Source organism: Miscanthus floridulus, chromosome 1 (genome assembly GCF_019320115.1).
Source record: "Miscanthus floridulus cultivar M001 chromosome 1, ASM1932011v1, whole genome shotgun sequence".
Lineage (NCBI taxonomy): Eukaryota > Viridiplantae > Streptophyta > Magnoliopsida > Poales > Poaceae > Miscanthus > Miscanthus floridulus.
The window spans coordinates 69,643,232-69,715,320 of NC_089580.1; the positions used below are offsets into that span (position 1 = coordinate 69,643,232).

At 44.5% G+C, this 72,089-nt stretch overlaps 2 protein-coding genes and 1 pseudogene across 3 annotated transcripts; all 3 read right to left on the reverse strand.

Annotated features, from left to right (window-relative positions):
* Positions 1-9,326: 9,326 nt before the first annotated feature.
* Positions 9,327-12,888, reverse strand: LOC136535787 (protein unc-13 homolog). Its single transcript, XM_066528195.1, has 5 exons — positions 12,278-12,888; positions 11,341-12,207; positions 10,788-11,252; positions 10,520-10,706; positions 9,327-10,439 (listed from the first exon to the last, which is right to left on the reverse strand). Exons 1-5 carry the CDS (start codon positions 12,782-12,784, stop codon positions 9,508-9,510), a joined length of 2,958 nt encoding a protein of 985 aa, XP_066384292.1. The 5' UTR covers positions 12,785-12,888; the 3' UTR covers positions 9,327-9,507.
* Positions 12,889-14,140: 1,252 nt separating this feature from the next.
* Positions 14,141-15,389, reverse strand: LOC136458367 (probable calcium-binding protein CML12; annotated as a pseudogene).
* Positions 15,390-16,341: 952 nt separating this feature from the next.
* Positions 16,342-21,018, reverse strand: LOC136535794 (heterogeneous nuclear ribonucleoprotein 1-like). 2 transcript variants are annotated; one of them, XR_010779048.1, is made up of 4 exons: positions 20,676-21,018; positions 19,248-20,520; positions 18,347-18,544; positions 16,342-16,758 (listed from the first exon to the last, which is right to left on the reverse strand). XR_010779048.1 is itself a non-coding variant. In XM_066528204.1 (2 exons), exons 1-2 carry the CDS (start codon positions 20,895-20,897, stop codon positions 19,384-19,386), a joined length of 1,359 nt encoding a protein of 452 aa, XP_066384301.1. In that variant the 5' UTR covers positions 20,898-21,018; the 3' UTR covers positions 18,889-19,383. The 2 variants fall into 2 exon arrangements, 1 of the variants encoding a protein (XP_066384301.1); XM_066528204.1 differs by lacking the exons at positions 16,342-16,758; positions 18,347-18,544 and having other exon boundaries at positions 18,889-20,520.
* Positions 21,019-72,089: the final 51,071 nt, after the last annotated feature.

The following is a 72,089-nucleotide window of genomic DNA, read 5'->3' on the forward strand; positions in this document are numbered from 1 at the left end:
ACACTCGTCCAAGCATCAATCTGACTAAACAAATCTCACAGCAAAACTCAAATCGAGCATGAATCAAGAAGGGGAAAGAAACAAGAAACGAAGAACACAGTGAAGAACAAAATCACACGAAAATCACAGAGTGACGAATCCCGGAGGACATGAGAGGATTCGGATCTCCATTCCTACACCAAATCACAGTAGAGAGAGAGGGAGGAAGGAGGCGGAGGGGGAGAGGGCCACCGGCGTGCCACCCGCGAGGGCGGTGGACTCGTTGGAGATTGGGATGGGGGCGATGAAGTCGAGGCTCGCGTGGAGTATGCGTGGGCTGTTGAGAAAGATGAGTTTTGGGTCACGCACCCATTTGTTGTACGCTACCCAATCCACCAAATGCGTCTTGTGTATGTGTTCGGACTGTTGGAGACAGTCTTACCATGGATCATATCATTGATGGGCTGTACTCCATCCATCCCAAGAAGAAAGACGTTATGGGATACATGCAAGCCAAACTTTCTCAACCTTAACTAGATTTATAGAAAATACATGCAACACTTATATCTTCAAATAAGCTTATTATGAAAGTATATTCAACAATCTATCTAATGATACTAATTATGTATTATAAATATTAATATTCTTTTATATATAATTGATCAAAGTAAAAAAAAAGTTAACTTCTCATAAAGGGAAAATGACTTCTATTTTGGGACAGAGGGAGTAGCACTTTTCTTTTGATCTAATGAGATTGATATGTTAGTGGGCCATGGCCCCTCGGTGCCCCCTTAGGTTTGCCTGACCAAGGGCCTCAAGGTCCCCTCACCTTGACTTTGTGTGAGGTGCAGCGCTTCGCACCGCTGCGCAAGGCAGTGATCCAGCTCTAGGAGAGCACATAACATCGACGATGTGCTGGACCACCACACCAACAAACCCCTCTTGGATCTGGTAGTGAAGTGACGCGTGTCCTCAATTGAGCTAGAGCAACCACAGCGAGAGGTCCGATATAAGCCTAGAGTCGTAGCCCTAGAGGCAGTCATATCACATAGTTTGGTGTCGCCACCGCACATGACGCCTTGTCCATTATCAATCTGATCCTTCAGCCCATGAGATGCAACTATGCTTAGCGCAAAATCTAACAGGTGACCGGTCGCGTCCACAACTTGTACCTGGATTTAGAAGCGAATGGGCTGATGGACCTCTGTGTTTCCAGGCCACCCGAATAGTCTAACACTTATGACCCCTTTAGGGCCTTAATTGTTCATTTTCTTTTTGCATTTTTCTGTGTATATTTGGAGTTTTGGGCAGCTCTCTTCCCAACTTCTGTAGAGCGGCCAGCGTTGAAGAAAAATCACAGGAATTCATTTTGGTGGATGATTGATCCGGTTCCGGTGATTGAACTGCAAAACTCCTCTGCTGTCGCACCGTATAGATACAAGTGTAACATGTGACGCAGCCTGCCTTCCCTTCCCCTCGAACGCGAGCAACACTGCTTTATGCAAAGTTTTAAATCTCTGGCTATAACTGTAGCTATAGTTGGAGATAGCTGCTGGGGAAGACAACAGAATCAATTTTTACGCTATGTGATCAGAGACGCTAATAGCTGCAGTTAGCCAGAGATAGCCACTAAACGGGCTTTGATTTAGCTGGAGATAGCTGTATTTGGATGGCCCAATAAAACATAGCCATTCGGCCCAAATGACATTAACTCTAGGACTCTCCCATTGACCCATGGGCTCTCTCTCCCACTCGGTCTCTTCACTCCAAATCCCAATCCACTCTGAAGCGACAGCGGCGCGGCGGCGGCACGGTGGTGCGCGACCCGCTCCTCTTCCTCTCCCCCAAGATGCAGCGTGCACCCCACTCCTCTTCCTCTCCCCAAGCAGCAGCGCGACGACAAGCGACGGAGGCGGCTTGAGGCGGCTGCGGCGGAGGAGGAATTCTGGCAGCAGCACCATTCAAACTCCAAGTTCTGTCCTTCCATAAGCAGCATGACCAACTCAATGTGCCATACATCATGCCAAAAGTAATCTGCTGGCAGGTTTCTTCTTTGCTCATCACTTTTAATCTCATCTTGTGCTTGTACCTTTAGACATATTCAGATATGATTTAAGATCATCTTGTGCCTATACTCTTGTAAATTGCTGGTTATGAATCAATTAGTATTTAGTAATGGTCATCAGTTAGTAATTGTTATCAGGTTATGCCAAGTTTTAGTGTTTTTTTTATTTTGACAAAAACAGCTAAATGACTTAGCTGCAGCTATCTCCGGCTATAGCTGCTCTTAGCTGTTAGGGAGGAGAATTTTTTTTAATTTTAACATATTTTGAAAACTAATTTTAAATCTAACACTGCTTGTTTTTTTTAAAAAACTAACACTTTTGACCGAGCCTATTGCCCTGGCGTAGCCAAATACTTGTGGCGTGCCATGCATGGTGGCACGGCAGCGGGCTGATGTGGCGATGACCGGAATCATGACCGGTGACGTGGCAGGGCTCTATCGCGCCACCGATCTTGGCGCAGCAGGGCCAAATAAATATCGTGCGTGAGCCCGCCCACCCGCCCGCTGTCGTGCATCGTCCGCTGCCAACCGCATGCGCCCTACCGTAGCACAGCGCCCGCACGCGCCCGCACGCGCCCGCACATGCCCGGACACTCCCGCCGCGCAGCGCCCGCGCCGGCCGTGCCACGTATGCCGGCGCGTCAAGACCGTCCGCTCCTAAGGTACCTCCCTCTCGATTTCATGTTATTTTGATTATTATTATTTTAGAATAATTAGTGATTTACGATAATTAGTAATTTAGGATAGTTATTGTTTTATGATTGTTATTGATTTATGATAGTTTGTCAAATTTAGGATAGTTAGGTTAGTGAATTTGTTTGTGATTTACATAGATAGTTTTTAGGTTTAAGGTTGTGTGTTCTAGTATAGTTAGGATTTTGGGTTTAGGAATTGATTAGGTATTTATTATTTAGTTTATAGTTAGTTATTTAGTTAGGAATTTTGGGTATAGATACTAGTTTACAAATGTCGGTATTTACTAGTGCGTGATATGTCGATTTTGATGACTTTATGAAGTTTTGTCAAATGCTTATATTTCTAGTGAAATTATTTATGTTACTAGTGCGTGATATGTCTATGAATGTTACTTTGAATATATACATATGCTTTCATATTGTGTTCGTATTGCATAACAAGTAGTTCAAATTTTACAATGCTACATAATGTTAATTTAAATTTTGTTAATTTGAATACTTTAACGCTTAGTTTATGAATTTATAACAGGATGACCCCTCCCATGCAGCATCCGTTGTACCCCATTCTTGAGGTGGAGTACGACGACCAGCACCGAGCACACATCTTGAGTGATAACGACACAGAGGTGGCCTTGCCTACTTTGAGGCCCCGCACGCACAACAGGGCGCACCAGTAGGATGAGCGTTATGCATCGTACATACGGCATGCTGGCTTTCTCAAACTTGTTCGTGTTGTCAACCACGGTCTTCCGCTCCTTGACCCAGCACTACTTACTGCAGCTATAGACAGGTGCGAGTGTATTTTTTGTACGTAAACTTTCTTGTAACAAATTTGAGGTAGCTAACAGTCGTTCTATTCTTATAACAGGTGGAGGTCTGAGACCCACATGTTCCACCTACCTTGTGGCGACATGACCTTGACTATGCAGGACGTGAAGGCTATTTTTGGCCTTCGATTGGGAGGACTTCCAGTGACAAGAATAGTTGACAACGATCACTGGATGGAGCTGGTGGCAAAGTTTACTGGCTTTCTTCCATCGGACGACGAGGCTTCCAAGAAAAATAAGTGAGAAATTGAAGCCTATTTAATACTTGCATTGCTTTTCTGCAGCCATCGGGTCTTATTTTCTTTGATAAATTTCAGAAAAACTTTCAGTGTTTTGTCATCCTGGATCACGGAGCACTTTGATTACTTAGACCCATAGGCTGAGGAGGCTTAGATTGACATGTTCGCTCGAGTATGGCTCTAGCACTTTCTTGGTACTTTCCTCTTCCAAGACGCCTCAGGCAACACCATTAGCTGGATCTTCCTTGACATACTACGCTAGCCGTGGGACAACATAGCGGCGTACAGCTAGGACAGCGCAGTCCTAGCATGGACGTATCGACAGCTATGTGTTGCCTATCGTTACACCTCAGGGTATGCAAACCTTGGAGGTTGCTCATACCTACTCTAGGTTTGGTGTTGGGAATGATGGCCCGTTGGGAGGCCCCTTAGTACTGGTTTATCGGCAAGTACTTCGGTTTATTATATTCTTCGATATGGTTACATATGATGAGTTTATTAATTGCTAATTTATTATCGTGTTCAATGCAGCAATAGAATGGGTAGGATACACTCCCTACAACTCTGTTTATCTAGATGAAATCAGAGTTAGTTAGAGGGAATGCAAGGCGCAAGTATAGGGAGTATATGGATGGTCTCAACGTCCTGACACAACACCAGATTACGCTCTCTTTACTATCATACTTGTGTCTTGTTCGATCTACACTATATCATAGCCTAACTCAATTACAAAATGTTTAGGTGCATTGGCATCTTTGGAATGCTCTGGATCTCTAGTACTATCTCAGTCCTGTCACTAGGGACAAGTCAGGAGTATCGCTGCAACGTCCCTTTTATTTTCTTCCACGTGGTCAAGATTCACTTGCCCGTTAGGGTCTGCAGATAGTTTGAAAGAATGACAGGCTGCTGAAAGCTCTAGTTTGGTTTTGGTGAATTGATGAAACCCTAAGTGCTAACCTAGTTTATCAAGTGATCATGACATAGGTAGCACACTTCAAGTAGAAAAAGCTAATGAAGATCATAGCATGACAATGGTGATGGCATGGCGATGATCAAGGGCTTAAACTTGAAATGAAGAAAGAGAAAAACAAAAAGCTCAAGGCAAAGGTATAAACCATAGGAGCTATTTTGTTTTGGTGATCAAGACACTTAGAGAGTGTGATCACATTTAGGTTTGATAGCCGTACTATTAAGAGGGGTAAAACTCGTATCGGAATGCGGTTATCAAAGTGCCACTAGATGCTCTAACTTATTGCATATGCATTTAGGATCTAGTGGAGTGCTAACACCCTTGATAACATTTGTGAAAATATGCTAACACATGTGCACAAGGTGTTTGCAGGGTTGAGATGGGTTTGGGTCCCTCTCTCCCTCCCGCCGAGCTTGCTCGGCGGGATTCAGCGCTTTTGGAAAAATGAAATGTCTATTTTCTATTGTGCCGGATGCAAAATTCTTGGTGATTGGCTCATTGGAGCAAGGGTGAAGAAGTTAGAAGTGAAAACGAGTTGGTCGCAAAGATGCCAACGTCGGTCAACTGACCGGATGCTGGATCTGAATGCACCGGACGCTGGCAGGCTGCGTCCGGTCGCGCTGACGTACGATGACACAGTAGCTGGAATGTGACCGGACGCTAGCTGCGTCCGATCGCATTCGACCGGACGCGTCCGGTCATGCTCGGGAGCTTACTAGAAACGACCGGACGCTGGGCCTTCAGCGTCCGGTCAGTTTTGACCGGAGCGTCCGGTCAGCTTCATAACCGTTGAAATCTGACGAACAACATTTGAAGGTGATGACACATGGCGTCCATCGGGCAACCGGACGCTGAGGGCCAGCGTCCGGTCAGTATGACCGGAGCGTCCGGTCAGAGCGCGTTTTGCCCAGTGAAGGGGTATAACGGCTCTATTTGATTGGGGCTCTATTTATAGCCCCATGGCCGGCTGTGGCTCAGATCTTTGGCCATTTTCATTGACATAGCAACCTTGTGAGCTAAGCCAAAGCCCTCCCACTCATCTACATCATTGATTCATCATCATAGTGAGATTGGGAGTGATCCAAGTGCATTGCTTGAGTGATTGCATCTAGAGGCACTTAGTGATCGTGTTTCGCTGTAGATTTCGCTTGTTACTCTTGGTGGTTGCCGCCACCTAGACGGCTTGGAGCAGCGAGGATCATCGAGCGGAGGTGGTGATTGTCTCCAGCTCCGATCGTGGTGATTGTGAGGGGTTCTTGACCTTTCCCCGGCGGAGCGCCAAAAGGTACTCTAGTGGATTGCTCGTGGCTTGTGTGATCCTCATCTTGTGTTGGTTGTGCGGCACCCTATTGAGGGTTTGGCGTGTGAAGCCGATTAGCGCGTGAACCTCCAAGTGAGTGAATCGCCACAACGAGGACTAGCTTGCCGGCAAGCAAGTGAACCTCGGTAAAAAATCATTGTCTTCATCATTGATTTCGAGGTGATTGGTCATCATTGTTATTCATCTTCGTGATTGATTGGTTCATTCATCTACACGGCGGTATAACTCTCTTGATCACTCTCTTTACTTTACCGCAAACTAGTTGACAAGCTCTTTAGTGTAGCTAGTTATGAGAGCTTGCATGCTTGGTTGGTGTGGCTCTTTAGTTAGCCTTTGAGAGCACACTAACATAGGGTAGTGTCATTGCTCTTGTGTGAATTGACACTATCTAAACTAGAATTGTGGTAGGTGGCTTGCATTTTGAGTAGGCTAGCGCAACACTCGCTTCGCCTCATAATTGTCTAATCATTTGGTTAAGTGGTGTTGTAGAAATTTTTATTAGGCTATTCACCCCCCCTCTAGCCATTAGGACCTTTCAGCTGCCCACCACCATTTTACTTCACCAACCAAGGATTACACGGGTGCGTTATCGATTAATAACAAAGGTATAATTTAGAGGTGTGTGTGGTACAACTAACTTTGTTTTGTTGCAGGTATGATCGTAGAAAGAGGTATAAGACCAAGGATTGGAGCGTGACACACAATGCGCACATCCACTTGTGGGAGACCAGGGAACGATAGCTGGTCCATGCAGGTCCTCCACATGACCAGCACACCTTCGATGAGTACCTGCGCTGGCTTCATAGGTCTATGAGGACACATATCAAGCCCTCGTACACTGAGGAGGAGATTGACAAGGACTCGGAGGAAGATGTGTATGACGTTGCCACTAGAGAGGACACACAGTTACAGAGAGCCCTGCTACAAAGATACATGGTAAGATACTTGAATGGTACAATTTGTTATCCATTTGGTATTAAGTATGTATACTAAAATTATTCAACCGCATTTCTATACCCAGATGGCATAATTGTCGAGGCTGTCCAACGAAGCAGCGTTCCGGCTTCATGAGGCTAGAGGGCAGGCGTTCTCGAGGCTTTTGTGGAGGTAAACATAAACTAGTCTGTTTTGAAGTTGTCTCTTTAGTGTATATGCATTTGGAAAATATACTAACTTTAACGTCTATTTATGTAGAAGGTGAAGAAGAGCTGCAAGAAGCTAGCTCAAAAAATGAGCTGCATGGACACTCCTTATGAGGAACCGCCACTCCCTACATAGTCGGGTGGCACGTCTTCAGCCTCTTTGAGGACACCAGCCGGCTCTTCTCAGTCGGTGACAGGTGCTACTTCCGTGGTGCGTACACCACCACATCATAGCGCTGGGAAGACCCTACAACCGAGGACGACGATGACAACGGCGTCAACGACCCGAGCTTCCGTAAACAGCATGACCAGTGGGACGATTGGCTGTAGGATGAGATCAGCATGTCTCAGCTAGGTAGTGCCCGCTTGGTACCCAAGGAGCCTCACAGGTACTAACAAAGGTAGTTTCTTTAAATACGTAGGCTATATGAACTAACGATCATAAAAAATTCTAAGTAATCGTGCATATCATATACTTACAGGGTACGAGCCGTACGCACCGGTGACGCGACCACACCGACGTTGGTTACACTCCCAATATGTTGCCAATAAATCCGAAGAGACATAGGCGTCCGAGGGATCCTTACACTCCTGGGTCTTAGTTTATTAGGTTGAACTATAAGGCATCCGAAACTTGCAGGCTTAGTTGGTTATGTTATGTCGAACTTATGTCAAACCAATGAAAATATTATGTGGCAGCTTGTCAACTTACGCACGGACTTCATTTATTTGCTCCATATTCGTTTCAATACGTCGCAGTATCACTGCATGCGAGATTAAGTAGCAACTAGTTCGGAAACCGACAGTCCTAGGGTATCTTGACGTCGGTGGCTGGCGTCTTGCGCGAGGGGTCAAGGAAGCCGAGGTCCATTGTCGTGTCGCCGCTGATCCTACAATATGGGGCCAAAAAACCAAATAAATAATTTTCCTTAAAAAAATATTCATTTCAATCCGATCTAATTTTTCGTAATCGATTAGTTAACATGGTGATTAACCGTATTATGAAAGACGGAAAAATATCATTAGCTTATCGAATTCTCTATTTGGTCGTGAAAAAAATCAACAAAAGACAGAAACAAATCCACTATTGATTTTACGTAAAGCAATACTTAGAATAACTCCCACTATCGGCGCGACGTGTTCCGATTAAATCATCTAGGTACCGTCGGGCGGGCGACGGGCACGGCGGCCAAGCGGACTTGCTACTTGGGTAGGTGGGACTGGCCGTGGGGTTTCATTCGGCTCTGTTGCGTCACGGATTAGGGCACGGCACTGCCGTGCCAAGGTCGATGACGCGGCAGACCCTGCCACGTCATCGGTCGATGATTCTGGTCGTCGCCACGTCAACCCTCTGCCGCGCCACCATGCATGGCGCAGCACAGGCATTTGGCCACGCCAGGGCAATAGGCGCAGCCAAAAGTGTTAGTTAAAAAAACAGACAGTGTTAGATTTACGGTATAGCTAAAGGACACTCGCGTGTTTCTGTTGGAGAAAACACGCGATTTGTCCTCCGTCGGATGGGGCATCGACGGCGCGCGCTTATGCGACGGAGCGGGTGGAAAACAGACCGCACAAGCGCGCGCTGTCGATGCCCCATCCGACGGAGGACAAATCGCGTGTTTTCTCCAGCAGAAACACGCGAGTGTCCTTTAGCAATACCGTTTTTTTGCAGGTTTATGGGCTACAACAGCAAACAACTACAACCAGAACAGATCTGCCCTGTTTTTTTTGTCTTTTTGACACAGATTTGTACTAAGATTACAAGTACAAATACAATAGCCCACAAAATTCGTGTGTTTTCCTGCCTTAAAACACTCGGTTTTTCAACTGGGTGTTTTTCGTGTGTTTCTCAACGGAAAAACACACGGTTTCCTTCTTTCTGTTGCCTTGCCTGCCTTTCCAGAATTGTGTGTTTTTTTTTTCGTAAAACACTCGAATTTTTGCCGGGTTTTTTCCGTGTGTTTTCCGCACAGGAAACACGTGCGTGTTTTCTCCCCCTGAAACACGCGAGTTTCAGGTAGACAAGCCCTAGATTTAAAATTAGTTTTTAAAAAATGTTAAAATAAAAAAAAATTCGGGGAGGACAACCGCCAAGAGGCTTAATCAGAGATTTAAAAACATGGTTTTATGCGATTTTCAGCAAGAAAATGCGACAACACCACACACCGTCACACCCTCTAGTGCTCTTCATCATCACTTCAAGTCAATCGCGGCGCGGGACGCGTAAGCATCTTTCGTGCTCCTCCAAGCTATATATGGCCGTGTGGCCTCACCGCCGCCTGGCGAGCTGGAACGTGCGCTTCAAGAACTGGTTGGCGGCCTCGTCGTCGCGGTGGCACAGCACCCGGAGGATCGTGTTCGGGTCGGCGGGGTCCCACCTACGCGTCGTGGGCGGCATCGGCGTGCACCCGCCTCCTCCGCCGCCGTCGTCCTCGCCGCCGCCGGCACCGGTGGAGTCGCACGTCGCGACGCTGAAGGCGTCGATGAGGTAGTCCGTGGAGCGCGCCATGAGGTCCACGACGGCCTCGGCCGTCTCCGCCTCCCTCGCCACCACGTCCTCGGGGACCAGCCCTTCCCCGCACGTGGAGAAGGCGCGCTTCAGGCTCCGGAAGTCCTCCTCCACCGTGGCCTGGTCAGCGCGCGCGAAGCTCCGCTCGTTGCCGCCGGCCAGGAGCACCATGAGGAAGGCCTCGAAGGAGGCCCGCATCACCTCCCGCACCGCTACGGGCTGCGCGCGGTCCGCCAGCACGGACACCAGGAACGACAGGTTCTGCTTCAGCAGCCGGAGCGCGGGGCGGATGCGGGCGTCGGCCACGCTGCGGGCGTACAGGCCCTGGTAGAAGGAGTGGCGGGAGTCCAGGAAGATGAGCCGGTGCGCGGCGACCTCGGCGACCGTCGAGATCGACGACTGCGCCGCGGCGCGCGCGCGGCCCAGGTGGGAGGGCGAGGAGCACGACAGCGAGGTGTCGAGGGCCTCGACGTGGGTGAGCACGTAGTGGAGCGTGTTGAGGCGGACGTAGAGCCGCTGCGTGCCCCGGCTGATGGACGGCCGCGGGATGTGGTGCGACCCGCCGCCGCGCGGGCTGCCCTCCAGCGCCTGGCACGTCGGCAGCGCAGCCTTCTTCCAGAGCCGGAAGAAGCCCGAGTCTTGGTTGCACCTCGTCAGCGGCGGCAACGGAGGAAGGTAGTTCTGTTTTGAACCTGTCGTACCACATCACTAGCTATAAAAACAAACTTCTCTCTTCTCTGGCACTCGATGCACAGAACAACCTGAAGCTTACCGCAAGACGCCACAAAGGAGATGTAGTCCTGGAAGATGGACTCCAGGCCGTCGACGAGATCGTGAACCACCTCGTCTTTCGCGCTCGCTGGGATCTCGGAGAATTCATCGATGGTCAACCTAGCCAGCTTCATCAGCTCCATTGCGGACCCGGCAAACGGTTCTTCCTTGGACTTGGGTATCCAGCTCTAGATCGAAAACACGCAGCAGAGCAGAGCAGGTATCAGTAAGTAAAAAATTCGAGCTCAGCCGTCCAAGTGTATGAGTACCTCAGTGTCTCTGGCTCTGAGGAGGCAGTCCCTGGCAAGCCCAAGCTTGTCGTCCATCCAGGCCTTGAGCAGTCCCATCACGACGGACTCCACCTCGAAGGGCTCCATGTCGCCCACAACAGCCTTGGCGCGGCCGTCGTCGCAGTCCGCCGCGTCCTCAGCCGTCATCTGCGCCAGGGCCTTCTCCAGCCTGCTTGCCGAGTGGAGCACGCGGACGAGCTCGTCGGTGAGGATGTTCACCTTGGAGAGGTACTGCCTCAGCACGACGCCGAAGCAGCCGTGCAGGGTGACCGCGGCCACCGCCACCGGCGCGGGGTGCCACCGCCTCAGCACCGGGCTGAAGTTCCTGCGCTCGAACATGGCCAGCTGCTCCGTGTCCCTGGCGAGCTGCATCAGGACGGACCCAGGGTCGCTGTCGCGGTCGATGATCACGCTGTCGGCCTCGCCGAGTCCGTTCTCAAGTATCTGCAACCAGATGGAAGCGAAAAATGGTCATGAACAGATCAATACTCTGTACCAGTGTGCCGTGATACAGTAACATCAACTTCATTACGTTGGTGAAGGCGCTCTTCATCGAACACCTGACGTAATAATCGACGCGGTCTCCAGCAAAGTTCCCGTCGCCGGCGCATTCCCGGTCAGCGATGATCTTGCCGGCGGCAAGCGCCAGGGACAGCAGGATCTCCATGCCTTCCGTAGCAGCGCCACCGATGCCCTTCTCGTAGCTGTCGTGGTAGTCCAGGAGGCGCTTCTCCGACCACTCCCGCATCCCACCGAGCGCGCTCAGGAGCACCTTGACGTACAGCGGGTCACGGCCCCCCTGCTTGGTGTCGGCTGCCACGTCAACGAGCACGGTGAGCGCCGCAGCGACGAGGTCCGGCTCGACCTGGCCTGTGATCACGTACTGCTGGAAGAACACCCACGCCAAGCACACGTTGTGCAGGATCCTGTTGATGCCAAGCGTAGGCCACGTCTTCTTGATGAGCTCTAGGAGCTCGTCGACCTCGTCGAGCACGACGGTGCACTCCCTCAGGTCAAAGATGGTCTGGAGGAGGGAGCAGTAGAGGAGCACGTTGAGCGGGTACCCGTCGGCCCAGTGGCAAGCTTCTACAGCGGCACCGGCGGTGCCGGAGCGCCACGAGAGCGCGTGCACGGCGTTGGTGAGGGCGCGCATGACGTCAGAGTTCTTGCCGGTGTCGATGGCGCGGATCTCGGTTGCGCGCATGACCTCGCGGAACCGGAGCACGGCGGCGTGGAGGCGATCGAGCGGGAGGGAAGGGTGCAGGATGAGTCCTGCCTCCAGGAGCTTGATCTGCCGGAACTGCCACTGGTGGTACTCCTCGGCGTCAGTGAACTCTGCAGGCTTCAGCTGCCGTAGGAGTTCCAGCGGGAGAACAATCGTCTCCGCCCTCCTGCCCACCTGTGTGCAAACCAGACTTGTCAAGGAAAAGATGTAGACGAAAACGATCAATACCGCCATGGGCGCCGACCTGACCGACGACGGTGCGCATGAGGGTGCGGCGCAGGCGCGCGTCACTCTGGTCGGTGACTCGCATCTGCTGCCGCATGATCTCCGCCGACGTCATCGGCCGCCGCATGCGGCCAGGGGACGCCGGGCCCGACGTCTGGCTCAGCGTGCGGGCCATCATCGGCTGCGCTCCCGACGACAGCCGCCTTGGCCTCAGTCCGAGCGCCTTCTTGACTCGGCTGCCCATGACGCTGCCCCCGGTGCCACTCCTCGCGCCAGCGCCGGCAGCAACGGGCGACGACACCTCCCCTTCCGCCGCGCCGCCCCTGATGGATACCGCCGGGCCGGACGAGCGGCAGGACATGAAGAAGATCTCGTACGCGGTCTCGCGGAGCTCGACGGGGCCGAGTGCATCGACGCGGCCGAAGGGGCAGTCGAGGCCGACCGCAGCGAAGTCGAGCTCGGTGATGTCGGACCGCGTCGCCGTGGAGCTCGCGGAGGCGGAGCGCGAGCGCTGGTGACCCCCCATCTCGTCCCGGCACGGCCCAGCCACCGAGAGAGACAGCCGGGGCTCGCGCGCGATCGGGAGTTTGGGAGGTGACGCGAGAGGACTCGGGGGAGAAGTGATAAAAAAATTGCAAGGGCAGAGACGCCCGGTGCATGCCGCGCCCAAATTGAGTCAACTATCTTCGCGCCGCGTTTGCAGGGTAACCACTCTGCCAGAATTTCATTTTTCATCCTGCTGCGTGCTTTGCCCCAGGAAAAAAGAAGAGGAAGCAAAAAAGGACAAAAAGTCACGGTTACTTTCTTTTTTTTCTCCATCACACTAGAGATTTGCGCGTTTTTATATTAAGAGACCCGCACCTCCAAATACATTAACAAAAAAGCTTCACTCCTGCTTTTTCTAGCCAAATGGCCCATCGAATTTATTGAACGAGCATCTGCTACCGACCTACCAAATCCTTCGAGGGCCTGACTCGGCCCGTTTGGATCATAGAATTCCTAAAGGAAAATATAGGAATTAAGATTCCTCCATTTTATGTATTGTTCATTGTATTGGAGCATAGGATTGAGCATATCCTTTGCTGTGGAAAGTCTCCTCATCCATGCATTTTGAAGGAAAAGGAAACATCCTTAAGCTAAAGGAATTCTTCCTATGACATGATGCGTTGTTGTTCGAACTAGCCAACACGAACTTCTATGAGCATCGGTGAGAAAAGAGGCAAGAGTCAAGGAAACATTTTTTTTATTTATACACATCATTTGTGTTCTTGTCATCCACCAACTCCAGAACTTCGATCAATGATGTACGCTACAGTGCTCCGTTGTTGAATTAATGACCTACCCAAGCTAATCTCAAACTACCAAGTTTAGCAAAAACATGCACATCATTAGTCTAAACAAAATGAGATTCTTCTACTATCTCATTCCTCCATTTCAAACACTCACTCTTATAAAATTCTTATGTTTTTTCATTCCTCTATTTTACCACTACATTCCTTTTCTATTCATCTATTTTCACTCATTCCTATGTTTTCAATTACTTCGTTCCAAACAGACTTGAATGCCGCAAGAACCAGCGCCTCGAACCCAGAGGAGACTGACATTCCCAGCCGATTCAATAGAGGAAATACATCTCTAGCACCATCACCCTCGTCCCTCAGCTCAAACAATGGTGACGAGCCATAAACAACTTCTGTATCTGAGAAATTTTGATATTTAAACCTGTATTCACGCGACCCCAACATTTAACCCCCAATTCGTAGGCCTTTTGAAATATGACCATGTGCACGCGAATTGTTTTGATATTTGGGCTCACCAAGGATTCATCTCATTTTCTAATTCTAAATGCATATGTTCACTGTTTATGATACGTGAAAAGACGTTACTGCCCCTCCATCTAATTAGAAGTCACAAGGCAACGAGGTAAGCCGACGCCGGACTTGGCCATGATGGTGGTGAACTCCCGGAAGCTGATGACACCTCTTTCATCATGTCGGTGAGCTCGGCGTAGCAGATGGGGTGGCCCATGAGCGCCATGGAGCGCGCGAGCTCGGCGGCGGAGATGAACCCGTTGCCGTCGCGGTCGAAGGCGTGGAAGGCCTCGGCGAGCTGCGCGTGGTCGACGGCTACGGCGGGGCGGCAGGGCCCCAGGAGCAGCGGCGCGAGGGAGGAGGCGAGCTCGTCGAACTCGACGGTGTCGTTGCCGTCGGCATCCATGGCGGCGATGAGCGCGTGGATCTCGTCCCCGGCGGCGGGGCAGAGGCCCAGGGAGCGGAGCAGCGCCGGCGGCTCCAGCTTGGTGAGGTTCCCGTCGCCGTCGAGGTCGAAGCGGAGGAAGAGCTCCCGGAGCTGGCGTAGCTGCTCACCGCGGAGCCGCGCGCGCCCCGGCGCCGGGGCTGGGGAGGTGCCGGGGAGGGGGCCGGGGTCGACTTCCTAGGCCTCGCTGCCTTGTGATTTCCTCTCTCTCTCCGTTACGGGCCGGCTGGGGCGGGGGTCGGAAGGAGCCGGGCAGGGATCGGGAGGAGGCGCAGCCGGTGGCGGGCGCTGGACGGCGGCGAGCGTGTTGGCCGGCGGAGGGCGGTGGCGGGCGATGGCCGTTGCTGGCCGGCGAAGCTCGAGCGGATGGGCGTCGGGGCAGTCGCGGCCTCTGCGACTCGCGCAAGTCGCGATACGGAGAGAGGGGATGCGAGCGGCGAAGCGTGACTTCTGATTAAAGATGGCAACGGCCCCGATATGCGACGGATATTTAATCTATTAGGGGACAGGGATAAGATCATATCTTTATCCGTAATATTTAAATGGATAAGAATCTATCCTCGATGGGTATAACCGGTACGGGAACGTTCTCTGTTTACCCGTCTCTCTGTTACCCGTTGGGAAACCCGTCTATTTGAGCTGTCATGAGAATATTAGGCCCAAAAAAGCTCAACATAGGTATTTTGGTCCAAATCTGAACAATCATATATATAGTTTGTATGTTCTAGAAACCCTAGTTCAATTTTTCCTCACCATCTCCGTCAACAGCATAAGCACGCCTGCCTCACGAGCGCTCGTACCCCTCGCTTCCTTAGTTCGGTCTCTCTGCCACCTTTGTTCGTCCTCCTCGCAACCTCGCTCCTTCTCCTCGGCATCTCCGAGACTCCGACACTTATACCCGGGTGAAAAAGAAACGTCTCCAATTGCAAAGCTGCGACCCCAAGTGTCCTTGTTTATCGGGTATGCAGTACCCGTCGGATATATGTTACCCGACCGATACCCGACGGATACGGGGATGGGCAAGAATCTATACCGAGACAGTTAACGGGGATGGGGACAGGATGAATTCTCCGTAGCGGGGAAGAGAACGTTTCGACAATACCCGATAGGTATATCCCCGTTGCCATCCTTACTTCTGATTAGAGTGAGGGGGCAGTAACGTCTTTTCACGTGTCCTAAATAGCGAACAGATGCGTTTAGAATTAGAAAATGAGATCAATCCATCCTGAGCCCAAATATCAAAACAATTCGCACGTAGAGGGTTATATTTCAAAAGGACTAGGAATTGAGGGTTAAACATTGAGGCACGCGCGAATACAGGTTAAATATCAAAATTTCTCTGCATCTGTTGGCAAAGAAACGAATGGCCCGAAAGCTAAACGGGGACAGCTCCGCAGCGAGGTAGACCAGTTCTTCCCACGAACCCGTCACAGAGACCGGTTCACAATTTTTTTTTTCAAAAAAAGGAAAAAGACCGCTTCATCAGCGCCTGTTCAGTTTCGAGTCATAAGTAAAATCCTCACCATACGGAGCAGCAGCACCAGCGCAATCTTCGGAGAGTATCGGGTGCAAGCCAAAAGCCCCCCCACAGATCGAGTTAGAAACTAATCAAACCAACCTAATGTAGGATGATAGGAAGATGATATACACCAGCCACCAGCCACCAGATCCCAGTTCCCCTTCGCTCCAACACAAGAGGCACCGGTGAAGCTGGAGGTCACCAGAGAAGGGAAACCGGCAAGCAGCAAAGCTGCTCACTATAAGAAACAAGTCAAACAACCCATTCAGTATTTATTTTACATGAAATTGAATCAAATCAAAGATACCAGAACTCTCCAATCATGGCATAGTGAGCGAGGGGGTTATATATATGCATTTCTTTTCTTTTCATTTACAGAATTCACTGGAGTGTGGTTTAGCAATAACTGAATAGTCAACTCAATGTACAATTATATGGCATTCAGGCTAAACAAAAAGAAAAGCACCAATGGCTTCCATACCAAGGGGTAGAACTATATTGAGTATACTATGTGTTATGCAACTACTTATAGGGCATAGACATCATGGCAACAAAAGGATGCCTCTAGCACTAAAAGTTCACCTATACATTGGGGCATTGCTATATCACAAGCATCCACAATCACCAGTATGCAGACAAGCCGCCCTTGCGTCACACAGCCGAGACCTTGCCCATGCTCCCCCAGACCCAGCCACAGTGGCTCCAGCCAACATGTTGCACTTCGTCTGTTGACAAAAGTTTGCCCTTAAAACATGCTCTTTGGGAAGCGAGTGTAAGCTTGCACCTAAAACTCAAATTTAACTTTAACTTCTAACCACAAATCTGAACTAGATCATACCAAGAAAGGGACCACATGCACATAAAGCTACACATTTGTTTCAAGATCCTTAGTTTAACTTAGCAAAACTTGAAGGAAAAAAACAATAGGATAACTAATCTTCAACTTATTAATGATGACAAGAACCTTCATATATATACCTATTTCCAAGAGAAGACTCGAAAATCCACGAATCTGTGCTAGACATGCTGAAAGAATCCAACCAATGTATCCTTGAATGTCAAGTTTTAGGGGAAACACTTCTAATAAATAGGGATACCAAGATCATTTCCCCTCTATACTAATCCGTCTGGAAAATCCTAGAATGTCACAATTTTTGGCACGGACATAGTACTATGGAAAAGAGTTACATGATGCATTCTGGTATCAGAAACATAAAAAACACATTGGGATCGAAAATACATCGATTCAGATTGTAGCAATTCATCATATCTGAAGTTTTCTCAACTCTTTATTGAGCATCTCAGAGTTTTGATAATGGGTACTAGATCAATCTGCATCATCTCTACAACATGATCTAACATCGCACTAGATCTAGGTGTTTTGAGACAAGTGCTCATGCAAATTAACCCAGGCCTCTATAGTACATAGAATAAGCTGTTTCAACAATTACAATGCTCATCTGACATTATTCTCAAGGGGAGAACATCAGCAACTTATGTGAAAAAGATTCCATGTCAAGGGATATAACCATATTTTTTATTATAATATACCATTGGCCACAAGGTAAGTGATAAAAGGCATCATTACAAACCAAAAAAAAAAAAAACAGTATGCACTTCATAAAAACTTATCAGAGGTCAACTGGTCATCAACATAGTAAACAGAGCAAAGGGAAATTAATTATGATGTTGCACCCATCTGTGTATGCCTTGATTATAAGCAGCTATAAGGGTCTGTTTGGTAAAACAACTATGAAACCTACCCCCTCTCTTTATCTCCCTTGAAACAGTTGGAAAAAATCTCTATTTCCACCCATTTGGAAAAGCAGAGAGCTGAAAGCCAAAAGCAGACTCTAAGGTACTGCAAAAATTATACTACGCGAAAGTAGCTGCTTCCAGAAAAGCAGCTTTTTTTTCGTAACAGAAGCACTTTCCAGAAGGCGAACCAAACACAGCCTTATAAGAAATAAACAAGCAAAACTAACTCTCCTAATCATACTACCTCATCCAGCAAGTTTCTTTACTTAAAAAAAATCAATAATTTCACCTAAATAAATAGTGATAAGGTAAACAAATATAATACTTTTCATGATAAATACATTGTTTGTGTAGTCAATCTAAATGTCTAGCGCAATATTATTGCTCAAAAGTTAAAACTGACACGTTTACCGTCAATTTCCCTAATGGATATGGTACACAGTAAATCTGAATGAACAAAGCTAAGAATCGTCTAGAGTTTCGCTTCGACAAGTACCAGAGTCAAAATGATTTTGCCCGACAAAACGTGAATATAGAATCTTTGATTCCACATACCCACTATCTTGTAGCACAGCACAAGACCCTTCAGAAAATGAAGCACTTAAGCTGGTATCTTGCATTCTGTCAGCACCCCAATATTGAAACTTTTCACCAGCTCATCATGTAAATCGCTGTGTCACATGCCTTTTTCAGATGCCTGATTTCATAGACCTTGCTTGGGCATCTCTAAAAAGGAATGTCATCCCATTCAACCTGTACATAAAGGAAGGTAGGAGGAAGGACAATTACTTTACTTGCTGAGCCTTGACTGTTCTACAATACAATTCTACACCTAAACATTCAAGTAGCTTCACAGATAACCCAGTTATCTATACTACCTCAGAAACTTGGCACTACAATCTTTGCTGCTAATAAGCTTACTGCTGCTTGGAAAATATCGAAATCTAGGGCCAAATGGATGGAATTCATAGCTTGATGATATACTTGAAGAATGTACCATTCCAGCTACATAAAAACACTTGCACTACAGTTGAACATACTGTTAGAAGCAGCTACAGCATCAAGCAACTATGACTGCATATTTCAGTGTTTGCATCTGTTTCAAACCATCAATGTTGAATTGTTGATTCCACATGTCAATACAACAACCAAATATAGAACATTACAGAATATTGGTAGAGCAAGATCCAGCGTAAATACTACCGTCAAACACAAATATATGATCTGTAGAATAGAGGTACAACTAGATAATTTTGTCCATAAGCAGTCAAGCTACTCTAGCTTATAACTAGAGATGAAGCAACCTGAAACTCCACTCATGGCAAAGCACACAGATGGATAAAGCTAAATGTAAAAATTAATAAAAGCATTCTGCAAGATACTGCTACTCCACATTATAGCTACTTATTGACTAGAAGTTCTAGTAGTAAGCCACTAAAGGATCAAGCATTCCAACCCGGAGAAATACTGATTTAACCAGCAAATGGGCAATCTTCAGAATGCTGAGAGCAATCAGAGAGACTGGATTGACAAATCAATACATAGACTGCCCAGATGCGCTGGTTCATTTCAGACACTCAAAATGCCTCTCTTTACTGAGCAACCCTTGGCTGCACACTGCCATAGCCGGTGCCATAATTTGATTGCCCTTCAGCACCTCCATTGACTGAACCGCCAAATCCACCACCTTGTGAAGGATCATTCCAAGCACTTGAATAGCCAGAGTTGGCACCCCCACTTCCATAGCCTGCACTGTATCCAGATGCTCCACCAGTAGCAGGATTGCCAGCACCATCACCACGTGCTCCATAGGCCCCATATCCTCCATGACTAGCATACGATGGATCCCCTCCATATCCACCATACCCATAGCCCTGGCTTCCATAGCCTGCAGGTCCACCAGGTGCTTGACTACTGGGAGCATTGCCACCACCAGAAGAGTTGTTCCAAGCACTATAACCAGCACTGCCACCGTACCCTCCAGTTCCATATGCAGATGGAGCTTGACTGCCCCAAGGTCCTCTATTTGAGCCTGGAGGTCCACCTTGGTAACCAGAACCAGCTGCACCTGGGTTTCCATAATGTCCACCATACGCAGCAGGAACACCTCCATATCCTCCAGCCCCATAATTTCCATATCCAACTGCAGGGTTAGCACCATATCCATATCCAGCTGCCCCAGCGCCATAGCCTCCTACACCGTAGCCAGGATAGCCACCACTACCCTGCTGTGCCTGCCCGTACCTGCCACCATCACTTCTACCATCATAGCCACCAGAGCTGGTGTTATGGCCATTGTTGCTCTGATAGCCCCCACTTCCCCCAGAACGTCCACTACCAGAGCCACCAGGGTTCGCCTCACGGGGCAATGCGCGCTTCACCTCAACCAGCTTCCCACCAAGATCATGGAAGGTCTTGTGCAGCACGCGGTCAACCGCATCCTCAGAGTCAAAGGTGATGAATCCAAAACCACGCGGGCGCTGCGTGTTCTGGTCATACATGACAACAACATCAGTGACGCTGCCGAAGGTTTGGAAGTACTGCCGAAACTCATCCTCAGTCAGAGTAGAGGGCAGCCCGCCCACAAAGATCTTCTTGGTCCGAGCACCACTTGCATCGCTGCCCCCGCCACCGCCGCCTCCTCCACCGCCAGTGTTCCTCCCACCGCTAGGGTTCGCGGCCTTGGAGGCCTGCTGCTCCTCCCGCGAGAGTGCCCGCTTCACATCGACCTGAGGCAACAAAAGCACCAGCAAAACCGAGAGAAATCCTGGTCAAGCTCGGACGGTGGGGAAGATCAGAAGACGACCGGAGCGAATATTCCGCGCTGGTTTGCGAATATTCAACCTAGGGTTTCGCGTCAGGCGATGAGGTGGGGTTGCCATACCGTGCGGCCGTCGAGGGTGTGGGGGTCCTGCAGCGCTCGGTCGACGACGGCGGGGTCGGCGAAGACGACGAACCCGAAGCCGCGGGGGCGGCCGGTGATCTTGTCCCGCATGACGGCGGCCTGCGTAACCTCGCCGTAGGCGGAGAAGTGCTCGCTCAGCTTCTCCTCCGTCGTCTCCCAGGAGACGCCGCCGATGAAGAGCTTGCCCTGGTCCGACTCCATCTCTCCTCCTCGGCCCCCGCCTCGTGCTCGCCTGCTGCTGCGGTGGGGGAGAGAGGGAGAGAGGAAGAGAGCGGAATTGGGGATTCCGGGGTGCTGATTTGGGTTTGGGGTGGTTTGGGGTGATATTTTAGGGCCGGCGCGTGGCGGGGACGGAAGGACCGCGGCCCGGAGGGTTTTCGTCGTGTTGGACTTTGGACAAGTTTTCACACGACCAGAGTCGAAACTTCCTACAACTTTGGTCATGGCAGTAGAACTATTTTTGTCACGAGATCTCGTGAGATTTGTTAGAAAATAGAGAACGAGAGAGATCATGTGATGTAAATAATTCTGCGTTGTATTACCCATAAACAGTGTGTATGTATATACAGGATCAACGTGATCGGTTACAAGTGTAAAAGAGAGAGAGGAGTAAAAAGACACATCTTGGATTAATCCCGAATTGATCACTAAATAATAATTCTCAACACTCCCCTTTATCAATTAACTCCTTGTAGTCTTTACTGTTCATCTATTATGCATCATTATGAATTTTTAAAAAAACCCTATAGGAAAAACAAAGTAATACCGGTATAGCAGGCAAAACTCCTTAAAACCCAGTAGAAAAAATAAGAAGAAACACCATGATATACAATCACCAATGTTATTAGACTCTTTGAGATAAACCCAAAGCCTTAGTCTAAAAACATCTTGGCCATAGGGTCAATATGCTTCAAATATCATCTTCCAAAACTTTCGGTGGAGAAAAATAGATGATACAACATATACCATTGTGTTGATATTGCCTCGTCAAAAACTTTATATGAGAAATCTCAAAAGGGAAAACTCACATAAAGAAAAGAGTACAATGCATCTTATGTCCCAATATCATCCACAAAAAACCCCTCGTGGAAAAAAATGGATGATATGACATAACTTTGTGTTGATATTGCCTCATTAAAAATTTTATATGAGAAACCCAAAGGAAAAAAAACTCATACAAAGAAAAGAGTGCAATATGATGTTTGCAACAAGTTATTAATCAGAGAAACTCTCACATTGATACTAGCAAACCTCAAAATAAATTTATACCAATGCACTCAACATATAAGAAATATGGAGTATGGTAAATTATATGAATATCTCTATAATATTATCACGAGACTTAGTTTGCAAATGTTCATATGCCCATATTACCTATGGAATAGAACTATCTTAGTGCAAAATATTGCATTAAGTATAACTTGTCTCCATCTACACAACACAAGTCACATTACCTTTATAGATAATGACCATTGATTCATAAAATCAACACCACATAACTTCAGTATGTGATATATCATTCTGTCAAGCTATACACATTCATGTGAAGCCTTGTACAATACAATATCAAAATGATTAATGGAATTGACCATTAAATATCTATTTAAAGACTATCACAAAATGGTCTTTCCATATTCATATAAAGTCTATTTCAATGATCTAAAATTTGAGGATCTTATAAATAACAAGAATCATTATATCCAACTGGATCATGGGTTCTTTGAAACGAACATACCAAGATCACTTGTGCTATTAAGATATTAAAAGATATTCTTAACTTCAATCCACCAACATTTGGTAGGAGTAGCACTGCTACTAGATAGCAAATCATTGTAAAAATAATATCCGGATGGAAACTTTTGCAAGATATATTAGCGCATAAATAGCACAGAGATAATGGACCACATGTCCCAATATCTCATCTCAGTCACTATGGCATAAAACAATCTTTCTCTATCATGAGATAGAACAACCATAGGATACCTTCATATTGAATCACTCAATATGATCTGGATATAGATAGCTTTTATACAAAATCCTGATAGAAGATGCTTGGATCATAAACACAAAATGAAATTTTGGTTTAGTCCGTATCTTCAATCTCAAACTTCGTCTTTAGATTACAACGTGCTATTAACATGTGTTCATCACTAATGATGTCAAGATTATTGACTATCATATAACACTATAAAATCCGATCAAGGACTTCCAAATGAACACCACATGTAATCAATCATGTATCTCTTCAGTTTAGGTAATACACACAAAGTCGATTGTACCAAATTCGACTTAATTGCTTTAAGCCATATATTGACTTAAGCAATACACAATATGTGTTGCGATTTTATGTATGAGGGTTGGGTATGTGAACTACTTCTTGGAAGCTTCACAAATACACCAAATCAATTGATCATATATATGTGATCACTACATCTATCAATTATCAACTGCAAAGATATATGTTTTTGTACTGCCAATAAAAAAGATAGTATCAGAAATTTATAACTTACTATGGAGAATAATTTGCATTGAAAATCAATGCCTGGACTTTGCATAAACTCCTTGTGCTACTAGTCTTGCTTTGATCTCACCACCACATTATTTTCAATCCATTCTAGGACGAAAACACTTTTATACCCATAGTAAAGGTACCATGAGGTATTGGCATTACAGCCCAAAACATCTCTTTTCTGGTGAGCAAGACTATCTCTGTATGTATTACATCACTCAACAAGTTTCAGTAAGAGTGAGCAAAGCACTCTGCCATGGTCTTATTGACTGGATGACTTGGAATATTGTATATGGTTTATTCAGAGAAGTACGTGTCGACATATGTAGCCTTTCTTCTATGATATAATTCTCTGGTTATCAAAACTCAAAGCACCCTGAATGACTCATCGCGACTTCCCAAAACGAGAGTCAGAGCTTTCCGATTTCCCAGCATCAGTATTTAGGTGCACCTCTGAGCTAGGTTTGTGGATGGCATCTATCCACCAGATAATAATCAATATTTACCCACAAGGTGTCGTCAACCATAGGATGACCTACATTTACTATCTTAGAAGGAAAGCCTTCTATTGCTAGCATGAATAATCCTGCTTTATGGCCATACTTCTTGCCCTCTTATTTACAATTGGGAGTTGAGTGGCTTTACTTGGTACCACCACTCTTTTTAGCCCATACTTGCAACGGATTAACAGGTTTAAAAGACACCTTAGTAATCAGTAAATGCATTTATCAGTTTATTTGCAATATTATGCAAATCAATAATTCTTTGAACTCAACATTTAGTACGAGATCCTAAGCTTGAAATGCCTTATACATTTCAAACAAATTCCTGGCATTATGTATGGTACATCAAATCTCCCCCTAATGCCTAGAAATGCTCATTATCAAACTACAACCAGCGTATGAGGCTATAAATAGATCCTTCATAAGAGGGCCTAGATACTTAACAATAGACGGAGATTGAAATCTCACATTGATCCCAGTTTCCTATGTGTGCCCATCAATTTACATTGCGGTGGTGAGATTGGTACATATACAACGTAACCCAATCTTACGTAAATAGGAAATCTTCATGGATTCCCACGTACTAGATGCATATAGGGGATATGCAATTAATCTCAAATCAGGAGTGTGTAAATCTACCTGACCCCAACATGAAGTTGGCAAATAACAATTCACTAACAATGGTCCTATTATGATCTTAATGTCTTTCTTATACATTCTATTTAACCTTTTTGAATTTGTAACTAAACTTTTGTTACCAAACAATTGTCATTATAGGCACAAAAATTCAGCAGTGTTCTAGATACTGAGCTCATAACATGAGCCATTATTTACCAAATGCATGGCTGAGTGTGGATATTTGTAAGGTTGAGATGGTGGACTAGAGGGGGGGTGAATAGTCCTTTCTAAATTTAATCACGTTGGCTAACCGAAACAAATGTGAAATTAAAACAATCGGTCTAGCCAAGACTAAACCCTCTATCGAAGTTCATAAGCACCTTATAAAGATCCTAATTAGGCAACAAAGGTGCCAGGCTAGCTAGAGCTCACCTATCCAATTCTAGGAGCAAGGTCACACAAACCTATGCCACTAGTATTTTGCACACCGAAGAACTCCTACACAATTCTAGTAAACAAAAACACAAAGCTTCTAAGCTCACTAGCAATGCTCAATAACAAGGCAACCAATATCAAATTAGAGAGTACAAATACTTAGCTACACAAACTAAGCAATATGACTAACAAGGTTACACAAACCAAATTAGCCACGGAAGGGAGCAACTTTTATGCTACACAAGCAAGAAGGTAACTAGTGAGCTACACAAACTAACTAATTACAAGAGCAACTACACAAGCACAATGTAAATGAAGTAAATACAAGCTTGTGTAACGAGGATGTAAACTAACAGGAATATAAGGATGACATGATGATTTTTATCCAGAGGTTCACATGCTTGCCAACACGCTAGTCTCCGTTGAGACAAGCTCCAAGGTTACTGTCGGTCCTCTTGCTAGTGGTGACCCGCAAGTCACACTCTCCCACGTGGAGTGCTTACCATAAGCTCTAGCACTTAACCTGACCAGAGCACTTGTCGCCCTTCGCCTCTCACTCTACTAGAGTTGCTCTTCGTGGCTCCCACGAGACGAGCACATTGCCCCTCACAAAGCTCTTCTCCGGAGCACCACGCAAGCTTCTTGTGGGCTTCAATGGAGACCACCACCAAGCCGTCTAGGAGGTGGCAACCTCCAAGAGTAACAAGCACCACTAGCTTATAACTTGATCTCCTAGTGCCACTCGATGCAATCGCACTAGAATCGCTCACTCACTCGATCAGATGAACACTATCAAGCTCAAGTGAGTTAGAGGGCTCCCAAGCACTACCACATGAGCCACCAAGGCTCTAGTGTGCTCAGCTCTACTTAGCTCTCGGCCAAAGGCTGACCAACACTTCTATTTATAGCCTCACGGGCTAAAATAGCCGTTACCCCTTCACTGGGCATTTTTTGGGACGACCAGACACACCAAGCCCTGCGTTCGGTTACTCCTGGCCATCCACATGGCGCCCGCATTCAACGTTACGTGTTGATCTCCAGCGTTCGGCTGCCACGCGCCAACGGTCAAGTGATGACTGGACGGACCTCTATGCCAAGACCGGACACGCCACCGCCTGAGTCCAGTCGTTTCTAGAGAGCTCCCTGAGCCTCTGTTTTGTGACTGAACGCGTCAGGTTGGTCATGATCGGACGATGCACCTGAGTCCGGTCCTTCACTGCCTGCCACGCGTCATTGCTGCTCCTCATGCCACCATGTTAGCATACGTTAGCACTAACTAGACGCGGCCATTGTGCGTTAGGTCACCTCTTCACCCGGCGTCCGGTCACTTGACCGGGACCACGTCTTCTCAGGAACACATGACCGAACTCACCAGCCAGCGTCTGGTCGCTGCGCTGCGTAGAGTCGGTCACTTTTAGTGACTTGTTTCGCCTCCTTTTCTTTACCGAGTTGATCCACATCAACTCCAACTTCTTTCTCCTTTGCAAATGTGCCAACACCACCAAGTTTACACCACTGTGTGTATGTGTGTTAGCTTTTCACAAACATTTTTAAGGAGTTAGCCACTCAACTTGCTATGCCACTTGATCCTAGCAACAATGCAAAGTTAGATTACTCGAGTGGCACTAGATGACCGATATGCAAACAAGTTTGCCCCTCTTGATAGTACGGCCATCTATCCTAAATTCGGTCATCAACTTCTCTACACACCTATGACCGGTGAAATGAAATGCCCTAGGTTATACCTTTGCCTTGCGCATTCCATTCCATCTCCTCTAATGTCGATGCAACACATGCACCAACATGATCAACAATGATATGATCCACTTCATATTATCATGTGATCATATTGGTTCATCGATTTTGACTTCACTTGCTCTTCACCATAGCCTCGGTCCATCGGCGCCAAGTCATCACTCAATCTTGCCCTTCACACTTGCAACCGGTCCATCAAGCTAAGTCATGTCTTGATCTTCTCCACCTTGATCACATGACTCAATGTCATGTCTCATGTGCAATGAGCTCCTTCATCATCACATGTGTGAGCTTTGCAACATCTCTGAGCCATTTCCACCTCCATGGCATATGTTGCTCACACATATGTACCTGTGTACTAATCACATATGTATCTCACATAAACACAATTAATCCACATAGGGTTGTCACTCAATTACCAAAACCAAACAAGGATCTTTTAATCTCCCCCTTTTTGGTAATTGATGACAACTCAACAAAGATAAGGAAATTAAGCTCTTTTGGATTCATGTTGCTTGCCCAAGCAATTTTACCATCTGTAAATGATTTTGGACAAGTACCACAAACCAAAAATGGTAGTATTAGCTCCCCCTACATATGTGCTAGAGTGTTTGGTTTGAAGCTCGCACATATGCATAGATTGGAATTGTGGGAGAATAATTACTACCAAATAATGCTAAGGTGTATAGAATAAATCTTTAAAGTGTGATACCAATTGGAGTTGCACTTTTAACACCATCCTTAGCACCATGAGTAGTTAGACAACAAAAATACTAGAAACCCCGTGAGATCAACATTATAAGCAAGGTTCTAATACCCATGTAAAAATATAAGTCTAGCTACCATCCTATACATGCTAGTTATCAAATCATTATTCAAGTTCTACACCTAGCATACACCACACAAGCATGTATATTAAATTTAAAAAAAATATGCAATGCAAGCAAGCACATGACTATGCACATATCAAATGCAACCAATCAAAGTTCATGAGCTTGCTCTCCCTACTTGTGTGCTTCTCTTGTCTAAGAATTTTGATCCATCTCTTTTCTTCAATGTTGATCTCCCTCTTTATCCATGTCCATGTCCATGTACAACCTCTACTTCTTTGTCTCAATCTCTCCCAGAGCTTTCATATCTTTGTACAATATCTCCCCTTTTGTCATCAATTTCCATAAAAAGTGTGCTTCTCATTGATGCAAAGGTTTACATTTGGGGTAGATGGTTGAAGCTTGAATCTTGCGTTTTTGATGGACATCACTTGATTGTTGGAATGACACCACTTGTAGCCCTTGAGATACCACACATAGGATTTTCGACCTTGATACCAATTTGTGGGACACCTCCCCCTATGTCATAGCATGGGTCATCCATTTGAAAAACTTGAGCTCTTATAGGTGAGGGGTGCATTCTTCATTTGATGATCACTTAAAGTTGAGGATCACTTATAGAACCATTGTCTTGCATGATTGATACCACGTGTAGATGTGATACCACTTGAAAGAATTTTCTAGTATGAAACCACTTGTTGGATTTATCAATAAAAACCATTTCTTAAACTTTTGCTATCTTCATGAGTACCGATATTACTTGTGAGTTGATCTAGACACCACTTGTGAATTCTTGATGAAATACTTGAGTCTAGATACCACTTGAAACAATTCAAACTAGATATCTATTTACATTGTTGTCTTGTGCTTGTACTCTTGTCATTATCATAAGCTTCTAATTTTGACTTGACTAAATTAATTTGCCTAAGCTTCCAAGTCCGGTTTGAACCAATAACAAGCTTCTTCACACCTCTTGCAAGGGTTATCTTGTCAATGTTGTACTTGTCACTTGTTAGCAATCCAAATTAAATCAAGTACTTGGGTTCACCAGCTCATGAATAAACTCATATACTAACCACTAGATCAATTAATCATTGAAGCAATAGTGGTAGGCTATGAATTTAAAACTTTCATTTGCTATGCATGATCCTATGAAGTATGAACTATATGCACTAACCTCATACTAGTAAGGGATGAAATGATCATGCACATTACAATGATACATTTTCTACGTTGGAGTAGAGGATAGTCACATAGATTCTAATTCATTACTCTAATAGCAATTTGAAGTCCAATTTATAGCTTGGTGAAGACCAATCATCATAGATAGAGTCTATTCTTCACCCATATAAAATGAGAACCACTAATGATCAAGTGCACTATCTTGTTGTGGTTGGTTTGCTTCATCTTTTGATCAATACTTGCATGAGAGAACTATTTGGAATACCACTTGAATTGCCATGACTAGCTCTCTTTTGGGTGTCGCTTGCTTTTCTTGATCAACCCTTTTGATTGCTTCAACTAAGCATATCAAATGTCCCTCGGATCACCACTTCCATGTTAGCCTTCTAAGTACCATACTTGGTTTACCTACATATAGGTGGCAAGCCCCTACACTAGGAAGAAATGACCTCTCTCCACAAATCATTCTTGACACTCACTTGAAATAACTTAATTGATTGATCCAAGTGATGGACTTAACTTGATGAGTAACCTTGATTCCTTCTTGAAGTCCTTTTCTTTCTACTTGTTTAAGTCATTTTCTTTCTACTAAATGATTTCCAATAGTTACTAGAACTTAAACTTTATCTTCATCTTAAGTTTGATCTTGATCTTCCAATTTGAGTACCAAATGTGTGTAAAGTATACTCCACAATCAAATGGCCTTGTACTCTTTGCTTATTATGCTTCTAGATCATCTCAAAACTAAACTTAGGTGCCTCAATTACTTATAAATATATTTCAACTTGAGGACCTTTCAATCAAAGTGACTTCAAATAAATCCAATAATTGTCAGCTTCATTTGACTTCTATATTTCTACCAGATTTCAATTCTTCTACCACTGTTACATGCTGAAAACTGTTGCACTATAGCTGACAAGATCCACTCCAAAACTGAAGCATCTCTTATCCAATTCTTATGAAATTTATACAGAATCTTATAACATAAGTCCAGAGCATGTACACCAATTTTTATGCCAATCCAATATGTTTTGATCACTCAAACACGGCTAAGATCATAGCTCACTCAGATTTTTAATATAGGACAGATTTTAATTACTTGGGCTATACTTCATCAAATATGAATCAAACTTGAAATTAACTTGTTTGAATACTTTCACAGGACATGTATCCATTCAATCCACTTACTAAAAGTCATCTCATAAATTTATCCAACACAAGTCAATCCAAACTTGATTACTAAATAATTATCCATTCAATAGCAAGTAACATTGCATATTTATCCAATTCAATCAACTCATATGCACCCAAATAAAATGATCAACAAGAGATATACCTTGGTTAGCTTATGATCATCCAACTAGCAAGCTTCAACTCAAATATTTTTGCAAGCCATCAAATAATCCAATAAATCACCATAACTTGAATATGACACTTGTATGTTGATAGCACTTGAACTTCACTCAATTATCATGTCATGGCATTGGGATAGAATTGCATTAAGTTTCAATACTTGACTCAACATATGATGATCAATATAAAATCAATTGAATCAAGCCTCCAATGTCGATGGTACCTACAAACAATCATTCACTTTTTGATGGTACCCAAATAAGTTTGTGTCCTCTCAAGTTATGTGCAACATACTTAGGTAAAGCCTTAGTATGAGTAGCGGGATATTTTGCAATAGCAACCATAGAGATACCATTACCATCCTTCCTAAGCATAGTGTTGGGTTCATAAATCCAGGGTCCCTCGCGGACTAGCTTCCCCGTAAAGGCTCGGCCCAAGCAGATAGCGCGCAACTCATGGGCCGGCCCAAGTGTCTAAAACAACAGGCTAGAAGGGCGGTCTAGTCATCGACCAGAAGGTCAGGCCGAGGAGGAACAGTGCCTGCTTGTCGACTTTGGCCCACCTCTCCAACTAGAGCGCTCACTTCGGTCTCCAGTGCCTCCGAACAATCTCTCCGACCGGAAGGCCTGGCAAAGCACTACCTCCGACTCTGACCCCACGTCTCTGACTAGTATGCAAAGACCCTACTCACCGCTCTTCTCTGACTGGCGCAACTAGAGCCAACTGGGACCAACCGACCAGGGATGCCTGCTCGGAAGGGACCAAGGAACGAACGGAGAAAGCAAGGCAAGGCACTCAAGTCAAACCATGATACCAAGGACCGTACCCTATCACCTACAGGATCAGTACTCTACAACTACCCTGACACAAACAGTATTGTAGGTGCCAACATTTTCCTCTATAGTATTGTGGGCACTGTTAACTCCCATATGGTAAGGCCCCCCACATGCCTCTAGGCATCGACAGTGTTGTGGGCGCTAGGATTTACTATACCAAGTGAACATGATAAAACTCCTCACATGCCTCTAGGCATCAACAGTATATGCAGGTGCCAACATCTGCCATACCCAAAACAAGATGATGTAACCTCCCACATACAACCGACATCCAATAGTGTTATGGGTGCCTACCATCCTCCTATACCCGCCGGGTGGGCAACAAGACTTAGAAGCATACGAACTCTCTCCCTCTCACTTGTAAGGCCATCCCCTTCATCTATAAAAGGGGATGCACTCTCTCCCAAGAGACTAAGTGGATTCAAGTTCATACAAGTTAATCCAGATCGATCAAGTTCACTAGCTCACAACCACAGAACCGCCAGGTTTGGACCTCAAGCACATGCTTGAACACTTAGCTCATAGAGGAGCTCCTATCGCTCTTGGCCCTTTCGACCAGAGCCAACCGGACCTCTCGTGCACCCCATCTTTCTCCTTCTCATTTGTAACCCCACTGCAAACTTTGAGCACCTAGGCTCAGGAATAAAGTCACCGATCGACTCAAACTGGACGTAGGGCACGTTGCCTGAACTAGTATAAACCCTGTGTCATTGAGTGCTAGGCCACCTCCGATCACAACATACGACAAAACTATAAATATTTACTTGTTGGTCACTTTCTACACCGACAATTGCGCTGTCCGTGGGGAAGACGTTGTACGTTCAACACTTTTTGGTCATCGGATGGCCCACTTTTCCACCACCTTCGCCATGGCGAACTCAGGCGAAATGATTTGCTTCGGCTCTCTGGAGTTTCCCGTGCTCGCACCTGTCGGGATGTGGGTTCCACTCATTTTGAGCCATCCCAGGCCTTCCTCCCCGAAAGCCTGGACTTCATTGCCAACCAGCTCGGTGTACTACACCTCCACGAGGAGGCACTCATTCTGGCACCTTGTAACACCCCGGGTGTTTAAATATTAAAAACATGACATGTCATCATATGCATTGCAAGGCATTTGGTCAAATTGCAAACTTTGATATGCATTCACTAAAACAAGTTTACATTTGTGTTATGAGTGTTGAATTGAATTGTTTGAATCATGTCAAAATTTGGTTTGGATTTGAATTTTCCAGAAAACCCTGATTTTCATTTTTTAAACCCTACCCTAAAAATCCATTTCAAAATCTAAGCATATTTTGGGGTTGAGCCCAAAATCAAAAGTGTAGAGATTGACAAGTTATACAAAGTTTGTTTTTGGAGTTTTTCAAGTTGTTTAGTAAAATTTGGAGTAATTTAAAAAGGCGTAATTCGTTAAATTTCCCCATTTGAATTCAAAAGTTCATTTCAAAATCTAGACTGAATTAGGGGTTGGTTATAAAAGCAAAGTTGTAGAACTTTTGATTTTGAACAACTTTTGTTTTTGGAGATTTTTGAGTTGTTATAAAAATTTGAGAGTAATTTGTGAATTTTGGTGAATGGCAAACTTGTAAATACTGTGAACAGTGTTCACCGTCGTAGCTACACCACCGGCGACCTTCAGTTCGCTTCCAGGCGTGCGCGTGGATGTCCTCGGCTTCGCGCTGGCGCGGAGAAGGCTCCTGCGTGGCTTCCTTGCGCTTCTGGCCGCTCCTTAAGGCCTAAGCCGTCGCCGTTCTTCGCTGTTTCCCTTCCTCTGTTTTCCCGGCGCCATTACCGCAGCTCCGTTGAGCCCTCGCCGTCGAACTAGTGCCTGTGTCATCACAGCAAAGTGCTCAACAGCTTCGCCTCTTCCTTGCGCACCCATCCAACAAGTTGTAGTCGTCTGACTTCGCCAAATTTCGTTGCGCGTTGTCTTTCTTCCCCACGGCCGGTAGTATCTCCGTCGTGCGTGCCTCGCCGTGGCCAGCGTGTTACGGTGAGCCTCTGCCCCTGCTGAATCTTATTTCAGTTTTGCCACGATGCCATGGTACTCTTTGAACCATTGGTTTCTCATTTTGACCACCACAGCTCCCGGAACATCGCCACCAACGACGATCTGCTCCGCTGTGCTTGCTCGGAACATCGACCCACCTCTCCGTTGCTCCTCCGGCCTTGTGCTCTACTCAGTCACGTTTAGGGTGAGCTACTGATGCTTCCTGGGCCATCTGTTTAAGCTTTGCAGGTCTCACGTCGCCAGCGTAGCGTAGCCACGCCGTCGTGGCCGCCATGGCCGGCGTAGTGCTCGGTCTAGTCCGTAGCTAGTCCAGCTTGTGCCCTTGAATGATGCGCCCAGTCGAGGGGAGTGTTTTGGTGCTTTGGCCGTCGCCGTTGGTCTCGCCGTCGTCGAGATATCGCCGGTCAGCGCCGTTGTTGCCGTGGTCAGTGCGCGAGGTTAGGGATGACAGGTGGGGTGGGTTGTCAGTGACTCAACGTTCAAATAGAATTTTTCTATTTTCATATTTGAATGAATAGTGATGTAATTTGTTATTTTTGTGTAGATTTATTTAGAGCTCCAAAAATTATGAAAATTTTTGTGTGACTTCTCTGTGATGTATAGTATTTAAGAAAAATATGAAATAATGTTTTTCAGTACTTTTTGAATGTGATAAAAATTGCTCAATTTATTAATAAATGGATTTCCATAATTTTTCTAGGCCTATTTAATTGTCCAAAAATTATGAAATTTGTTTTTCCACTTACTTATCATGTAATGAACATTTACTAAAATTTTGAGCTCAATTAGAATAAGTTGATTTATTTCATAATTTTGAATTAAATAATTAATTCATAAAAGCAAATAGTAACCTTTAATGATTTAGGTTTTGTTTGAAATTTTGGATTGAGTGATGACCTTGGGTCATTTGTTGATAATGATCCTTGGCAATTGATGTATGTATTACAAAAAAGATTTAGTTTGTTTGACTTGCAACTGTACTGCGGAGGAAAGTTGTATTCAAATTTTTAATTTTTGCATCCATCATCGAACATCACGTTTCGTATTCCGCATCATGTTAAACATGGCACTATTACTATGTGTAGTGAACAAAGGGGAACATGTGGTAGTTAATCAAGTTGTTGAGGAGGTTAATCCGTCTGTTGAGGTCGGATCGAATACTTGTGACACGTCGTAGGAACCAGACTTTTCCGTCAACGAAGGCAAGCCCCGGATGCATACAACCCTACCTTGTATTTTACAAATTGATTTCGCTTTTGCTTCTCTTTACTGCATTAAGGGATTAGGAGTCAAGTACAAACCAAATTGGTACATTACCACCCTTGTTATTCCATATTTACCATATTACTAGTTTTACATTCGTATATGCCTAGTTTTGCTTAGCTATGCTTAGAACAATAAAAGTCGAGTGATTACCTATCACCTGCGAGTTTTAAATGGAACTTTGGTTACTTATGTTATCATGTGATATGGGAATTTGGAGTAATAAATCTAGACCGGGCGGACTCGGTGTGTGTGAGCCACAAGACATGGAGGTCTTGTGAGCGGGTTCTTTCCGCCTGTGTCGATTAAGGCACGTCCGTTGTTGAATTGCATGAGGTGAGAATTTGTAGTACTAACCATATACTTCGATAAGCCTTAACTTGGCGATTCTAGTACAAGAATGGCTACTCGCGCACTGGGAGTGGAGAGATGGCGGGAATAGCGTATACCCACGTGGCCATGGGCTGGAATGGTAGAGTACTGTATTCTCGGGTGGTGCGGACCTATTCTTGTTTAGAGGATCCGAGAGTAGGTTGGTATATGTAGGTCGGGGACCTGCATATGTCGTGTGGTCTAGAATTCCCAGCTGGGTTTTTAATCGGTTCGAATCGTCGTTGCTCCTCGGTTATGGAAACTCAACTCACTGTTCATCATCATAGTATTAATAACTAGAACTTGAGGCTGGTTGAGAAAGTGTTAGATATGAAGTTTCATGATCTCCATATGTATCATGTCAGCTTTATATATGATTTTATGAAGTTACAAAGGTCGAATTAAAGAATTTTTATTAAAAAGCTTTTACACAAAATAACTTTGATTATTGCTAAAGTTATACCTTGAATCCCTGAACCTACATTTTTAAGTTTATCAGTTAATATTTTGGTTAAGTCTTGTTGAGTACTTTTGTACTCAGGGTTCATTGACCCTTGTTGCAGGTGAGCCTCATGAGCAGATCTATTTTGGATCGTGCTGCATGACTATCATTCGTTCTGACGATGAGAAGTAAATGTGTGATCCTTGGGCTGGATGCTTATCTTGTGTGTTATGTTTATGTTAATTATGCTACTCCACTACTACTATGGTTTGTAATAATTATTGAACTTAGTTTGTAAGGTTTGAAACAACTAGTGTGTAAACTATGTTATCGTAAGACTTCCGCTGTTTTTTACTCTGATGTCGATATTTGAATAAATGTTGTAATACTGTAATGACTCTGTAACGTGATCTTGCTCGGAAATCGTGGATGATTCAGGGTTCCCCGAGGACACCCGACAGTCTTCTTAAGTTAACAAAAACATGTGCATAAATGTCAAAGGTCATCGGACAGCGATAGGTGCATGTGGGCCCTATAATTTAAGAGGTTCTGCCACAGAATGGTATCAAAGCGATTGTTACAAGGTTTTTGTTGTATTGTTTTACAAAAACTTCAAAATGAATTGGGATGACTAAATTTAACTTGATAATTTGGTCCAAATTGCTTTTGACTTATCTTACTTCTTTCTCACCATTCCATATTTGATTAAAAAGGTTTTGTGTGGTGGAGTAGTAATCTTACTATGCCCTATATAAAAATAAATGTTGTTTATGTGCATTATAAACTTTGATGTTTTTGTTCGTAAGAACGATTCATGCATCATTATTAATTCACTCGTTACTTCCTTCACCTCTTAGTCTGGAGTTGAGTAGTGAGTCTGGTTTGAGTAATGTAATCCATCATAGCTGCTCTTTAGACTTTGATCAAATGGTCTTACTTGGATTAAATTGGCTTCCTATAGTATGGCTCATGCCAAGATGATGCCCTGTAAGTCCACGGGACCCAAAGGAGTTCTTCGTCACCAACTTGCCCCTAGAAATGACAGTGCTAGCAGTAGCAGTTCTAGGCCTAATCCCCAGACAAAGATACAGAGGATTTCTGTAGAGTTAGCACAAGCTACTAGAGATAGGGCTTTGGATGCTATTCAGGTAGGAGAATTACAGGATCAATTGAGGCATCTCACCACCGCGCACAGGAACTGTGAAAGCATGTTAGTTCGTATGGTGGAGGGAAGGAATGAAGCTTGGCACAGGGAAAATGTAGCTAGAGCTAGAACTCATGAGCTAGAATTCTATGTAGAAGATTTAGAGGAACATAATACTTATCTGCATGAGGAAGTTCATAGGCTTAGCAATCTACTAAATCCAAATCATGAGCCCCAAGCTGATGCAATGGACCCTGGTGTCATCCTTGCCGATGATAATGAATCAGAAGAGGAAGAAGAAGAAGATCCTGAAGAATTAGTAATGATCAATGAAAGTGATGATGAAGGCGGTAATAATTCCGGAATGGATACCGAGCCTGAAGTTTGAAATAATTATGAAAAGGAGTAGAGTTGTATAATAGTTAGTTATAGTTAAGTTATGTAGTTTTGTTTTGGTACTTACAGGTTCTGGTGTTTATATTAGTAAACCCTATGTAATGTGTCTGGAGTAAGCTTTTATGCAATTCAATAAAGGCTTATGAATAAAGTTTGGTTTGTTATGAGCAGATGCGTCGTACGCGAGGTTCGTATATTCCTGGAACTTCATAAGATGAGGATGGTATTCTAGATCTGCCACAAGTTCCAACAAATCTAGCTGATGCTATAACCGCACTTGTCAAAGTGATAGCCAAAAATTCTCGTTTGCTTCATGAGATAGCTCTAAATAATTAGAATCAGATGCAAGGAAACCGTGGTCGCCACCATAACAGACAGGAGGCTACATATGTTGATTTTACAGACACAAGACCACCAGTGTTCACCAAGACAGATGAACCATTAGAGGCTGATGGCTGGCTTCGAACCATGGAGCAGAAATTTGACCTTATTCCATGCATGGAGTATCAGAAACCTACGTTTGCCGCCCAGCAACTTAGAGGAGCAGTAAGTGCTTGGTGGGCGAACTTAGTGGCTATGCAACCAGCTGGCATTCCAATAACTTGGGCTGAGTTTCATACTGCCTTCAGAGCCCATTATATCCCTGAAGGAGTGATGGCTATGAAGTTATATGAATTCCTTGCTCTAAAGCAAGGGGATCAAACCGTGATGCAGTATGTGGGAAGATTCAATCACCTGTCATAATATGCATCTGAACATGTCAATACGGATGCCAAGAAGAAGAGGTGGTTTATGAGAGATCTGAATACCAAGCTGCAGGCAATGATGACAACTTGCACCAATGTCACTTATCATGAGGCCATAAATATTGCAATTGCTTCAGAGTCAAAGTATCGGCAGCACAAGGAGCTCAAAAAGAAAAAGAGTATGCCATCTGAATCTTTTGGGGGAAATCAGAAGAGGCAGAGGGTGATTTATCATCTAGTACATCATAATTGTCCTCCTTACCATCCGCCGCAATCTCAAGCTGGGCAACAGTCTAATATCCGTCCTGCTATAACCTATCCAAATTCACAGTCAACCAATGCTCTTGGTGGCAATGCTCCAACGTCCCAGGGTCACAACTATCCGTGTTACAATTGTGGAAGGACTGGTCATTTCTCTAGGGAATGTCCATATCCTAGGCAGGCTAATTAAAATTATCAGAAGACCCCTGCCAATCAACAACAGGGTCAGGCACTAAACAAGAACCACAATCAAAATGCTCAGAAGGGCAAAGATGAGAAGAAGATAGGACGGGTGTTCTATATTCAAGCTGGAGAAATTCTGGAAGGGGAACCAGTGATGATGGGTATGTTTCCTGTTGCCAATCACCCTACAGTTATACTTTTTGATTCTAACGCATCGCATTCATTCATCAATAGAACATTTGTTGTGAAGTATGAAATTTCAATTGGGGCAACAAAGGAAAGTTTCTTTATATAGTCACCCGGGGGACGTCTGTGTACTAAGGAAATGGTATACCAGGTACCCGTAAACCTAGGTGGGCATATTTTTCCCACTACCATGATTATCCTTAAGGATCAGGATATAGATATAATCTTGGGAATAAATTGGATGTATCAGCATAAGGCTATTATAGATGCTTTGAATAGGACATTAAGAGTAAGTTTGCCTGATAGTAATTCTCAACTTCTCATCCAACTTCCAACCCTAAGAAGATCAGTGGGCAAGGTTTGTGCAACTGCTGTCAAAGAGATTAGAGATATTCCGATAGTGTGTGAATTTCTAGACGTGTTTCCTAAAGATTTACCCGGTCTACCACCTGATAGGGATGTACAGTTTAACATAGAGTTACAACCTAGAACAGCTCCAATTTCTCGAAGAGCTTATAGAATGCCACCTAAGGAATTGGCCGAGTTGAAGACTCAGTTACAAGAATTGATTGAGAAGGGGTTTATCCAACCTAGTTCATCACCTTGGGGATGTCCGGCAATTTTTGTGAAAAAGAAAGATGAGACTCTAAGGTTATGCGTCGACTATCGTCCGTTGAATGAAGTGACCATCAAGAATAAGTATCCCTTACCTCGGATAGATTTGCTTTTTGATCAATTGGCCAGAGCCAAAGTTTTCTCCAAGATAGATTTGAGGTCAGGATATCACCAAATCAAGATAAAGCCTGAAGATATTCCCAAAATGGCATTTACCACAAGATATGGATTATATGAATACTTAGTAATGTCTTTTGGTTTGACAAATGCTCCAGCTCATTTTATGTATCTGATGAACTCAGTATTCATGCCTGAGCTAAACAAGTTTGTAGTAGTATTTATTGATGACATTTTAGTACATTCCAAGAATAAGAAAGAACATGCGGAACATCTTAGAATTGTTCTAACCCGCTTGAGAGAACATCAACTATATGCCAAGTTCAGCAAGTGTGATTTTTGGCTTAAATAAGTGCAATTTCTTGGACATGTCTTGTCAGCCGAAGGAGTTGCAGTTGATCCTAGCAAAGTGAAGGATGTGCTTGATTGGAAACCGCCAACCACAGTTCATCAAGTTCGGAGTTTTCTAGGATTGGCGGGGTACTACCATTGGTTTATTCCAAATTTCTCTAAAGTATCAAAGTCCATAACGGAATTGTTGAAAAACCAAGTCAAGTTTGTCTGGTCATCTGATTGTGAAGAGGCTTTCTAGACCTTGAAGAGATTGTTGACTACTGCACCAGTATTAGCCCAACCTGATATCGAGAAGTCGTTTGATGTTTATTGTGATGCTTCAGGTATTGGTATTGGATGTGTGTTGATGCAAGAAGGCCGAGTCATTGCTTATGCATCTAGGCAACTTAAGCAACACGAAGAACACTATTCGACTCATGATCTGGAGTTAGCAGCTGTGGTTCATGCTCTGAAGATTTGGTGGCATTACCTGCTTGGTAATACGTGCCATATGTATACAGACCACAAGAGCTTAAAGTATATCTTTACTCAGTAAGAGCTGAACATGCGACAAAGAAGATTGTTAGAACTGATTAAAGATTATGACTTGGAAGTACATTATCACCCTGGTAAAGCAAATGTTGTTGCAGATGCCCTCAGTCGCAAAAGTTATTGCAATTGTCTGGCAATAAGAGCAATGGGTTTGACTCTATGTCAAGAAATGGAGAAGTTGAATGTACAAGTAATTCAACAAGGAAGTTTAACCAAAACAATTGTTGAAGCCACTATTCGAGATCAAGTTATTACTGCTCAGAAGGAAAACAAGGGTATAGCCCATATCAAGGAAAGAGTCAAGAATGGAAAAGCAAAATGCTTTAGCATAGATGATGAAGATGTGTTATGGTTCAAGGATCGCCTGGTGGTACCAAAAGTTCCTGAGTTGCGACAGTCAATTCTAGATAAGGCACATGCTACTAGGTTATCTATCCATCCGGGAAGCAACAAGATGTACCATGACTTGAAGCAAAGATTCTGGTGGACTAAAATGAAAATAGAGATTGCTAGATATATAGCAAAGTGTGATACTTGTCAAAAAGTGAAAGCGATACATTTGAGGTCTGCTGGTGAATTACAATCATTACTTATTCCATCTTGGAAGTGGGAGGACATAAGTATAGATTTTATTGTTGGTCTACCCAAGACATCAAAGGGATTTGACTCAGTATGGGTTATTGTAGACCGACTCACTAAGTCAGCACATTTTCTTGCTGTCAAGACAATATATCCTATGATCCAATATGCCAAGATGTATTTAGCAAGAATCATGAGTCTCCATGGAGTACCCAAGACTATTGTGTCAGATAGGGGTACACAGTTTGTCTCTAACTTTTGGAAACAATTGCATTCTTCATTGGGTACCAAACTTCTGTATAGTATAGCTTATCATCCGCAGACTGATGGATAGACTGAAAGAGTCAATCAAGTACTTGAAGATATGTTAAGGTGTTGTGTCCTTAACTATTCCAATAAATGGGATGAGTGCTTACCTTTGGCCAAGTTCTCATACAACAATAGTTATCAGGAAAGCATTAGAATGGCTCCATTTGAAGCACTCTATGGTCGTAGATGCAGAACCTCGTTGAGTTGGTCTGAACCTAGAGAAAGAAGATTCTTTGGAGTTGACCTTGTGAAAGAAACAGAAGACAAGGTTAGGCAAATACAGAGTAATTTGAAGATAGCTTAGTCCCACCAAAAGAGTTATGCGGATAGAAGATGGAGACCATTGGTATTTAACAAAGGAGATTTTGTATATCTGAAAGTATCACCAATGAAGGGAGTTACCCGTTTTGGTGTTAAAGGAAAGTTGGCACCCCGATACATTGGACCGTATCAAATTTTGGAGAGGTATGGAAAAGTGGCATATCGCTTGAAATTACCTGAACATCTCGCAGCTGTGCATGATGTGTTCCATGTTTCTCAATTGAAAAAGTGTCTCCGAGTGCCTGAACAGAATGTTGAAGTTGAAGGAGTGGAACTAGAACCGGATTTAACTTATTTCGAATATCCTATCCGAGTGTTAGATCAGAAAGATCATGTTACTTGAAGATGGACAATCAAGTTCTATAAAATACAATGGAATCAATATTCAGAAGAGGAAGCTACTTGGGAATCAAAAGATTACTTGTTAGAGAAGTTTCTAGAGTTTCTAGCGTCAATATAGAATAGAGTAATGTTAGTTGAGCTCGGTTGCTACAAGTTGTGTTTTGTAAAGGAACCTCAACTATTTTATGGACAAGTTTTGGATAGTTTTGGACTGACACATTTCTTTTTCCATTACTTACTCTATGGCTTTGAATCTCGGGGCAAGATTTCTTTTAGGGGGAAGGATTGTAACACCCCGGGTGTTTAAATATTAAAAACATGACATGTCACCATATGCATTGCAAGGCATTTGGTCAAATTGCAAACTTTGATATGCATTCACTAAAACAAGTTTATATTTGTGTTATGAGTGTTGAATTGAATTGTTTGAATCATGTCAAAATTTGGTTTGGATTTAAATTTTCTAGAAAACCCTGATTTTCATTATTTAAACCCTACCCTGAAAATCCAAAATCTAAGCATATTTTGGGGTTGAGCCCAAAAGCAAAAGTGTAGAGATTGACAAGTTATACGAAGTTTGTTTTTGGAGTTTTTCAAGTTATTTAGTAAAATTTGGAGTAATTCAAAAAGGCGTAATCCATTAAATTTCCCCATTTGAATTCAAAAGTTCATTTCAAAATCTAGATGGAATTAGGGGTTGGTTATAAAAGCAAAGTTGTAGAACTTTTGATTTTGAACAACTTTTGTTTTTAGAGATTTTTGAGTTGTTATGAAAATTTGAGAGTAATTTGTAAATTTTGGCCAATGACAAACTTGTAAATACTGTGAACAGTGTTCACCGCCGTAGCTACACCGCCGGCGACCTTCGGTTCGCTTCCAGGCGCGCGCGTGGATGTCCTCGGCTTCGCGCTGGCGTGGAGAAGGCTCCTGCATGGCTTCCTTGCGCTTCTGGCCGCTCCTTAAGGCCTAAGCCGTCGTCGTTCTTCGCCGTTTCCCTTCCTCTGTTTTCCCGGTGCCATTGCCGCAGCTCCGTTGAGCCCTCGCCGTTGAACCAGCGCCTGTGTCATCACAACAAAGTGCTTAACAGCTTCGGCTCTTCCTTGCGCACCCATCCAACCAGTTGTAGTCATCTGACTTCGCCAAATTTCGCCGCGCGTTGTCTTTCTTCCCCACGGCCGGTAGTATCTCTATCGTGCGTGCCTCGCCGTGGCTAGCGTGTTACGATGAGCCTCTGCCCCTGAATCTTGTTTCAGCTTTGCCACGATGTCGTGGTACTCTTTGAACCATTGGTTTCTCATTTTGACCACCACAGCTCCCGGAACATCGCCACCGACGACGATCTGCTTCGCCGTGCTTGCTCGGAACGTCGACCCACCTCTCCGTTGCTCCTCTGGCCTTGTGCTCTACTCAGTCGCGTTTGGGGTGAGCTGCTGATGCTTCCTGGGCCATCTGTTTAAGCTTTGCAGGTCTCACGTCGACAGCGTAGCGTAGCCACGCCGTCGTGGCCGCCATGGCCGGCGTAGTGCTTGGTCCAGTCCGTAGCTAGTCCAGCTTGTGCCCTTGAATGATGCGCCTAGTCGAGGGGAGTGTTTTGGTGCTTTGGCCGTCGCCGTTGGTCTCGCCGTCGTCGAGATATCGCCGGTCAGCGCCGTCGTTGCCGTGGTCAGCGCGCGAGGTTAGAGATGACAGGTGGGGTCGGGTTGTCAATGACTCAACGTTCAAATGTAATTTTTCTATTTTCAGATTTGAATGAATAGTGATGTAATTTGTTATTTTTGTGTAGATTTATTTAGAGCTCCAAAAATTATAAAAAATTTTCTATGACTTCTCTGTGATGTATAGTATTTAAGAAAAATATGAAATAATGTTTTTTCAGTACTTTTTGAATTTGATAAAAATTGCTCAATTTATTAATAAATGGATTTCCATAATTTTTGTAGGCTTATTTAATTGTCCAAAAATTATGAAATTTGTTTTGCCACTTACTTATCATGTAATGAACATTTACTAAAATTTTGAGCTCAATTAGAATAAGTTGATTTATTTCATAATTTTGAATTAAATAATTAATTCATAAAAGCAAATAGTAACATTTAATGATTTAGGTTTTGTTTGAAATTTTGGATTGAGTGATGACCTTGGGTCATTTGTTGATAATGATCCTTGGCAATTGATGTATGTGTTATGAAAAAGATTTAGTTTGTTTGACTTGCAACTGTACCGCGAAGGAAAGTTGTATTCAAATTTTTTATTTTTGCATTCATCATCGAGCATCACGTTTCGTATTCCGCATCATGTTAAACACGGCACTGTTACTACATGTAGTGAACGAAGGGAAACATATGGTAGTTAATCAAGTTGTTGAGGAGGTTAATCCATCTATTGAGGTCGGATCGAATACTTGTGACACGTCGCAGGAACCAGACTTTTCCGTCAACGAAGGCAAGCCCCAGATGCATACAACCCTACCTTGTATTTTACAAATTGATTTCGCTTTTGCTTCTCTTTACTGCATTAAGGGATTAGGAGTCAAGTACAAACCAAATTGGTACATTACCACCCTTGTTATTCCATATTTACCATATTACCAGTTTTACATTCGTATATGCCTAGTTTTGCTTAGCTATGCTTAGAATGATAAAAGTCAAGTGATTACCTATCACCTACGAGTTTTAAATGGAACTTTGGTTACTTATGTTATCATGTGATATGGGAATTTGGAGTAATAAATCTAGATCGGGTGGACTCGATGTGTGTGAGCCACAAGACATGGAGGTCTTGTGAGCGGGTTCTTTCCGCCTGTGTCGATTAAGGCACGTCCGTTGTTGAATTGAATGAGGTGAGAATTTGTAGTACTAACCACATACTCCGGTAAGCCTTAACTTGGCGATTCTAGTACGAGAATGGCTACTCGCGCACTGGGAGTGGAGAGATGGTGGGAATAGCATGTACCCACGTGGCCATGGGCTAGAATGGTGAAGTACTATATTCTCGGGTGGCGTGGACCCGTTCTTGTTTAGAGGATCTGAGGGTTGGTTGGTATATGTAGGTTGGGGACCTGCATATGTCGTGTGGTCTAGAATTCCTAGCTGGGTTTTTAATCGGTTCGAATCGTCGTTGCTCCTCGGTTATGGAGACTCAACTCACTGTTCATCATCGTAGTATTAATAACTAGAACTTGAGGCTGGTTGAGAAAGTATTGGATATGAAGTTTCATGATCTCCATATGGATCATGTCAGCTTTGTATATGATTTTATGAAGTTACAAAGGTCAAATTCAAGAATTTTTATTAAAAAGCTTTTACGCAAAATAACTTTGATTATTGCTAAAGCTATACCTTGAATCCCTGAACCTGCATTCCTAAGTTTATTAGTTAATATTTCGGTTAAGTCTTGTTGAGTACTTTTATACTCAGGGTTCGTTGACCCTTGTTGCAGGTGAGCCTCATGAGCAGATCTGTTTTGGATCGTGCTGCATGACTATCATTCGTTCTGACGATGAGAAGTAAATATGTGATCCTTGGGTAGGATGCTTATCTTGTGTGTTATGTTTATGTTAATTATGCCACTCCACTACTACTATGGTTTGTAATAATTATCGAACTTAGTTTGTAAGGTTTGAAACAACTGGTGTGTAAACTATGTCATCGTAAGACTTCCGCTGTTTTTTACTCTAATGTCGATATTTGAATAAATGTTGTAATACTACAATGACTCTGTAATGTGATCCTACTCAGAAATCGTGGATGATTCAGGGTTCCCCAAGGACACCCGATAGTCTTCTTAAGTTAACAGAAACATGTGCATAAATGTCAAAGGTCATCGGACAGTGACAGGTGCATGTGGGCCCTATAATTTAGGAGGTTCTACCACACACCTATTAGAGGGGCACCCCCATCGGCTTCGGGACGCATGACTTCAACAACGAGGCATCTATGCTTCATTCCGAGCAAACTCTCTGCTCAAACCCCACTGTAAGTAATGTACATGCTATTATTTACTTGCTATTCTCTATCTTCCGCTGATCACCTGGAGGGATCCTATTGTCCCCACCACGATCGCCATATGACATGTTCCCCTATGGCCTCGCGTCTCCTACGGACGTGTATGCCCAGGGGCTCCGAAGGATGCCGGGGCCATCTACTCTCATGTCTGAATTCATGGGGATGGCAAGCTATGCTCCCACCTATTTCCTTGACCTCATGGATCACGATGTTGAGAGTGATGGCACCAGCATCGGTGATGTGGCACCTAGCCACCGTTAAAAGCTCTAGTTTGGTTTTGGTGAATTGATGGAACCCTAAGTGCTAACCTAGTTTATCAAGTGATCATGATATAGGTAGCACACTCCAAGTGGTGAAGCAAATGAAGATCATGACATGATGATGGTAATGCCATGATAATGATCAAGTGCTTGGACTTGAAAAGAAGAAAGAGAAAAACAAAAGGCTCAAGGCAAATGTATAAATGATAGGAGCCATTTTGTTTTGGTGATCGAGACACTTAGTGAGTGTGATCACATTTAGGATCGATAGCCATACTATTAAGTGGGGTGAAACTCATATTGAATTGCGGTTATCAAAGTGCCACTAGATGCTCTAACTCATTGCATATGCATTTAGGATCTAGTGGAGTGCTAACACCCTTGATTTTTTTTGTGAAAATATGCTAACACACATGCGCACAAGGTGTTACACTTGGTGGTTAGTACATTTGAGCAAGGGTTAGAAACTTCACCGGCGGAGTGTCCGCCCATAGAGTGTGGATAGTCTAACAGTGCCACCGGCGCCCTATACAGAAAAGACAGAGGTCACTGAAAGTGACCGAACGCTGGCCTTGGTTGGACCGACGTGTCCGGTCAGTAGAAGCTACAAAGACACTAGCATCAGTCTCTGACCGGACACTAGGTCACTTGGTGACCGGACGCTGATAGGGTGCGTCCGGTCTAGCTGACATGGCAGCGCACAGGGGAGTCGCCGTGTGACCGGACGCTGGGTGTGTCTGGTCGAGGATGACCGGATGCGTTCGGTCGTAAAAAATCGTTTTGGGATGCTTACTAGAAATGACCAGACACTGGGGTTCAGCGTCCGGTCACTTTGAGTTGCTGCGTTCGGTCGTCACTTGACCATTGGGATCGGGTGATCAACATTTGAAGAGAGGGGACATATGGCATGCATCGCATGACCGGACGCTAAGGTCCAGTGTCCGGTCACCCCGTGTTATGCCTAGTGAAGGGGTACAACGACTCTATTTTATGGGGGCTTCTATTTAATCCCCATGGCCGGCTCAAGCTCACTCTCTTGGCCATTTGTATTGACATAGCAACCTTGTGAGCTTAGCCAAAGCCCTCCCACTCATCTCCATCATTGATTCATCATCTTTGTGAGTTTGGGAGAGAATCCAAGTGCATTGTTTGAGTGTTTGCATCTAGAGGCACTTGGTATTCATGTTTCGCTGCGGGATTTCCTTGTTACTCTTGGTGATTGCCACCACCTAGATGGCTTGGAGCAGTGAGGATCATTGAGCGGAGGGTGGTGATTGTCTCTGGCTCTGATCATGGTGATTATGAGGGGTTCTTGATCTTTCCCCGATAGAGAGCCAAAAGGTACTCTAGTGGATTGCTCGTGGCTTGTGTGATCCTCGTCTTGTGTTGGTTGTGCGGCACCCTATTGAGGGTTTGGTGTGTGATGCCAATTAACACGTGAACCTCCAAGTGAGTGAATCGCCACAATGAGGACTAGCTTGCCAGTAAGCAAGTGAACCTCGGTAAAAAATTATTGTGTCATCATTTGATTCTGAGGTGATTGGTCTTCATTGTTATTCATTCTTGTGATTGATTGGCTCCTTCCTCGGCATGGCGGTATAACCTTCTTGCTCACTCTCTTTATTTTATCGCAAACTAGTTGTCAAGCTCTTTAGTGTAGCTAGTTGTGAGAGCTTGTTAGTTTGGTTAGTGTGGCTCTTTAGTTAGCTTTTGAGAGCACACTAACTTAGTGTAGTGTCATAGCTATTGTGTGGATAGAAACTATATAAACTAGAATTGTGGTAGGTGGCTTGCTTTTTAGTAGGCTAGCGCAACACTTGCTTCGCCTCATAATTGCCTAACCGTTTTGTTAAGTGTTGTTGTAGAAATTTTTAATAGGCTATTCACCCCCCTCTAGCCAATAGGACCTTTCAATCGTCCATCCTGGAAGTGCGCTATGGTGGACACTCTAGGATAGCCACTGGTGGTAATGGAGTCCTTGCAGACTCACACCCCTCTAGACCCTCATGCGGAGACCCCCAAGCTCACACAGGAGCACGGCGAGGAACTACGACAACAGTGGTTGCACCAGTCACCAACTGCGCTAGCACACTCGGTGCACCACACTGTGCCCCCGTGCGCATAGACCGACGAGCGACGCCCTGGGGTCACACCTATTGGGTCTAGCGCAACACCATGGATAGGGAGAACGATCCCCCACACTTTGCTCAGGCCAATCATAACATCGCTGCTGTGGCAATGCTTCTGCGTGGCCTGCTCGAGCCGAACGATCCTCAAGAACAGGCAATCCATAGCAACCTCCAAGCACTATTGGAGACCACCGCCGTTCAACAAGCGAAGAGCTCCATATCGCGACATCAACTCGCGGCCTCACTCTCCACCAGGGGAATGGGGATGCAGCAGACGAGCCGCTCCACCCGCTCACCGCTACAACCGCTAAGCATGGCATAAGAGGTCACACCTACACCTTGTCTTGACTTGATGACTGCTCCACACTGACAGCCTATCTACGCGTGGCTCGGGCCAAACCGAGACGCACATAGCAGCGACCGGAGTCCTAGCCCTATTAGCTCGGGACCACAGACCTTTGTCCAACGCCTCTAGCGAGCGCCGCTCCCACCGCACTCCAATGGAGGCCAAGGCAAAGGCAAGGCCAAGTGCCAGGATTAGGACGAGGGCCCCTCCACACAGAGGGAAAAAAATAGAAAAGATCACCGCCGACCGGCCAACTCCGCGTTGGTCGCCACAACTGATCACACAAGCAAGCAGCCCCAGCAGGACCCTTCGGGCCACTTCCATGAGCTCAAGGAGAGCCCATGCACCAACCACACCTACCCTGTCAAACACCTCTACAAGGACTATGAGCTCCTCAAGCACCTTCTACGATAGACTGATGGGCCGAATGAAGAAAAAGGCGCAGAAGTAGCGACCAAGAAAGGGGGCGAAGCGGACAGGGATCCAGACGACTAAAGGTAGAAGTAATCGAACCGAACATCTACCGACTGAAGGACAACAATGACGACATTCCCACCAAATGCTTGGAACAGCTATGTCATTTTTTCTTCCCCTAAATTTCAGTCTTACCATTGTTTACTTAGCATTTGCTCCTATAAGAGCACCCCGACCCGAACACTTTTTGGCCCGGGTCACTCGGGGGGCTTCACGAGGGTACACTACTACCTCTCTTTTTTGTTTACTATCATATGGTGAAACTCCTTCCTACCCGAACAAAAAGGTAGTTCGTTCCTTTAATTTGCCTTACATAGCTTTGCTTTAAAACATTCTGACCGATCGCGCCCTGCCTTTCCTACAGTTACGAGCAGCTAAGCCCGCGGGCCATGCCCCAGGCATCCAAGGTTGCAGCCTACTAGAAGAACGGGCAAGTACGAGAAAGAAAGAATAAAAAACAAAATTATGCTAAGGGAAAAACTAAGAAACAAAAGGGACAAGCTTCCCCGAACGGAGTGACTCTATCACAAAAAATGAAACCGACTGTAGTCATTAAGTACACAAGAACATTTACACAGGTGCTCCCCCATGAACTTAATCTTTTTACATCTACTAAACTTCTTATGCTTTACAAACTATTGGGGTGGCTCAGCGACATCTGCTCTTGGTACGATCGGTGAAGGCGCGGGTTGCTCACTCCCCGATGGGACAACATTTGGCTTGGTCAAAACAGGGGCGATGTCCACCTCTGACCCTGGCCTCGTACCATCTGCAGGCTAGGCGACGTCCTCCCGACGCATGCTTCTGGCCATGTCTTCACGGTGGACGTCCATCACCCACTGCGTAGAGGTTCAGCAAGACACAGTCGACCTGCTCGAAGAGGCCCGTGAGACGACTGTCATCCATTCCGCTGGCTACCAACAAACCCCGCGTAGGTACAACAAAAGGAAGATCACAGGGAGGATACTTGAAGTCAGCGATCTCGTACTCAGGAGGACGTAGTCAACAAAAAACAGAAACTTTCTCCACCATGGGAAGGACCCTACACGGTAACCGAAGTGATCCGACCAGGCGCCTACCGTCTGGAGGACAACAATGGCAATATTCTCACCAACACTTGGAACATTGAACAGCTACGTCGTTTCTTCCCTAAAATTCAGTCTTACCATTGTTTACTTAACGTTTGCTCCAATAAAAGCACCCCGACCTGAACACTTTCGGTCTGGGTCACTCGGGGGCTCCACGGGGGTGCACTACTATCTCTCTTTTTGTTTACTATCATATGGTAAAACTCCTTCCTACCCGAACAAAAGGGTAGTTCGTTCCTTTACATTACCCTACGTAACTTTGTTCTTGCTCCTAACCGAACGCACCCTGCCACGACCTACGGTTACGAGCAGCCGAGCCCTGCAGGCCATGCCCAGGTTCTTAAAAACTATAGCCTACGAAACTAACGGGCAGGTGCAAAAAAGAAAAAACAAAAACAAAAGCTATGCTAAGGATAAAAAAGGAATGGATAGTGATTCTATCACAAAAACAGAACTGATGTATTCATTGATACAAAAATTGTTCACACGGGGGCTCACCCATGAACTCAACTATTACATTTTCTAACTACTTCTACCAAGAAATAGGTAAGGAGCAAAGGTACGCCCCATGTAGGCCATGCCAACTCCATCACGAACGACGAGCATGGGTCCCGGTCAAATATTTTCGACTAGAGCTCTTCAAACCCCATCACTCGAGTCATCAAGGTAACACTACCAAACCCCCTCTATTTCTTTATAAATCATTTCATACATCGATACGCGCATTCATTCCATACGCCCATACCTCCCAGATGATTCGGACCCTAAACCGCCCGAGGGCTCGGGAACTAAGCATCGCACGTGCAGCGAAATGCATCACAACGCTACATGTTGCATCATGAAGCGGCAGTTGCCTCATTTGACATGAGCAACCAATATAGCTAGGGAAGAAAAACATAGATGAGCCCCATGTAGCCCTCACCCAGTCTAGCAGACAGAGTCATCTCAACCTTCTTGTTCGATCCTAAACCTCTTGCCAAACCTATAGAATCTCCATCAAGGGGAGGCCATTCGGCCACCTGGGCCAGTCTCTGGAACGACCCAGGCATCTACTGGGTTGCATGTAAAGGAGTAATGGAATGTCACAAGAGGGCTATGTCGACCCCATCATGAACGACGGACCCGGATTCCACTCAATCATACCCGTTAGTGAACTCACCGAGCGATCGGGACAAGCGACAAAACTTAGCCCTCCAGTTGTGAGGAACTGAGGACGAGGTAACACACACAACTCACACTGACCCCTACTAAGGCTCAACAGGGTTCGGGGGCTCAAGACACAAAATGCCTGGGTCTATGACCCCAAACTCGCCCCATCCGGCTACGCTCTGACTACACTCCAAACACCTGGGTCTATGACCCCAAACTCGCCCCATCTGGCTACACTCTGACTGCACTCCAAACACCTGGGTCTATGACCCCAAACTTGCCCCATCCAGCTATGCTTTGACTGCGCTCCAAAACACCTGGATCTATGACTCCAAACTCGCCCCATCCGGCTACACTTCGACTATGCTCCAAAAAACCTAGGTCTACAACCCCAAACTCACCTCATCAGGATCTACGAGCTCCAGCTCGCCCGATCCCAAACTAACCAAACTAACTGCCTTGCCCGATCCCATGGTGTGCATCGACGCTAGGATCTGCAAGCTCCCTCTCGACTGATCCCTAAAAAACTAAAGCATCTCGGCTGCACAATGACGCCTTGGTTAAACAAAACTCTGTCTCGACTAAAGAACATGCACACACGCCCACTAACAAATACCACCTAGACGGTTCTGCCCAAATCACCCGAGGGCTCGAGGGCTACACCTACGGGTGCGCTCGTGCGCACCCGCCGACGAAACAAAAACCTCTCCCACTTGCAACATGGAAACCCCCCAGATGTTTCTGCTCGAACCACCTAGGTGCTCGGGGCTACACCCACGGGTGCACTTGTGCGTACCCGCTATCGAGGCAAAAATCCCCTAGACGATTCTGCCCAAATCGCCTGAGGGCTCAGGGGCTCCTGTTGGGTTCATAAACCCAGGGTCCCTCGTGGACTGGCTTCCTGACAAAGGCTAGGCCCAAGTAGACAGCACGCAACTCATGGGCCAGCCCAAGTGTCTAAAACAATAGGCCAGAAGGGTGGTCCAATCACCGACCAAAAGGTCAGGCCAAGGAGGAACAACGCCTGCTTGTCAACTCTGGCCCACCTCTCCGACCAGAGCGCTCACTTCGGTCTCCAACGCCTTTGGATGGTCTCTCTGACCTGAAGGCCTGGTAAAGCACTACCTCCAACTCTGGCCCCACGTCTCCAACCGGGGTATGCAAAGACCCTGCTCACTGCTCTTCTCCCACTGGCACAACCAGAGCCGACTGGGACCAACCGATCGGGGATGCCCACCCAGAAGGGACCAGGGAACGAATGGAGAAAGCAAGCCAAGGCACTCATGCCAAACCATGATACCAGGGACCATACCCTGTCACCTATAGGAATAGTCCTCTACAACCGCCTTGACACAAACAGTATTATAGGCATCGACATTTTCCTCTATAGTATTCTGGGTGCCGTTAACTCCCATATGGTAAGGCCCCCCACATGCTTCTGGGCATTGACAGTGTTGTGAGCGCTAGGATTTACCGTACCAAGTAAACATGGTAAAACTCCTCATATGCCTCTAGGCATCAACAGTATATGCAGGTGCCAACATTTGTTATACCCGAAACAAGACGACGTAACCTCCCACATACAACCGACATCCAACAGTGTTGTGGGCGTCTACCATCCTCCTGTACCCGTTGGCGTGGGCAACAAGACTTAGAAGCATACGAACTCTCTCCCTCTCACTTGTAAGGCCATCCCCTATATCTATAAAATAGGATGCGCTCTCTCCCAAGAGACTAAGTGGATTCAAGGTCATACAAGTTAATCCAGATCGATCAAGTTCACTAGCTCACAACCACAGAACTGTTAGGTTCGGACCTCAAGCACACGCTTGAACACTTAGCTCATAGAGGAGCTCCTATCATTCTCGGCCCTTTTGACTGGAGCCGACCAGACCTCTCATGCACCTCATCTTTCTCCTTCTCGTTTGTAACCCCACTGCAAACTTCGAGCACCTAGGCTTAGGATAAAGTCACCGATCGACTCAAACTAGATGTAGGGCACGTTGCCTAAACCAATATAAACCCTATATCATTGAGTGCTAGGCCACCTCCAATCATAATGTACGACAAAACTATAAATATTTACTTGTTGGTCACTTTCTGCACCGACACATAGAATCATCATCAATTGAAATTGTAACACCCCGGGTGTTTGCCACTAGCTAAGCCGTGGGTTTGAGCCCAAACATGACAGATCAAGTGGTGTTGAAGATGTCAAAGTCAAATGTATGAAATTGAGCTCAACTTGAATTTGGATAAAACACCTTTTTTACATGATAACCCTTTTCAAGATATATGTGTGAGTGATGTTAATGAAACTTGTTTCATGTGTCTCACATCATGCTCTATCTATAGTGATCACTGGAAAAGTTTCATGACAGTTGGAATCAAAAAGTCACATGAAATGATAAGTTATAATCTTTCTTGGATTGCTTTATTAAGTGAATGGAATTCTAGATCATCAACCAAACCTTGGGACCTTGCCCAAATGACTCTAATTGAACTCTACCACAAAAGTCATGAAGGGTTCGTGTTGAGCAGAGATCAAGAAAATGCATCAATCGGTCTAAAACTCAGATTTAACCATTACCGCGATGCTACTTTGACCTATGTTGACCCATTGCTTACAGTGCTTGCATGGAGTTACACCTTAAATAAAAGTTGAAGTTTAAGTTGAATAGAACCAAATTTGTTTGATGCTCAAGAGCTAATTCAGTTCCTAGCTAGGTCAAATGGAGCTCACAAGAATCAACAAACTGCTGTTTTTGGACTTCGCAAATTTGGCTAAGTGTGGGAGCTGATTTCAGTTTCATCTACCCCACTTTAGATCATTGTATCTCTCCAACCAGGCCTAATCAGACTTTGACGCTTTAAGAAAAATTGAAGCTGGTATGTAGATCTACAATTTTTATTAATAGAGTTTTTGCTAAATCATCGTGGTTTAGGAGTTAAAGAGGTACGAAATATGGGTCTCAGACGTATTTTTGAGGTAGTATTCATAAATTTGAATTTTGATTACTGTGGCCGACCAGCCCTAGACGCGCGCGCCGCGTGGCCTCCTATGCCTGCGTCGTTGCCACCTCGCCCAGGCGCATGAAAACCGAGCCGGAGCCCTGTTTTCTCCTGCTCTCTCCATTCACTCTCTCCCTCTCCCTTCCCCTTCCCTCTCCTGCTCTCTCTAGCCGGCACAATGCCGCCGCGAGCTCGAGCATGGCCGTCGAGCGGAGCTTCCAGCCGGCTGTCGCATCTCCTACAGACGGGCTGCGCCCTTCCTTCGTGGGTGCGAGGCTAGGGCCAGCCGCACCTCCTCTCCTCCTCCCCAGCTCCTTTCCCGAGCGCCCTCTCGCCGTCGTGGCCTCGCCGCGGAAGCCGCTGCCGCTAGTGCCGCCTGCTCACGCGGCTAGCAAGCCACAGGCCACCCCAGGCCAAGCGACGGTCGTTAGGAGGCGCGCCGGGAGCCGGGACAACCGGAGCCAGCAATGGTCATCGCTTCGCCACCGTCGTGCCCTCCCCTGCTGTGCCGCTCCACCGCCGAGCCGTGGGCTCGCATGGCCGGGTCAACTCAGGCCGCCTCGGGCCGTGCCGAGCTGTCCCCTGGGTGCGCACGACTCCCCTGATGCTCCACCACCACTCCACCACCACCGAAAAGCCTCCTCCGATCATCAGTGGCGAACTCCCGCGCCTCCCCTGCTGTGATTTGCGACCAGGGACCTTGGGTTAAAATTCGATGGAAAGGAGGGGCCCAAATGCACAGCCTATGACTCATATAAATAGTGCCGTTGAGGACGTTTTTGCAGGAAATCGGCTGGAATTTTGGAAATTCATAGTAAATAGTAGAAAAATCCAAAAATAGCAAATGAGGACTTTTTGGAATTCTTGTGAAATTATCTATGTAGTAGATCTATAATATGGCATGTTTTAGTTTGAAGTTTTAGCTGTAAAAATGGATTTGTGCAGTTAGGGTTTTAATGCTAGTTGAATTTGTTATTTTCCATAACTGCAGATCTAGGGCTCCAAATGAAGTGAAAATTTTGTGGCATGCTACTCATGTAATAGTTGAGGTTTGGTAAAAATTTCATGATTATTGGATAAAGTATGAGTGAGTTATTGGGTTATCTTGCTCTCACATGATTTCTTGCTTTAGCAACTTGTCTTTTTCATAGAGGTTGCTATACATATTCAACTGGAGTGAAATTTATACAGTAGACTATTGAATGGATATGTGAGGCACTGTAATGTTTGTAGAATTTATTGTATACTTTTGGTATATGTTCATTAAGTCACCTTGTTATCTAAAATAAATTAAGAAATGTATTAAAAGAATTTATTTGGTCATGGACACTAGGTTTTCTGGTGTTCTTTAGTCATGTGTGAAATGTTGGTAAAGTTGGTTTTGCCCAATTATGTGTTTGCAACATAAGTTAATAATTATTTTTTTACCGATGTGGTTTATGGATAGATCTGGGAACTTAGCAAAGTTCTTCATGATAATGTGCTTTGTTGTGAAACTTGTTTATACAAAAGTTGTAGATAATTCATGTATCTAGCTGCTGTTAAAATTTGGTGTCATTTGGCCAAGTAGTTTAAGAGTTACAGTTGTTTAAAGTTGGGTTATACAATTGATTGCTCTCTGTCTTGTTTAGACCAGTTTCGGTAAATGTATAATTTCGACCTACTTAACTTGGGAATCATGCTGTGATGGTTATAGATGAAATGTAGATAATTTCATAAGCTTTCCAAAATGTCTTCTTGCAAGTCATTTGGATTTGTATAACTCCAGTTATAGCTAAATCTTGTAGCTGCTGTTTGCATGTCCAGAAATTGACAGATTCCAATTATAGTGTTTGCTTGTATATTGTTAAGTGTGACTTATGCCTTGAATGATGACTGAGTTAGAGCATCTGAGATCTTGAGAAACTTGTGTCATGCTTGGTGTTGTCGTCTTCTTTGCCATCTTAGCATGATAGATTGTGTGATGTTTAAGTAAGCATCGCAAAGTACTTAAGTGTGTTAGTGTAAACTATGCTTGTCTTGCTTGCTATTTTGTGATGCGTCTCATGGTACTATTCTTTATATTTATGCACTTGTATATTGCATCTCATCTAGGTACACTAGATGCACCACATGAAGGATGCGATGTTGAGCCAAACCCGAAGATTTGGTTTGGTGGATATATCCCGAAGATGGAAGGACTAAGCAAGTGACATGACCGAAGGTGTCACCAAGACGGTGCAAGCTAACTAAACTGACTTGTGTCGGATCCCAGGCAAGCCCCGGAGCATTCTAAGTCTCCCATGTTTTTACAAATATCTTGAGTATCTTTTATTGTTGATGATGCATTAAGTACAGGAATTGGTTGGAACCAATTGTTGCATTATATCCTTACCTTGTCCAGATAAAATCCTGTGAATCCTAATTAAGTGTAGGATCGAATAATGCTTAGCTATGCATAGACTGGTAGAAGTCGGGTGATTTCCTGTCACCTGCGAGATGTAGGATGAGCTCTAGTCACGGTTGGCTATATTTGCTATCGTGGGAAAAGAACCATGTGTTAATAATGAATGGAGACCGGACGGGATGACTGTAGTGCAGCAACAAGGCATGGAGGTCTTGGGTGTGAATCTATCCCCGTCTGTGTCATTTAAGGACCGATTCGCTGTACGTCCTCAGGTCATGTTGAACGCAGCCTAACACTTAGCTGGCCGGATAAGTCGTTCCGACCATGAAGCTGAGTAGCTCAACTCAAGCCGGGAACGCGAGTAGTGGCAGCATTCTGGAGGTAGTAAGGATATACGGAGAGCCATTGGCATAAGCCCAAGGCGGGTTAGAGTCCCGAACAACCTTGGCAGAGTGGTTCTCTGAGAATGCCGATCTGTTCGGACTCGCGACTCCTAAATTGTGCCAAAGGTGACTTGTTTGCGACCCTGACGAGGGAAGCAGGGTTTGTGTTAGGAATACCCCTCCAGCTGGATAGGAATCGATTCGAATCGCAGTCTCTCCCAGATAGTGAGAACTTGACTTGAGCAGCAGCAACGTAGATTCACTAAATATAAAGATATGGTTAAATGATGATGAGAATGATGAGGAGCCATGAAATACCTGATATGGTTATTATTGTTTGCAACTAAATCAAATGATTGATTAGTATAGGTGCTAATATAGATGGTAGGAAATGGCTAAAAGTCACTGCTAGTACTAGAGAATAATGCTAATGGTTACTCAAGCTTTTATGTAAAAAGGTTGTCCAGCAAGATCCACTGATAAAGCCTTGCATACTCCTTGGTGTCATTTATTTCTGGTTTATGACGGGTAAGTCTAGCTGAGTACATTCTTGTACTTAGGGTTTATTCCCCCTTGTTGCAGATGACGTGCTCTATAACGGCTACTGCAAGTATTGTCTCCACCCTGCTAGGGATGAAGACTAGATCATGGGCATGATCATCTATGTTATCTTATCTTGTTGCTTTTGCTGGATATGACTATGGAACTGGCTTGTATTTGAACTAAGCGTATGTGAGGGTCTCAAACTACTTTGCTTCCACTATTTGTGAACTTGTTTTGTAATAACTATGTGAACTCTGATGTATGAGGTACTTATGAACTACTTGTGAACTGGATGTAACATGTGGCTTGTTATGTTGAATTACTGTGATCTTGGTTGTATGCAAGTTGGTTTGAAATCCCTCGTGGTTTCAGTTGACTACCGGGTTTATATGGGTTCAGGTATGATGGTTTGATCACTTCGGTGATTGCTTTCGTACTTGTGCTCTTATAAATTGGTCGGTTCTGTTACAGCTGGTATCAGAGCTAGATTCAACATTAAACATGTCATATGTGTATTTAAAACAAAGGTTTTTGTTTGCAAAAGTCAGTTTTGACAACTTATAGCTACTTATATATAGGTGTGTCAAATCTCAAATTTTATTTAAGTATGCCAGTGGTCATATCCTCTATGCCCAAATAAGGATTTTTAGGTGGCTTAATTAAGTAATGACTTTGTGGGGGTAATTGCTTGCATTTTATTTCGTCGTCCATGCGGTGTGCTATATGGATGCCATTCGCTTGAATGGTAATGTATGGATCAATTGCCTCTACGCCTAGGTAAGTGTGAGTTGTGAGAGCATGACCGCCCAACTATCGGTCTAGGGGAGAGTTAGCTGTGGTTACTGGAATATTTACATGTTACACACATGTATATATGAAGGTACTTAATTGTGGGTATATCTATTGGGTAGCTATGGATACCGAAGTATATATATCTGGGGATGTATATATGGAGAGTATCTTGTTTACTGCTTTCATTGTGTGCTTATTTATCTCTTATGGGGATGGGCTGCAATGAATTTGCCTGCAGGTACGCTAACAACGAATGCATAGATTGAATGTAGCTGACGACTAGCTATATATCGAGAGAGTACGTGTTATGCCACCGACATAGAACGCGATTGCTGCCTTAGGCTGGCAATTTCATGAGGACGAATAGGATGAGCATGCATCATGATTATGCTTGTGCATAAATATGCTTCCCTCACCTTGTTCTAATACTCAGTAACTTGTGATCAATGTGATGTTACTATCTTCCCTGTGTGAAGCTAGACAAAATGTCTTGTCCCATGCTGTTGGAATAGCTATGCTTGATGATAGTGTGTGATTAGCTCGTCTTGTATGTTTGCTTCCAAAGGAAATAGATGACAAATTATTAATTAGCAAAAACTTCACTCCTTGAAAGACTAAATTCCTAAATGGAAGTAAAACTTGTTTTGTAGAGATATCCACCTACTCAGTAAAAGGGTAATAAAAAGATAACAGTCCCTTACTACCAATTTCGCATGTTTCTATGTAGTGGTGTTGCTATAGGTGACTGCTTGTTATGTATGAGCTTTGTGCTTCGTAATAGCCATTTAAGTTAATTGGATTGAGTGTTTCAAAACACTTGCTTAAGACCATGATGTAGATGTGGATGCTCATTATCTAGGTAGTGCCGTAGCTATCACTCTTTTGTCCTCGGTAAGCATACGAGTGTGGTAGAGCGCTATCCTGGAGCAGCGTCCAAGTTTTGATAATCTCATGGTTGTCACCTCCAATTAAGTTCTCTTTTAGGAGCCTGAGCCTATACACGTGGTTGCTAGCCTTGAACGTTGCGCTATGAAGACTTTATACATGCCTTTGCTTGACCTTAGGCCCAAGCTTAGTTCTCTTGAATGCTTGCATGTTTTGTGGTTGTCCCGCTCCTGTGTGGGAGCACCCTGCTCAAAAATCCTTGTTAGATCTCATTACTCCTTCTCCTACTGATGATCTAGTGCAACGCTAATCGCTATCTACCCTGGCTTTAGAACCTTTTTTTCTCACAGATCATGTCGTTGCTTTATCAACTGAATCCCTAGTCAGTGCATTGGTTATGTCCCTTGAATCTCATTTATTTTGCCTCCAACCCTTTTCAAGTCTCTAGATGTTTATCAGTCTTGATCTCATGTTGCTGCTCAGCAAGACCAAATATCGTGTTAATCTTTACCTGGTAATCACCTTGGTGGGCACAAGGCGTATATAGAAATTAGGCAAGAGTCTCCTGCTTAGTTGTCTTCAGTAATTAGGCTATGTTCTCTTGTGCTGTGTTTTGATCTTTGGATCACCTCCTTATTGAATCCTAACCTTGTGACTACCTTTGTTTGCTATCCCTCCTTTTCATTGTGCTTGCTCCTATGCAACCAAATTTGTGCCGCGGGAAAATTCTTGTGGGCTGTATGTTCAGTAATGGTGCCATGATTAGCGATCTACGGTGCCACGACGAAACCGAGAGCCTCCTGTGGGCACGCACACAAGGTTGTGCTGCTCGGCACGCGCTGGTATCGAGGTTCCTAGTCATGATCCATTGCAGAACTGCACCGGTGTGATATTTTCTTGTGAGCTCTTCCTTGGTTATCTCTTCATATCTAATCAAAAGATCCTTATATTCGACCAAAAGTAGTAGAGCTTCCTTCTGAAGTCGTCCAAAGGATAACCTTTGAAGAATAGGTCACTGACATAAACAATAACAGACTGCAGGAGATGGTAGACAAGTGACTCTACTTGACGGTCCCTGTAATGATGTCAGTCATCTAGTGAGCAACTTATGTCATCCCTGTTGGATCAAAAAGGGCACACGACACTTAATATTGGACAAGTTGTTAGTCAGATAAGAATTGAACATCACATTATGATTATAACCTGGCTATCCAAGTCTTGATCATTATGTGCATGCGGATCGCACAGTCGAGATCAACCATCTCTAGTGTGACCCCTTATCTGCTGACTTCGATGGCGACCATCTATTATGCATCAATCACAACTATTGTTGGCAAGAGTGAAGATTTAGAACTTTTAGTGTTGAGAGACAACTGATTAGTTACTAGTAGGAAGCTTCACCTCCCGCTAGGTGACAACTTTGTGCTAATTATGAAGGCTATGTCTCGCAGAGCAATGTTAAACAATGAAACAACAAGCCATTTAGCAATGCAACTACTACTTTGTTTTCCAAAACCTGTGCTAACAAGTCAATTCCATTTTGGACAATCACACAGATAGTACAAGGCGTTGTATCGGCTATGTAGGAGCTAGCAAAAGCACGTCCCTAGTTTTAGTCAGCATCTTGGTGCCCTTAGGTGCCACTAACATAACACATGTGTCTGGACTCTATTGGACAAAGTGCTGAAGGATATATATAGGAATGGTTCCTGATCTCTGTAGGACAGTCCCTCCATGTAGAGTATGATTTGTGTCCTGAAAACATAGTCACAAGTCCGATGCTTGTGCATAGTCAAGTTACTGTCTAGAACGATAGTTGAAGTGTTACTAGAGAAGCATGTGAGGAAAACTCTAGCCTCAATCCTCAGCTAGGGAAAGGCTGCTGCTGCTATACAAAGAGATCGAGAGTATAGAACACACACCACAACGTATGAAGCAAAGAAAGAGAAGAACGAGAAATCTGTCTAGATTTTAAGGTACAAAACCGAACATCTTCAAGCCAACGATTAGTGACTCAAACGAGGTTGGATTGACCCCAAACTTGGTGATCTCATTCCTTGCTTAGGACCCTTCCATGTCTTAAGTTGGTTTGAGTATTGGTTGAGTAAAACATCGGATTTGAGAGGTATCTTGTCGGCTCGGTTTGCTGCCATTTCAGAACACAGCAGTTTTGGTAGATGAATTGTTTGGATGGTCAAACGATGTCCGGTTGAGTTGAATTTTGGTGAGTAGTTAGAAGGCCCATGGATCTACATGACCACCAAAATTTGTGCATATTGGAGCAGTAGTTTGTGAGATATGAATAGAAAACAAAAGGGTACAGAATTTGCAATTTCGCTGTGACTGCGATCATTCTTGGCATTAGATGGTTGTGTTTGTAATTCATGCCAAGAAATTACAACTTGTAGGTGTATCGCTGTTAGACAACCCTCCATACCCTTGAGAAGATTAATTGCACCCCTATGTGCCTTGCTTTTGCCATCTTAGATCAGCAATGCGTGAGTAGTCAAGGTGTTCTAGAAGTCAAATTGTGCCCTTGCAATTCGAAAGTAATTGAAAAGGTGTCAAACCATAGACTTTTGGATTATGGTTTTTGAGATATTGATTGGCCTAAGAATGGAAGCCTCGACGTCAAATATAGTTTAAGAAAGCTGGTTTTGCTATGATGCAAGTCAACCCAACTTGCTGTGCAACTGCACCATGAAGACAAATTGTGCTTAACCTGCTTAGTAGTGTACTGTTTTTCCAGTCGGTGTATACTAGCAACTCTTGTTGACCTTCAGACCTCGCTGTCATCCTTCTTCAGCAATGTTTCCAAGGCGGACTTGTCTTTGGTACTTTCCATGTGTTTTTACCCAAGAGGTTGCATCAAATTTAACCTAGATTCCTGTTGCCACTTAGATTCTAACGTTCCCTTAGCTAAGGAGCATCAAAATTGCTGGGTAGTCAGAGTCAGCTATCACATTCATCTTCACTCAATAGACTCAGATAATGCAGTGTTGTTATCAGAGAAAGAGCACTGCACCCATGGAACATTATATAGCTTTCCATCAGTTGACATCTGAATGGTTGCACCGCTACAACCAGTTTGGATATTGGTTAACTAGTTTCTCATACCCTCAAAGGATGTTTACCCCGTCTATGATCACATCCTTTATGGAAAGTTACGCTCAAGCTACTTTGGTAGAAAATTGCTTTTCAAACCAAGCACACGCTTGAACACTTAGCTCATAGAGGAGCTCCTATCACTCTCGGCCCTTCTGACTGGAGCCGACCAGACCTCTCATGCACCTCATCTTTCTCCTTCTCGTTTGTAACCCCACTGCAAACTTCGAGCACCTAGGCTTAGGATAAAGTCACCGATCGACTCAAACTAGATGTAGGGCACGTTGCCTAAACCAATATAAACCCTATATCATTGAGTGCTAGGCCACCTCCAATCATAATGTACGACAAAACTATAAATATTTACTTGTTGGTCACTTTCTGCACCGACACATAGAATCATCATCAATTGAAATTGTAACACCCCGGGTGTTTGCCACCAGCTAAGCCGTGGGTTTGAGCCCAAACATGACAGATCAAGTGGTGTTGAAGATGTCAAAGTCAAATGTATGAAATTGAGCTCAACTTGAATTTGGATAAAACACCTTGTTTACATGATAACCCTTTTCAAGATATATGTGTGAGTGATGTTAATGAAACTTGTTTCATGTGTCTCACATCACGCTCTATCTATAGTGATCACTGGAAAAGTTTCATGACAGTTGGAATCAAAAAGTCACATGAAATGATAAGTTATAATCTTTCTTGGATTGCTTTATTAAGTGAATGGAATTCTAGATCATCAACCAAACCTTGGGACCTTGCCCAAATGACTCTAATTGAACTCTACCACAAAAGTCATGAAGGGTTCGTGTTGAGCAGAGATCAAGAAAATGCATCAATCGGTCTAAAACTCAGATTTAACCATTACCGCGATGCTACTTTGACCTATGTTGACCCATTGCTTAAAGTGCTTGCATGGAGTTACACCTTAAATAAAAGTTGAAGTTTAAGTTGAATAGAACCAAATGTGTTTGATGCTTAAGAGCTAATTCAATTCCTAGCTAGGTCAAATGGAGCTCACAAGAATCAACAAACTGCTGTTTTTGGACTTCGCAAATTTGGCTAAGTGTGGGAGCTGATTTCAGTTTCGTGTACCCCACTTTAGATCATTGTATCTCTCCAACCAGGCCTAATCAGACTTTGACGCTTTAAGAAAAATTGAAGCTGGTATGTAGATCTACAATTTTTATTAATAGAGTTTTTGCTAAATCATCATGGTTTAGGAGTTAAAGAGGTACGAAATATGGGTCTCAGACGTATTTTTGAGGTAGTATTCATAAATTTGAATTTTGATTACTGTGGCCGACCAGCCCTGGACGCGCGCGCCGCGTGGCCTCCTATGCCTGCGTCGTCGCCACCTCGCCTAGGCGCATGAAAACCGAGCCGGAGCCCTGTTTTCTCCTGCTCTCTCCATTCACTCTCTCCCTCTCCCTTCCCCTTCCCTCTCCTGCTCTCTCTAGCCAGCACAATGCCGCTGCGAGCTCGAGCATGGCCGTCGAGCGGAGCTTCCAGCCGGCCGTCGCAGCTCCTACAGACGGGCTGCGCCCTTCCTTCGTGGGCGCGAGGCTAGGGCCAGCCGCACCTCCTCTCCTCCTCCCCAGCTCCTTTCCCGAGCGCCCTCTCGCCATCGTGGCCTCGCCGCGGAAGCCGCTGCCGTCGGTGCCGCCTGCTCACGCGGCTAGCAAGCCACAGGCCACCCCAGGCCAAGCGACGGTCGTTAGGAGGCGCGTCGGGAGCCAGGACAGCCAGAGCCAGCAATGGTCATCGCTTCGCCACCGTCGCGCCCTCCCCTGCCATGTCGCTCTGCCGCCGAGCCGCGGGCTCGTGTGGCCGGGTCAACTCGGGCCGCCTCGGGCCGTGCCGAGCTGTCCCCTGGGTGCGCACGACTCCCCTGATGCTCCACCACCACTCCACCGCCACCGAAAAGCCTCCTCCGGCCGTCAGTGGCGAACTCCCGCGCCTCCCCTGCTGTGATTTGCGACCAGGGACCTTGGGTTAAAATTCGATGGAAAGGAGGGGCCCAAATGCACAGCCTATGACTCATATAAATAGTGTCGTTGAGGACCTTTTTGCAGGAAATCGACTAGAACTTTGGAAATTCATAGTAAATCATAGAAAAATCCAAAAATAGCAAATGAGGACTTTTTGGAATCCTTGTGAAATTATCTATGCAGTAGATCTATAATATGGCATGTTTTAGTTTGAAGTTTTAGCTGTAAAAATGGATTTGTGCAGTTAGGGTTTTAATGCTAGTTGAATTTGTTATTTTCCATAACTGCAGATCTAGGGCTCCAAATGAAGTGAAAATTTTGTGGCATGCTACTCATGTGATATTTGATGTTTGATAAAAATTTCATGATTATTGGATGAAGTATGAGTGAGTTATTGGGTTATCTTGCTCTCACATGATTTCTTGCTTTAGCAACTTGTATTTTTCATAGAGGTTGCTATACAAATTCAAATGGAGTGAAATTTATACAGTAGACTATTGAATGGATATGTGAGCCACTGTAATTTTTGTAGAATTTATTGTATACTTTTGGTATATGTTCATTAAGTCACCTTGTTATCTAAAATAAATTAAGAAATGTATTAAAAGAATTTATTTGGTCATGGACACTAGGTTTTCTGGTGTTCTTTAGTCATGTGTGAAATGTTGGTAAAGTTGGTTTTGCCCAATTATGTGTTTTGCAACATAAGTTAATAATTATTTTCTTACCGATGTGGTTTATGGACAGATCTGAGAACTTAGCAAAGTTCTTCATGATAATGTGCTTTGTTGTGAAACTTGTTTATACAAAAGTTGTAGATAATTCATGTATCTAGCTGCTGTTAAAATTTGGTGTCATTTGGCCAAGTAGTTTAAGAGTTACAGTTGTTTAAAGTTGGGTTATACAATTGATTGCTCTCTGTCTTGTTTAGACCAGTTTTGGTAAATGTATAATTTCGACCTACTTAACTTGGGAATCATGCTGTGATGGTTGTAGATGAAATGTAGATAATTTCATAAGCTTTCCAAAATGTCTTCTTGCAAGTCATTTGGATTTGTATAACTCCAGTTATAGCTAAATCTTGTAGCTGTTGTTTGCATGTCCAGAAATTGGCAGATTCCAATTATAGTGTTTGCTTGTATATTGTTAAGTGTGACTTATGCCTTGAATGATGACTGAGTTAGAGCACCTGAGATCTTGGGAAACTTGTGTCATGCTTGGTGTTGTCGTCTTCTTTGCCATCTTAGCATGATAGATTGTGTGATGTTTAAGTAAGCATCGCAAAGTACTTAAGTGTGTTAGTGTAAACTATGCTTGTCTTGCTTGCTATTTTGTGATGCGTCTCATGGTACTATTCTTTATATTTATGCACTTGTATATTGCATCTCATCTAGGTACACTAGATGCACCACGTGAAGGATGCGATGTTGAGCCAAACCCAAAGATTTGGTTTTGTGGATATATCCCGAAGATGGAAGGACTAAGCAAGTGACATGACAGAAGGTGTCACCAAGACGGTGCAAGCTAACTGAACTGACTTGTGTCGGATCCCAGGCAAGCCCCGGAGCATTCTAAGTCTCCCATGTTTTTACAAATATCTTGAGTATCTTTTATTGTTGATGATGCATTAAGTACAAGAATTGGTTGGAACCAATTGTTACATTATATCCTTACCTTGTCCAGATAAAATCCTGTGAATCCTAATTAAGTGTAGGATCGAATGATGCTTAGCTATGCATAGACTGATAGAAGTTGGGTGATTTCCTGTCACCTGCGAGATATAGGATGAGCTCTAGTCATGGTTGGCTATATTTGCTATCGTGGGAAAAGAACCATGTGTTAATAATGAATGGAGACCGGACGGGATGATGGTAGTGCAGCAACAAGGCATGGAGGTCTTGGGTGTGAATCTATCCCCATCTGTGTCATTTAAGGACCGATTTGCTGTATGTCCTCAGGTCATGTTGAACGCAGCCTAACACTTAGCTGGCCGGACAAGTCGTTCCGACCGCGAAGCCGAGTAGCTCAACTCAGGCCGGGAACGCGAGTAGTGGCGGCATTCTAGAGGTAGTAAGGATATGCGGAGAGCCATTGGCATAAGCCCAAGGCGGGTTAGAGTCCCGAACAACCTTGGCAGAGTGGTTCTCTGAGAATGCCGATCTGTTCGGACTCGCGACTCCTAAATTGTGCCAAAGGTGACTTGTTTGCGACCCTGACGAGGGAAGCAGGGTTTGTGTTAGGAATACCCCTCCAGCTGGATAGGAATCGATTCGAATCGCCGTCTCTCCCAGATAGTGAGAACTTGACTTGAGCAGCAGCAACGTAGATTCACTAAATATAAAGATATGGTTAAATGATGATGAGAATGATGAGGAGCCATGAAATACCTGATATGGTTATTATTGTTTGCAACTAAATCAAATGATTGATTAGTATAGGTGCTAATATAGATGGTAGGAAATGGCTAAAAGTCACTGCTAGTATAGGAGAATAACGCTAATGGTTACTCAAGCTTTTATGTAAAAAGGTTGTCCAGCAAGATCCACTGATAAAGCCTTGCATACTCCTTGGTGTCATTTATTTCTGGTTTATGACGGGTAAGTCTAGCTGAGTACATTCTCGTACTTAGGGTTTATTCCCCCTTGTTGCAGATGACGTGCTCTATAATGGCTACTACAAGTATTGTCTCCACCCTGCTGGGGATGAAGACTAGATCATGGGCATGATCATCTATGTTATCTTATCTTGTTGCTTTTGCTGGATATGACTATAGAACTGGCTCATATTTGAACTAAGCGTATGTGAGGGTCTCAAACTACTTTGCTTCCGCTATTTGTGAACTCGTTTTGTAATAACTATGTGAACTCTGATGTATGAGGTACTTATGAACTACTTGTGAAATGGATGTAACATGTGGCTTGTTATGTTGAATTACTGTGATCTTGGTTGTATGCAAGTTGGTTTGAAATTCCTCATGGTTTCAGTTGACTACCGGGTTTATATGGGTTCAGGTATGACAGTTTGATCACTTCGGTGATTGCTTTCGTACTTGTGCTCTTATAAATTGGTTGATTCTGTTACAAAAATAGGCTTAGGAGTGTTACCTAGGGGACATGAATGTGCCATGTGTCCCCTTTCCCGGCATGAGTAGCAATTTCTCTTTGCTTGAGCCTTTTCTTCCTTGCTCATGTTGTGCTTCTCATTGTCTTGCTTCTCCTTATTTGTTTAAGCCTTCTTCTCAAGCTTATTTGGGCAACCCGAAGCTAGGTGACCCAATGTGTCACAACTATAGCACCTCATGTGAGCAATCTTCTTCATTTTCTCTTCTTTGTTCTTGCTCACTTGCTTTACATCTTGATTCATCCTTGGACACATTTCTCTTTCCCTTGCCTTTCCACCCCTTCTAGTTTTCTTCTTCTTTATCATCAAATCACCACCTTCTTCATGGTTAATCTTGGGGCTTCTTTTCTTGCTCATCTTGTGGCTCTAGTTGAGGCTTCACTTGTTGCTTCACTAATTGCTTGGTTGGGCACATAAAGGTGAGATGACCCCATGTGCGGCACTTGACATGCCTTAGCCTCTCTTCTTCTTTCTTCAACTTGAGCTTTTCTTCATTGGGGCAACCATTTGTAAGATGTCCCACTTCATGGCATTTGAAGCACATGAAATGAGAGAGCCTCTCCTTTTCTTGCTTCTTTATCTTTCTTTCTCTTTTTCTTATGCCCTTGGTCATGCTCTTCTTGTTGAAGCTGACGCCACACTTGTCACCATAGCTTCTTTGAGTCTTCAACATGTGCTCAAAGATGACTTTTGAGTTATAGCACCTCTCTAACTTGTTGCTCAAGTTCTTCACTTCATTTTTGAGCTCATTGTTCTCCTTTAAAAGGTTAGTCTCATAAGACATAGAAGTAGAACAAGCATCTATATGTGAAGAGCATGGCATTTCTAATAAATCATCATAAGAGGTGGATACATGCTTCTTCTCTACATCACAAGAGTTAGTCACATGTTACAATTGGTCACTTAACTCATGTGATGAGCTCTCATTCTTTTTAAGTTTCTTTGAAAAAGCTTTAATGAGAGAAGCATGTTGTTCTAATAATTCTTCATGAGATGCAAGTAGTGTCTCATGATTCAATTTTAGCTCACAATGTGAAGATTTAAGAACATCAAGTAAGTGCTTATGTTCTTCACATGAGTTCTTTAGAAATGGGTTTTTATTTTCCAATTTCATTGTTTTAGCTTTCTCATGTTCTAAAGACATGGTCATGCTATCAAGTCTACTCACAAGCTCATCATATGAATCAATATGATCAACCACATTAGTATTAGATACCTTGGTGTCACCTTGTGACATGAAGCAATGTGGTGATGTAGGAGAGCTTGTAGTAGCAATGTCATCTGAGCATGATCCATCATCATAACCATCAAGTGTGCATGGGGTAGCATCATCATTTGCAACACTTGTGGCATCATCAATCATGTCAAGTGAACTTGTAGTGGATCGATAATCATCATCACTTGACCATGACGTGGAGCAATCTTCCACAATAACCAAATTGTGGTCATGCTCAACACACTCATGTGCCTCCTTCTTGGGTTCATCATCATCATCGAAGACCGTCCCATACTTCTCATTGAGATAACACTAAATCTCATGAGCGGTCTTCATGTCAATGATCTCTCCAAATATGCTATCGTCCAAAGATCTATACATGATGTCAATAGCTTGGGTGTCGAGATCTAGGCATTTCTCTTGTACTTGAGTTAGATTATTTTTATCCAACATATGAGAAAAGCCTACATCTACCATCCACCATATTTGAGTGCAAATAAACTTGAAATTGCATATCATCCAATTTTTCCACTGTGCAAAGTGTGTGCCATCAAAAGTGTATGGACACTCAACATCTAGCCCATAAGCCGCCATCCTATCAAGTCGGTGAAGACCACAAATGAGAGACCTGCTCTGATACCACTTGTAAGGTCAAGATGGCAGACTAGAGGGGAGTGAATAGTCCTTTCTAAATTTAATCGCGTCGACTAATCGAAACAAATGCAGAATTAAAACAATCGGTCTAGCCAAGACTACACCCCTCTATCAAAGTTCACAAGCATGTTATAAAGATCCTAATTAGGCAACAAAGGTGCCGGGCTAGCTAGAGCTCACCTATCCAATTCTAGAAGCAAGGTCACACAAGCCTATGCCACTAGTATTTTGCACACCAGGGAGCTCCTACACAATTCTAGTAAGCAAAAGCACAAACTCCTAAGCTCACTAGCAATGCTCAATAACAAGGCAACCAATGCTAAATTATAGATTGTAAATACTTAGCTACACAAACTAAGCAATATGACTAACAAGGTTACATAAACCAAATTAGCCACGTAAGGGAGCAACTTCTATGCTACACAAGCAAGAAGGTAACTAGTGAGCTACACAAGCTAACTAATTACAAGAGCAACTACACAAGCACAATGTAAATGAAGTAAATACAAGCTTATGTAATGAGGATGCAAACCAATGGGAATACAAGGATGACACAATGATTTTTATTCCGAGGTTCACGTGCTTGTCAACACACTAGTCCTTGTTGAGATAAGCTCCAAGGTTGCCATCGGTCCTCTTGCTAGTGGTGACCCACAAGTCACACTCTCCCACATGGAGTGCTTACCACAAGCTCTAGCACTTGACCTGACTAGACCACTTGTCGTCCTTCGTATCTCGCTCTACTAGAGTTGCTCTTCGCGGCTCCCACGGGGTGAGCACATTGCCCCTCACAAAGCTCTTCTCTAGAGCACCGCACAAGCTTCTTCTAGGCTTCGATAGAGACCACCACCAAGCCATCTAGGAGGTGGCAACCTCCAAGTGTAACAAGCACCACTAGCTTGCAACTCGATCACCTAGTGCCACTCGATGCAAGCTCACGATGCAATCGCACTAGAATCGCTCACTCACTCGATCGGATGAACACTATCAAGCTCAAATGAGTTAGAGGGCTCCCAAGCACTCCCACATGAGCCACCAAGGTGAAAGCTCTAGTTTGGTTTTGGTTAATTGATGAAACCCTAAGTGCTAACCTAGATTTTCAAAGTGATTATGAGATAGGTAGCACTACTCCAAGTGATGAAGCAATGGTGAAGATCATGACGATGGTGACGGCATGGCGATGATCAAATGCTTAAACTTGGAAAAGAAGAAAGAAAAATAAAAGGCTCAAGGCAAAGGTAAAAATTGTAGGAGCTATTTTGTTTTAGTGATCGAGACACTTAGCGAGTGTGATCACATTTAGGTTAGATAGCCATACTATTAAGAGGGGTGAAACTCATATTGAAATACGGTTATCAAAGTGCCACTAGATGCTCTAACTCATTGCATATGCATTTAGGATCTAGTGGAGTGCTAACACCCTTGAAATGCTTTGTGAAAATATGCTAACACATGTGCACAAGGTGATACACTTGGTTGTTGGCACATTTGAGCAAGGGTTAGAAACCTCACCGGTGGAGTGTCCGCCCGTAGAGTGCGGACAGTCCGACGGTGCCACCGACGCCCTAGATAGAAAAGATAGGGGTTCATAGAGTGACCGGACGCTGGTGGTGTAGTGACCGGACACTAGGTTCAGAGTCTGGTCAGTAGCAGCAGTGAGCATGTGTCTCGATCTTGTGACCGGACACTGGCATGAAGAGTGACCGGACGCTGGCAGGGTGCGTCCGGTCAATGCTGACGTGTGGTGCAAAGTGGAGACATTGAGTGATCGGACGCTGGGTGAGTCCGGTCAAGCATGACCAGACGCGTCCGGTCATGATTTCGCGCATTTGGAACCTTACTGGAAACGACCAGACGCTGGGGTCCTACGTCCGGTCACTTTCTAACTGACGCGTTCGGTCATCACTTGACCATTGAGATTGGGCGATCGGCGTTTGAAACCGATGACACGTGGCAAACATCAGGCGACCGGACACTGGGGTCCTGTGTCCGGTCGAACTGACCGGAGCATCCAGTCACCCCGAGTTGTGCCTATTGAAGGAGTACAACGGCTCTATTTCATGAGGGCTTCTATTTAAGCCCCATGGCCGGCTCAAGCTCACTCTCTTGGCCATTTGCATTAACATAGCAACCTTATGAGCTTAGCCAAAGCCCTCCCACTCATCTCCATCATTGTTTCATCCTCATTGTGAGATTGGGAGAGAATCCAAGTGCATTGCTTGAGTGATTGCATCTAGTGGCACTTGGCATTCATGTTTCGCTGCGGGATTCACTTATTACTCTTGGTGGTTGCCGCCACCTAGACGGCTTGGAGCAGCGAGGATCATTGAACGGAGGTTGGTGATTGTCTTCGGCTTGGATCATGGTGATTGTGAGGGGTCTTGTGCCTTCTCCAGCGGAGAGCCGAAAGGTAACTCTAGTAGATTGCTCGTGTCATTGAGTTATCTCACTTGTGGGTAGGTTCTTGCGGTGTCCAATTGTGTGGATGAGGTTCATGCAACACCTCTTAGCCGCCGAACCACCAAGTGTTGGTCGACACAACGGGGACTAGCGTGTCGGCAAGCACATGAACCTCGGGAGAAAAATTGGTTGTCTCTTGCCCTTTGGTATTCTCCCGGTGATTGATTTAGTATTCATCTTGTGATTGGTTCACTCCTCTACATGGCGGTATAATCATCATACTCACTCATTTATATTCTTGCAAACTAGTTGTGGCAAGCTCTTTAGTGTAATTAGAATTAAGAGCTTGCTTTGTTATTTTAAGTTCATCTAGTGGAGCTCTTTAGAGTAGCAAGTTTGAGAGCTCTTAGTGAGTAGTAACATTGCAAGTTGTGTGACTAGTAATTATTGCAACTAGAATTGTTGGATAGGTGGCTTGCAACCCTTGTAGAGCTAGAGCAAGTTTGCATTTCGCTATTTGTCATACTAATCAAATTGCTCTAGTTGATTTGTACATTTTTAAATAGGCTATTCACCCCCCCTCTAGCCATATTAGGACCTTTCAAGTGGTATTAGAGTTGTGGTCACCATTTGATTGAAGGCTTAACAACCTCGGTGTCAAATTATGGCTCAAGTTGTGTTCAACCATGTGGGGGGCAAACCACCGTTCTTTGATAGCACATGCTATGATTATTGGAAGAGAAAGATAAGGATGTGTCTTGGTTCAATCAATGATCAAGTATGGGAAGTGACCAAGAATGACTATGCTATCATTGATCCTGATGATCCCACCAACCAAGATAAGATCAACAAGCAATGCAATACAATGGCTCTCGACACCATATACAATGCCATTGATTCCAAGGTGTTTGAGCAAATCAAGGATTGTGAAAGAGCAAATGAGATGTGGAAGAGATTGGAGGAAACATATGAGGGCACACTGATGGTGAAGAGTGCCAAGTTGTATATCCTCAAGGATAAATTGACAAGCTTTAAGATGAAGGAAGATGAGAGCATTTCGGAGATGTTCCATCGTTTGCAAGTGATTGTCAATGATTTGAAGGCATTGGGAGAAAAGATCAAGGATGATGATGTCTCTCATCGGTTCTTGATGTGCCTACCTCCAAGATTTGAGATGTTGAGATTGCTCATCATAAGAGGAGGATTGAAGGAGATTACCCCCAACCAAGTACTAGGTGATGTCATGACCCAAGAGACATA

What these genes read in the sequence shown, in the direction of transcription:
- LOC136535787 (XM_066528195.1), bottom strand. Translation starts at nt 12,784, where the DNA reads ATGGGGGGTCACCAGCGCTCGCGCTCCGCCTCCGCGAGCTCCACGGCG. An exon ending in TGAAGAGCGCCTTCACCAAC is followed by an intron (nt 11,253 to 11,340) that starts GTAATGAAGTTG and finishes ATCTGGTTGCAG; the next exon opens with ATACTTGAGAACGGACTCGG. An exon ending in CTCCTTTGTGGCGTCTTGCG is followed by an intron (nt 10,440 to 10,519) that starts GTAAGCTTCAGG and finishes GTGGTACGACAG; the next exon opens with GTTCAAAACAGAACTACCTT.
- LOC136535794 (XM_066528204.1), bottom strand. Translation starts at nt 20,897, where the DNA reads ATGGAGTCGGACCAGGGCAAGCTCTTCATCGGCGGCGTCTCCTGGGAG. An exon ending in ACACCCTCGACGGCCGCACG is followed by an intron (nt 20,521 to 20,675) that starts GTATGGCAACCC and finishes TTGTTGCCTCAG; the next exon opens with GTCGATGTGAAGCGGGCACT.